The following is a 72,089-nucleotide window of genomic DNA, read 5'->3' as shown; positions in this document are numbered from 1 at the left end:
GTTGGAAAGGTTTTCCTTCATACTAGTAATCTCTTGACTCTTATTAATGTGCATACCACCTATGCAATTCTCTTATCTCATTTTCTTGGGTTGTTTTCGCCAATGTGATTCAAAGGGGTGCTAACATGACAGGAATGTCACTAATATAATAAGCTTAAAGGAATTTGAATCATGTTAGTCAGGGTTTGCTTTCACATTAGGATACCCTCTGGACCATATTAGAGAAATAGAGCTCTCCAATACAATGAGAAACATATTAACATAATAAAAAACTTAGTAATACTACAAGATACCCTTATATGATTTATAGGCCAAGTTATGGTGTCTAGGAAAAGAACTGAAGTTTCTTCTTGTCTGAATGGTGAGCAATAAATCCTGGTGTTATAGTCTTCTATGCCTTAATGTCTTAGGAAAAAAAAAAAATGATTGCTTTTACTCCAGAGAATAAATGGTTTCTTTTAATATCCCACAAATACTCTCAAAGATCTGTCCATTCCAAGGCAAATTAGAGGATTTGTTTTACTAAGTTACAGTCCCATGCTGGGCTGGAAAGCTTTAGCCACTATCTTCTGCTCCTCAACAAAGGGAGGTTTGAGGGTAAGGAAAAGGAGAGGAAAAGAGAAGGAGAATGAAAAGAAAGGAAGAAAAAAAGAAAAAAAAACACATAGAAAGTCAAGAAGAAAGCTAGAAACAGCTAGAGTGTGAAAGAAATGGAAGGAAGGAAGGAAGGAAGGAAGGAAGGAAGGAAGGAAGGAAGGAAGGAAGGAAGGAAGGAAGGAAGGAAGGAAGGAAGGAAGGAAGGAAGGAAGGAAGGAAGGAAGGAAGGAAGGAAGGAAGGAAGGAAGGAAGGAAGGAAGGAAGGAAGGAAGGAAGGAAGGAAGGAAGGAAGGAAGGAAGGAAGGAAGGAAGGAAGGAAGGAAGAAGGAAAGGAAACGTAATATCATGAGGACAACTAATTTTCCTGGAAGTGTACTCATTGTTTGAAGACGTATTGCCTTAAACTCTGATCTCGTTGGTTTTTAGAAACAGAGGTTTGAGTACAAACAGATTCAAACCAATTTTAGGTACACGAATTTAAACTGTCTGTCCTCCAAATCTTCACTCTGTTGTTGTCCTGGGAATGTAAATGCCTCTGTAGCAGTCATGCTGTGGTCTTGCACCATGTATTTACATGGGTGTAGAACTTCTGTGGCTTTATCTCAACATTGGTGAACATTTTGGTGTCCAAGCCCAACCAAAACAGAAAGCAAGTGGTATTCTCTCTCATTTAACTCCCTTGAGGTATATGTTACAAGATTCAGCTCTTAAATACATTGAAATTTCTTTCACAGTTTCTTTTGAAATACAGCTTTTTAAATCAATTACTTTATAGTCAGACCTTTCCCTGGAAGTGAGATTTCCAGTTTGATTTCTGCCTCTCCCTGAGGAAATTTAATCCCAAATGCTCACCTTTTCAGAATACTGTCTGTTCTCTGCCCCTGGAGTTCCTAGCCATGCTGAATTCATTTTCTAGCCAAGAGAATGCAAACTGGAATATTTCTAGCTAGAGTGGATACAGGCAAGTGGGTAATGAGAAAGGGATTTCAGTGCATAAGTATTTCTGTTTTCTCTACTAGTTCCATTAGTTTGAACTTCAGTTTTCACAACAGTAGAACACCAGTTTATGTGTTTGTCCAGCACTTTTAAATAGCTTCTAACATTATGAATAACATTGATGAATGGGAGAGACATTTATTTTATTTTAGCATTTACTTTGCTGCTTCTATTTATAATTTATAAATTTATTATTAGTAGTACTTTTATTTGCATACTCAGAGGAATCATAGAATCATAGACTCATACTTGGTTTGGGTTGGAAAGGGACCTTAAGTATCATGTAATTCCACACCACCAACCATGGATGCAGACACCTTCAATTAGATCAGGCTGCCCAAAGCCCCATCCAACCTAGCCTTGATAGTTACAGCAATGGGGCATCCACAGTTTATCTATTCCATTGCCTCACCACACTCATGGTGAAAAAGGAAGTTGCAGCTAAACTGTTTGCAGTGTTACAAGAGTGGCTGTGAAAGATAGGAAGTCTGGGAAGGAGTTTGAAATCCAGGGATAGTATGGAAATGTCAGATATGGAGGAAACAATCATGGTCTTCAAGAAAAATTTATCTGAAGGCTGAAATTTGTGTCATCATGAGAGATGAAAATGGAATTTCAATAACCATATTAGTTTTCTGACTAAAAGCTCAAATGAGAATAGAGCCGTTATATTCACTTGTCCTTTTCCATGACACAAAGATCCCAAGAACAGCTTCAGATTCCTCGCCACTCTTCTGCATGCTGACAATCTGTCCAGTTAGGACACTGTACTTCACATCTTCGCATGCCCCTGTTCAGTCTTTGGTATTTTGCATAATCCAAGAGAAAATAGGAGAGCAGGATCACCTAGGCTGATGCCAAGGCAAAATGTTGAGAATACATGGACTGCAAATGAATCATAATATCCTGAGTTGAAACAGATCTCTGGGGAAAATTTAATTTAACTTCTGACTCAGCACAAGTAAAACTTTAAAGTTACACAGTATATCTGATGGCAGTGCTTGTTCTAGTGCCTAACCACATCCTCAATGAAGATTTTTTTTTTCCTTATAGCCAATCTGAACTTCTGATGCAGCTGTAAGGCATTTTCTCATGCCCTGTCATTGATTGCCGGAGAGAATGGATTAGCATCTCCATTTTGCCTAAATGAAGAAGTTGGAGACAGCAATGAGGTCCCCTCTTTTCTAAGCTGAAAAAAAACAAGTATCTTCATGTGTTCTACATAAGCTGAACCCTCCAGCCTTCTTGACATCTTTGTTACCATCATCTGGTTGTGCTCCTCCTTCGCTTGTAAAGAAATCAGCTGTCACTGAAAGCACTAGCCCAAATACATTATCATGAGACAGTCTGTGAGTCTGAATGAAAGAATAAAAGGTTCAGCGACAGCAGGAAGTAATGATAATTAGAAACAAGAACAAAACTACCTAAGGATGCCTCAAAGCTACATTGGAGATAATGATAAATAAATAAATAAATAAATAAATAAATAAAATAAATCAGAACACCCCCTTAAATCTACCCCCAAAAACAAAACACAACAAACCCAGACAAATCAAATGGTTTAAACAGAAGAAATTTGCATAAGATGCTCCTTAAATGTAATTATGGACGGGGCTGCAATTTATCATCATGACTAGGAGTTTGTCTGTCTGTGCTTAAATGTGGGAAGGACTGTACTTCTGTGATTACTGCTGCACCTGCCTGAGAAAAACACTCTTAGAAGGAAAGCTGGTTTCAAAGTAGAAACAATCTATGATACATGAGATAATTTGTTCCCTATCCGTTTCACTTCATTTCTCTGCAGCAGGCTTCTGTGCCTCTCTCGTACTTTGCCTTGCAGCAGTGCAAAGACCGGGCTTCCCATGCACATCTTTTTCCTCAGGGGCATGAATCTCAGCTGTTGAGGGCAGCCTTCAAGCTGCAATGCTTTGAGAGACCTACTCTGAAGAGGTTGCTGCCCTTCCCTTCCATGGCTGTAAAGCCAGTTGTTGCAGAAGGCGGAAGATGCTTTGTTCTGAAGAAATGGGACCAGTAAAAAGGCAATGTCCTGGATAGTCTCTGTCCTCTTTTTCTTCTATCAGGAACATCGAACAGATATCTCTTCACCTTACTCAGGAGCAAAAGCTAAAAAGACACACCACCCCTTTTCAAAGGCTTTCTCACATGACTAAGATACTTCAAAGAAGAACTCAAGTAAAAAGTGTATCCAGTAATTTGGGTAAAGACAGGAATTAGTTTGAACACCTGTTATTAAAGGTGTTGTTTGATATAGGTGTCTGGATAAAGACTCGAGTCTGTAAACCCCCAAGCATTTGCACTTCTGGAGGTGACTTCCTGTGCTCTTCAGGCTCACAGCAGATGTTTCTCTGCTTTGTTTCTCTGCGCTCTGCACCCTGAGGTCATTGGGGACTACACAGCCACTGTGTGCTCAATGGGAACAGGCAAAGGGGGATGGGGCTGAGCAGCAGGGAAAGCGTAACTGAGAGACTGATAGAGACATCCTGACAGCTGCAATAGGTCATCAATAGATCCATCATGCCAGTAATTTGCAACAAATTTAACATACATCACTTTAGTCAGGCCACGCTGTATCTGTCTTGTCATGGCATCAGAGTGAATAACACTTAAATCGGGTGTCACTGCTGACCTTTCTGACCCTCGAATTGACACTGCTGTTTGAGCTTGGCCTAGCTGGCAGCAGATGTAGAAAGATTAGTACAAAGGGGGGTGTGGACTAAAGGAGGACACAGCATAACAATGCAGCTTAACCAGGCAAACAAATTGGATCTCTGGATTTTCTCCCAGTCCTGCTTTGCTTGCTGGAAAGTGCTGGCATTTATTTAGATGATTTACTTCAAGCAATTTTTGGCCATAATTTTATGTATGAATGCATTTTATATTCAGATTGATTTTGTATATATATATACATGCATGCTCATAGTTAATTAAATTACTAGACGACCAGGTGACTATAATGGGGACTAAATCCCTTTGTATCCATTGGATACATAGAAAACAAATGTAAACCAAACTAAAAAAAAAACACTAAAAAGAAGCATCTTCAGTTTCTGAAACATCTGACCCAGTCTGAAGCACGAATGGCTGCTTTGTGTTTGTGGCCACTCTCATCACATCAATGTAAAACTAGTTATGGGAAAAGACTAAGACTCATAAGCTGGTGTGCCTCAGGAAGAAAGACACCCAAGGGATGGAATACCATCCAGAAAGACTTAGATAGGCTTGAGCAGTGGGTCCAGGTGAGCCTCATGAGGTTCAACAAAGCCAAGTGCAAAGTCTTGCACCAAGGTCATGGCAGCCCCCCACTAACAATACAAGCTGGTGGATATAATGATAGAGCACAGCCCTACCAAAGAAGACTTGCGGATACTGGTGGAAGGCAAGCTAAACGTGAGCCAGCAATGTGCCCTCATATCCTAGAAAGCCAACTGTATCTTGGGCTACAACAAAAACAACACGGCTTGAAGGTTGAGGAAGGTGATTCTGCCCCTGTGCTCTCTGCTGGTAAGACATCACCTGGAGTCTGTGTCCAGATGTGGAGTCTTCAGTACAGGACTTATTTTACAATAATGGTGGCAAGTAACTGGAACATATTGCCCAGAGAGGTGGTGGTTTTCCCGTCCTTGGAGACATTCAAGGTCAGGCTGGATGGGGTTCTGAACTGCCCAACTGAGCTTTATCTGTCCCTATTCATTGCAGGGGAGTTGGACTAGATGGCCTTTCAAGGTCCCTTCCAAATGGAATAATTCTATGATTCTAGGATCAAGAGTCTGTGATAACTTAGAGCACAGTGACAAGCTACCCTAACTCATCCTAGGAAGAAGGAAAAGCCTCCCAGCAAGCACAGCTGTTGTGAAGTTTAGGGAAATCTTCCTATGATCAAAGACTGATATAACTGAGGGCCTATGAGCACTGACAATCATATTTTTTTTGGAATATTCTTGTTCAGCTAAGGGAAACTGTTCTCCTGTTGCCAATCTCAATGAATACCTCCTATAGACTTCTGCAGTTGTTTCTACAGACTAATATGGAAACGACTACAAATCTGTTATGTCTCCACGATGCTGGAAACGAGACACTCTCCCCAGCCAGGCAGAGCCAACTCAGTTTGCTCAGCACTTATTTTTGAATCAGCACATGATAGTATTACATGATTTGTTTGCTTACCTGAAAGGTGTTTTAGGATCATTCACTGTATGTGTGCGACTGGATGCTGGGTGGGCTTTTCCTCTTCAGTCATTCATTCTTTAAAACAAGTATGTGGTTATGGCCTGAATTTGGATTTTTTTTTTTCCTTGAGGTATTTCTGTTAAATGTGTGATTTTTAATTGATTTTTTTTATAGGCCTTGCAAGGTAATAAAGGAAGAAGCCGTCTTTGAGTAAGTAATTGCAAGTTAGAAAATTAATATGTGTGAATTGTAAAGTAGCATGCTTTTTATTTCTGACAGTCTGCTTGATGCACTAAATATCCCTCAGTAGGAAGAGTAAGGAGCCTTTATGTTATTCTGCATGCCCCATAGTATTCCTGTTTAATGAGTATTTGAGAGTGGAAAATATTACAGGTGATAGAAATATCAGAATAATTAGGAAAGTTTAGAGGGAATTTGGAGGCATTCTCCCTCCTTTACCCTCTGTTGGCACCAGGACAGTGATGGCAGATCAGTTGTAACAGGAAGGTGGAAACTTCTGCTCTGTTGCTTAACTGACCTGTGGCATGCTGCAGAGGTGTGTCTCAGAGAATCTGGACATCCTGAAAAGGTGGGCTGTGGAACAGAAGGGAGTACCTCCACAATCAGCTTATGACCATGTATGAACTGTGGTTAGCCTTGATAGAGAGTCCTGGCTCTTGGAATAAAGTAGCTCAATCCATTTTTTGTATGTAGGTTCTCCATTCTGTCAACTTGCCCTTTAATAAAAGTTTGTTTTCAAGTAGTCTGTTTGCCTCCTGCTCAGAACAGTTTCTTACCTCATTAACTTTCACATGAAAGGAGAAATGAAAAGACTGTGTGTGACAGAGGACCTTTGATGTGTATCTGTAGTATTTTGGAGGACTGGTGGCAGATCCAGCAAGGAGTGATGCTATGGATCTGGAGGAAATCTGAGACTTTCTCTGGTCTCTTGGCATAAGCTGCCCTAGGAAGTATACAGCAGCTGTTCAGAATAGGAGGTCAGAGATAGCCAGAATGCTTGCTAACCAGATGATTTCCTTGGGTGCTATTAGGTGCAGAAACTGACCTAACTGGGATGTGTGAGTACAGCATCTCTTTGATGGATACTTTCTGACTGTGCCACCACCATACTTCTGCTTCAGAGAGAATGTATTCATTAAGTTAGCTGCAAATACCCCTAGGTTGGATTATATCAACATCTGGATTTTTTTTTTCTTCAAGGAAAACCAAACTAGTTTCAGAAAATCTGAAATTCTGGTATGGGAATACTAGCAGAGTATCTCACTAATACTGTGATTTTCTTGTACGGTGGATCAATTTATTTCCTTGGTCCAGTTCTGTCATTGAAGAAAATCACCTGTAACAGATCATGAATCTCTTCACGACTTTCAGAATAGAACTCTACAGCCATCATACACTAGGGCATGCAGTTAGTCAGTGAGCATGTCCCAGAGGGAAGTGATGGTGGTATGGAGCATTTTTAATCCCTGCATTGAACTCAGAGGTATGACCTCAGAGCAGCTATTCAGTATGAGGGGTAGGGTGTGCATGACAATATTTTTGTATTTAATATGTGTTAATAAATAAAAAGTAACTAACTAAATGAGCTACTTCTTGCAGTAGCTGTAGTCTCCTGGTGCTAAGGTAGGTAGGATAGCATGCATTGCATATCTTCCTGTTTTTTCTGGTAGGTGTTAATATCCACACCCATTGCTGTTTTCACAGGAAATTGAGCTGAAAATTTACAGAGAGGAATGATGTAGACTGAAACTTTACACGGGGAACCATCTGACTGTGGTCAAAATACTTTACAGATCATTTTTTTGGCTCCAAATTCACTCCCACAAGGTAATTGCTTCTTTAATTTCACACTTTACAAATAAAGGAGTCTGGGACTATTTTCCAGCCTCGTCCTCTCCCTTCTCCCATACAAAAACGGGGTCTGTACAGCCACAGCCCTCATCTGCTTAGAAATCTGAGAAGCTTGGGAGAGGTGATTAACAGATCAGGAGACCAACTTTGCTGTCAGTAAGTGCAATTTGTGGTAATGTTGTTGTGCATAACTGTGAGGGAGACAGACCATGTGGGCAAGAAATTTCTGGCACCCCAGCATCCTTCTTCCTTCCAGGAGGGAAAAACAAGGTGGTCCTGATGGTGACCTGCTGCCCCGGGACTCCCTTGAGCCTCATGATATTGTCAGAACATGAGGAGCTCATGCCTTGCACCCATGCCCCCATGCTTTGGAGGCACAGCAGAGCTGATATCCTGGAGAGATGAGTAGGGTGCTGCATCCCCATGGGTGGGAATGATCCTGCCATGCAGGAAGTATGGCATACCCTCAGTCTTCTCCCTGCTTCTCGGGGGGTGTTGTTGCTGTTGAGAAGGACAGCCAGTGAATGCAGTGTGGGTGTCCAGGCAGTGGTGCTGGTGATAGCTCCAATCCAGGACACAAAGAGGACTGGCACACTCTTCTGAATCTTTGGGAGGGGAGGACCACCATGCAGCCTCTTAAGAGCTCACAGGCAATATCTCTGGCTTGAACTTGCTTAAATATAATTCTCCTGCCATTCTCATATCTCCCCTTCATCTATAGCCTTTCATTTTTGTTCTTTAAAGTTTTAGCTACATACTGTCTAAGAGCAGAGGTGTGGAAAGAACTCCCAAGTGTATCTCTCATGGTGGGCTGCTCTTGACATCCTCTATTTGCTGCCCTGGGGACAAATAAGGGGAAGAGAACGAAATTACTTGGTCCTGCTTCATGTGGTTGTTTAAGCTGAAAATTAAAAAACACATAGATAACTTTCTGATGTCAAAGTAGTTAAAACACAATGTTTTGGTTTTCTACATTTTAGGTATGCAGGTGTTAAATTTCCCTGACCCCTGTTGAATGTATCCGCAATAAAAGTAATAAAAGTGTGCTGAGACACTTCCCCAGTGGTTTTTTTAGGTACATCAGGTGTTACCATCGCATAGATATACAGTAGTGTAGGTACATTGCAAACAGCATCTTATAGTATCAGACAAAGAGAACCTTTTACAAACCCCATGTCTCTAATTTCATTTTAGAAAATTAGATACTCAGAATTTTGCATAAGATAACTGTATTACTGGGATGCAATTTGGCCCAGGTTTCTAGCTTTAGTGCATGTGGCTCCTTAATAAAAAGTGTCAGTTAAAATGAAAATACAGCTTGGGTAATTAAATTTAATTGGATCTTGTCACTTTAAATCCTCTTCGTTTTTGAGTGTTTCTACAGAATTGCAGCTTCTGGTTTGCTAATTTCTTTATTGCAAGCTGTGCGCTGAACCTGACTGTCCTATAATAAAGTGGGACCTTGTTTTTGTAGAGGGCTTTGAACCATGACTGTAATAACAAAAAAAGGGGAGGGTGGGAGCTAATTTATTGCCAAAAGAAAACCTTTCCTTTATTACCTACATGTTCAGTTAAGGAAAAATAATGGGTCTGAATTTAATAACTCTAATTTTCTTGCCAGTTGAGAACCATTCTGCACGAGCTCTCATGAATGCTATAGTGTGGTACGCTCATGACAGTTTGCAGTGGCCATTATCATACTTTTTTTATACCTGAGTTATTTGGTCAAGCAATAGGGATCAGGTGAAGTGCAGTATTCATACGTAGGTCAAGCAGGGTGCAGGCAGCCACAATGCAAATGATGTGTTCTGCCTGCCAACAGCCACCATGCTGATTTGAGAGGATCACCTTCTCTGAGGGTGAGTGGTAATTCAGTTTCTTCATTACACATTGCACATGCACAGCATCTAAAGGCAAGGAAGATTTAAGTGCAGGTGATGAAGAGAGGAAATATTGGCCGTACCAACAGACACATCATAAAAATGATCAGTCTGTCACAAATTGTACAGCTGCTAATGCTCATATTTCAAATTAAAGCCAGTTGAATGAATTTGTACACTCAGGTTTTATGTGTGAAATGCAATATCGTTGCATCCTTGATTAGAAGACAGGTCACTTAGTGCCGATATCACAGAATGATTAAAGATGTGAGACTGCCCTTCATAGCACAGTTAGTGGTCCCCTTACCCTGCGCAAAAGCAGATGGAGATGATGTAATTACATTTTGCAAAGTGCTGGCAATACAAATATCTCGAACAGGAGAGTTATGCCAGTGTAGTTACAATGTTTATAACCTCTTCAGCTCCAGAAATGTGCCAGAGCTATTGGATGTACCTGGTGGTGCATATATATCTATATCTATATACACTGACACACGTTATATATAGCAGACTGGTGGAGCTGGTGCCCTTAGGCTGAGATTCAGTGGATGGATGAATATATGACCTCACACACTGGTGTCTACTTGCCAACAGGGATGCCCTTGCTTACTCTGCTTGACCTCTACCTGCTGGTCTGGAATGGCATACCTAGCACATGTCTTAAATCTGTTATTATATTTCCCAAAGGGAGGTATCTCATACCAGCTCATCATGGCTTTCCAAGGAGGAAATACTCTCCCTATCCCCATGTAGGTCTGCATCAGGATCTCAGATCTAATGGAGGTATCTGAAGGTGCAAGTACAACACATCCTTTCTAAAATAGGTGGCCCGCACTATCTCTGGAAAACAGTACTATTCCATTAACTGTATCTGGAAGATATAAGTATAGATTGTAGCATTCATCTAAACCGTAGGTGTCTAATTTGGATCCAGTGTGAGATCAGTTCTGTACCACCCGTGTTCATTTTATTTATTTATTTATTTGTATATATTTAATGTAGCCACAACATTTCTATCAGATTGAAATAGCTCTGTTAGATCAAGGTAGAAATATATTTCCCCATTCCATAAGCCAATTCCAGGAATGAAACTTGGTATAAGGAAATGTCCTGGCTTGCTGTCACTGAAAATAGTGACAAAACATTTCATTAATTGCAAAGAACTCATAACAAATTATTGCTCTATGTATGTTTATGATGCTTGATAATTCTACTAGGGAAATCCATAAGCAAATATAATATTATTTATTTATTTATTTATTTTCATTTATTTTTAGAGCCTCTGGAAAGTAATGAAATAGAAATATCTATTTTAAGACACTACACGATTTATATATAGAGCAAATGAGTAGATGGTATCTTACAATATCGGGCTGTAGACAGATCTGCTTATAAATCTGGCTATTCCTTCTTTAAAATAAAAAGTATTTGGACTTTTTGATTTAGACTGGTATTCTAATTCATTCTGCAGATGAACTATCAATTCTTAATTTGTAAGAATGATAGATGGAAATGATAGTTCTTCTGTTTGACGTAGGACATGAGACTCATAGAATCTTCTCTCTTTCTTTTTCCCCAGTCTTCTTTTCCTTTTAAGCTTATGACTTAACAGGCAGACTGCATCAAATACAACACTACCAAACTGGCTTCTAACAAAGGAAAAAACACTGTGCCTTGTAACCAGAAATATGGCTATTAAACTGCATTAGCAGCAGTACTGGAATTAATGCTGTCTGACTAATTTGCCTGTTTTAGTGAGTAATGTCTATTTTTCTCTCTAATGATATATGTCTATGTCTCTTTAAAGACATATGATTACAAATTTACAGATTTTTTTTTTTTTTTTTTTTTTTTTTTGTGGTCTTATGTTTAGCTCTGGTTTTTGAGGGTTTACAGCAATCTGGTGCTAAATTTTTATATCCTAGTGAGAGTAATTTGTTAAAATTTATGGACGGTTTCCAATTTGATCACTTCTGTCCTAAATTAGAAACCATCTGAACGACAGAAAAAAAAAAAATAAAATCACAGTAACCAATCTTGACCTCTTCATCATCATCATTCAGTACAGACACTTAAATGAATATTTTTTGTATCTGTTTTTTCAGCACTTATACACCTTAACATGAAGTACAGAGTTTCAGGAATGTCCTGCTGTTGGGAGTATGTGGAGCTCAGTGCATTTATGCAAGAAATAGTACAATGCACTGCCTGAAGTCTCAAGGGATAATCTTGGTGACCCAGGTGTTTTCATTTGGCCTTATGCTTAGATCTGGTCAAGCATCCTCTTCTGGGTCCATCAGTGTTGCATGTTACTATCTGTCAGCCCTTTAAACTACCTTCCTATGGAACAACTCCTGACTTTGACCAAAGAGCATGTAAACATATGAACATCCCCATTTTGCTGCAGGCTGAGCTCGCTTGAACAGGCAATTATACTATCTGAGCTAGTCAATATGACCTTGTCTACAGTGAATGAGAGAAAGAAGGCAGGTTGCTGTAAGACAATGTCTTCAGGATGGGCAGAAATGGATCACCACAGAGCACAATTCAGTCATGAAGAAGACACCTGAATTAAATTGATGAGCTCTCATTCATGCAAGTACTGACACAGTTCCACGTGGCATGTTCCTAATAGTCTCGATGTCAGTACAGCCCTGCTGCTGGATGTGTAGAATCATCAAGGATGAGAACCGCTCTTGAATAGCTCATGAGTTGCATGTTATTGAAGTTCCATAGGTTGTCCCCCTCTTGTGTAAGCCAACAAGAAACTAAAGCATAGACCTGTTTTGCTCAGGTCATCTAAGTGCAAAAGCCATTATATCTCATCAGCAATTCCCCTAGCTAAGTTGTCTGTTATTCTTTGTGTAGCATGAACTCAGTGACAGCTGCCAAATGTGACTGGCAGCACGTGCTGGCTGCATTGGCAAAAGAACTAAGTACCCTGCAATGTTGTATCATTGTTGCTGGTGGAGACGTGGATCCCAGCTGGTTCTTTGCTGCATATGAGTATGTCTGAAAAGGACAATTTTGCATGACAAATGTATTCCTTGAACACTATCCTGTATCCACTGGGATAAGAAACCATCTATCCATTCTGTGCCATGATTATTATGTTTGTTTCCCTTCACACAGAAGCTTGAATTACCATGTTTGTGCCTCTCTTTCTTTTTAAGTTGTCCTTCTGATAGCTTTGGAATGCCCCAGACAATTTCAGATGTGGCTGGCAGGATGGAAATGATCTCAGAGGTATTAATTTCCTATATGTTTAATTAAAATAGCCATATGCAGAAAAGCACTCTTCCTAGTGAGTTCACTGAAGGAAAAGCTCAGTTCTTGTTAGACCCTGGAGACTCTGTACAAGAGATAACTATTGTGAACATATCAGCTGTAGGAAACCTTCACTCAGCTCTTGCCCTTTACAGTTGTGTACAGATAGATCAGTTGTGTTGAAAACTCACAGACCCACAGGAACCCGAACTTGGTTAACTATTCTGCTCACCGAAGCATGACTTTCTGTATCACCTTTCACCACCACAGAAAATCTTACATGGCATGGCATTTATAGATGGTGAAAGTATATATTTTTGTGAGTGGCTACCCACTTTCTTTAAAAAATATTGGCTATTTATTTATTTTTACCACATAAAAGACTTTGGTTATCTTAATAATCTGCTGATCAGATATTTGGAGTCATTTCACAGACCTTCTGTGATGCTTCCATAGCCTAACAGCTCGTGAAGTATTAAAAAATGATGAGCATCTGGGGAGAGAGGTCTATGTTACTCTCACATGACTAGATGAACCATAGAATAAAGAGAAACATACATCCCTTCACTAAAGAGTGCCTGAGATGTAAGGAGGAAATCCTTGGAGGAAAAGAAAGGTTAGCGCTACACAGAAATGCCAATACTTTCTAAATAAAGGTGCTGAATGTGGTAGACAACAGGATCTACCTGAGTGGACCTGCAAAACTCAGTACAGTACCTACATAGCAGCTGACACAAACTCCAAGGCAAAGTTGCAATTCTTTAGTTGTGGGCCTGAGTAAATGCAATGTCCTGGCCCATGTAGGGAAACTCCAGAGAGACAGTTCACCGGACTATCCCACAAGGTCAGCTGCTGTGCAGTTGCCTTCTGCTCTGGCTGAGGCCACTTGCATCCTCTGGAGTTCCTGCTGAGGTCTGCCAGTATGGAGTTGTTCACATATGGCTTTACCAAATGGATGGGTTTGTTTCAGGGAGAGTTTCATCAGCCTGCCTTAAAACAAAGCCAAAATGCAGCAGGAATAAAAGTTTTGTCTTCTATGCAACATGCACCCCCTGATAAGATAATGTACTAGAAATGTATGTCACTGTGGTATTTCAGAATGGATAAATAATGTATGACTCTGGCAAATGAAAGTTTTGAATTCAACAGCAATCACTGGCATTTTTTAAATAATTTAGGAAGTGTTCATAAAAGATAAAATTGAGGAATAGGTATTAATAAATGTCACTTATTCGGCATCATAACCTCTTTAGAATGACTGGTATTTTTTATTGCCTTCTTGTGGATTTCAATGTATTTAAAAGCCGAAATATGGACTTTTTTTCCCTTTTCTTTCTTTTCTTTCTTTTTCTTTTTTTTTTTTTTTGCAAAACTTTATATAAATTATTACAAGTGAAAAAATTCTTACTGAAGTTTAGTTTTGATTATTAAACCATAGCAGTATTTTTTGATCTCTATTTTATCATCTACAAAATGAGATAATAGCTCTCCAGGCTGCCTGATTCACATTAGCCTACATCATTTTTACCTGACTGGAAATTCTTTCGCTTTCCTGCAAATTTCTGATTAAATAGTATGAGGGCTGCTCTGAAAGTGATGCCTTTTATTTTATGATGTTAATCCACAACATCAGAGGCAGATGGTGGTATGGCAGTTGAAGTTGAATCTTTCCAACAATATCCTGTTACAGTTTGTTCCTATGCGACAGATGGCAGCAGAGGGGCTGTCTGACAAAGTGGTGTCTGACACAGAAGTGCAAATGAAGCAAAGGCGTGCCACTGAATTCCTCCAAGAGTTAAAATGGCAGCAACTGGCATTCATTGAAACACGCCACCCACTGCCTCACTGTACTCACATCCACAGTGAGCAAACTGTGGATGTGAGTACAGTGAGGCAGTGGGTGGCGTGTTTCAGCAGTGGCAACAGTGACAGTGGGTCACTTCCACTGGTGCAGATTATTATGAGTACGGCATGCAGGCTCTTGCTCATTGCTAGTGAAAATGCATAGCTGATAGCAGTGACTCTGTTGAATGTTTTGTAGCCCATAAGTGCTTTGTAGATGAGAATTTACTCTGTAAAAGAGTGTTATTGTTTTATTTATATCTGATGTAGTTTATATGGAAATAAATAGGAGGCATTGCTTTTGGAGCAAGTTATGTAGCTAGAAAACAGTGCATTTGTTTCACTTCATCACATCTTCAGTGAAGGCTGGATGGGAAAAAGAGGTTGCATACATAAAAATTTTAAACTTTTGATGCCTGATGAGTTATTAGAAATGTTAGAGATCTAGAAGATTTTTCCCTGGACACCTTTAGAGTAAGGACCGTGGATTTTGTCAAGTATGTAGAGTATTTAATTTTGTTGCTAATGACACTAGCTGGTGCCTCTCTTCTTTCAAGAAATCATTTCCTGATGCTGTGTTATTTTTCTATGGTCCTTTTGTGGTTAAAATGTGGTTTTGATGCGACTCTATACTCTTTCTGACTGTGGTTAGGAAAGGTTACTAACCTAGGTACAGTTTGGGAATTAAGGTGGTGTTACTTAAAAATATTCTGCTGATGGCTGCCTGAGGGGTCAGTGATCATGACAGATTAGTGACTTATCTGAGATCTCCTGGGACTGTGTTTGAGTCATCGCAGATGAAGGTACTGAGGAGTATTCCCCAGAAACACTGTACACTCACATTAAATCTTGTCTTCTTGTTCAGCGCATGTATGAACTTGAGGATCCAGGTGGATGCCTTGGTTTACAGTATGCTAAAGACGTCTCTCTGCAAATCAGTGATTGAATTGACCATGCCAGTTCTACCAAATGTTTTAAGCAGAACCCGGATGAGACTGGAGAGAGGGACAAGAGTTACTTGGCATAATTTTCTAATACATATAACTTGTCTCAGGAAACTCACAAAATATTATGAATGTAATTAATGGTTTGACATTTTTATTGATGCTTTTTGTAATGTAAATTTAGATATATTGATTAAAGAATTCAGCTTTGATCCAACATCTTTTGAATTCAATAGAAATATTCCCAGTGGCTCAAAAGACTTCTCACAGGTTTAAATAACTACCAAACCCTATTTAAAATTGGATCCTATTGATTTCAGTCACTGTTGCATAGTATTTTCTATGCTGTTCAGAACTATGTTTGATTGAAGAGGTCCTTCATTAGAAATTTTTCAGAATGGCAATGTAATAATTTACTGACATGCTCAAGAAAGGAAGCAGAGGTTTTTGACTATTCTGCCAATACACAAGTAATCACTTAAGAAAGGAAAAATATTTTCATGCTTTACAGGCCCAGGTAACAAGAGCTAGATCTAGATGTTGGAATGAAATTGCAAACACGTTATAGATATGTAAATATTTAGGCATGCAAATATGCGTGTATATATATGTATATATATATGTGCACACTCAATACTCATCATTTAAGTTAATTTCTTCATAAAACAAACAAATGATTTTAGTAATAATTTCCCTTTTATTCAATGTTGTTCATATCTACTGGTGTAAACTCTGTTGAGGGCAACAGCATTGTTCGAAATGTATATGAGAACCCATAATATCAGAACATGGCCCACTCACTTGAATTTAAGTTTGTTTCCTTTAACATAACCTATCCAACACTAAATATTTCTTATCTTCCATTTTACAAAATAGAAAAGTTGCTTTCAAAAGTACTGCATAGACACTTTGACTTTAAAATCTCATTAAATACCCCAGAGCCAAATAATAGAAAAAATGATGTTACTACTCTAATCAAAACCCATAAATCATCTGTGCAAAAATTATTTCTCATGAAACATATTTATCTTACTTTTTTCCTCTTTTTTTTTCTTTTTTTTCTTTTTTTTTTTCCCCAAGCCTACATACATATACACACATCTATTACTGATGCAGGTAAGCTACAACTCTTTTTGAATGTGAAATTGAACTAGCAGCCTTTGATCTGAACTACAGGCTGATCTGAATTCAAGAAAAGCCTGCTGCTAAGCCACATTCCCATTCAATCCATTAAACCATTCACTTCCGTGCTCCTCATCACACTGACTCCTAATTTGACAATGACAAAGAGCTCCACGGTGATTTTAAATTTCATAATTTTAATCTGTCAAGTCTGACATTTAATTAGTGCCCTTCTAACCTGTGCCCGCTCACTTGAAGGTTACTGTTGGTTTTCCTTTAGAAATTTTTCCTCTGGAAGAGCGGATTAATAAATATGTACATAACTGGCAGGGATAAAGACAATAGACACACAATGGTCTATTAGTTCCAAATCTAGACAGATGAGGTTAATAATATTTTAAAGTGCTGCTTTATTGTATTAAGAGTGATTAAGCCCTTGGCTCAACCCTGTATGAGTTGTTCATTGAAAACATAAAATATAAGATCTATTAAGCAAAGTCTAGAGAGGATGGTTACCCAAACTACAGTAATGCTGTGTTCATAAGGCATACTACAGGAGTGCATAATTTCTGGGATACAATTTCTTGACTTTGTAAATACAATAGAACATGCTAGCTTCACTAAACAGACTAATCAGATTTTGATCACTGGTCAGTCTATGAGTGCCTGTTCAAAGTGCAATTGTTTAACACTCTAGTATTTAATTTTTTGGAGGTCCGAATTCAAATGCAATTTAAATTACTTGCTAAAAATGAGTTTGCTGGTCTCAGACCAGCCCCACAAGGTTGTAAATCCAAATCGTAAAAACATCCCACGATTTGTTAATATTAGGAGAGTGTCCAGTCAAAGTCCTCAAGGAATGAGCCCTAGTCAAGCTTTCTAGCCGCATACATGGCTATGCTCACTATAATGTATGATGTTCTTCCAATTGTCCCTAAATATTGGACATTTAAAAGTGAAAAGGGGAATAAAAAAATGCACTCTTTTTAAAAAATTGGGTATAGTAAGAACACTGATGAGAATATAGGAATATTACTAATAGAGGGATATGCAACTTACTGTAGGGAATCTGCTTTATCATAGGGATTAGACTAGATGATCTCCAGAGGTCCCTTACAATCCCACGATTCAGAGATTCTGTGTAATGCTTTGACATTACAAGGTTCTTGTTCTCAACTGGGCATGTCCCTTCTTTTCACTCTGTGCAACACTGTATACCTTTAAGAAAATAAGGACTTTACATTCATGAAGATATTTCTTTGCAGAAAAAGATATCACCATGATATAGAATCACAGAATCATAGAATCATAGAATTACTCAGGTTGGAAAAGACCTCAAAGATCATCAAGTCCAACCACAGCCTAACCATAGTACCCTAACTCTAACAACCCTCTGTTAAATCATACTAATATACTAATGTACTAATCATACTAAAATATACTAATATATTAGCATATCTGGCAATTCAGACTCAGAATCATGGAATCACAAAGTTGTAGAGGTTGGAAGAAACCTCTGGAGATCACTGAGTTCAACCCCTCTGCTAAAGCAAGTTTCCTACAGTAGATTGATTATACAGGAAAGCATCCAGGCAGGTACTGAATACCTCCAGAAAAAGAGACTCCACAGACTCTCTGGGCAGCTCATTCCAGTAACCACAAAGTAAAGAAGTTTTTCCTCATGCTTGTATGGAACTTCCTATGTTCCTGTTTGTGTCAATTGCTCCTTGTTCTGTCACTGGGCACTGTTGAAAAGAGCATGGCCCTATCCACGTGTCACCCACACATTCGATAGGATCCCCTCTCAGTCTTCTCCCCATGCTGGACAGTCCCAGGTCTTTCAGCATTTCCACACATAGGAGTGGCTTCAGGTGCCCAGCCATCTCTGTGGCCCTCCTCTAGACTCTCTCTGAAAGTTCCCTGTCTTTCTTGAACTGAAAAGTTAAACAGTATAATTTAATGTTACTGAGTCTCCTTCAATAAATATATATATATTTTCCCCCTGGGAGATCCATAAGAAGAAATAAATAAGTAGTTATCTTTAAACACTGTAAGTCTCGAAACTAACTTGGATGTAGGTTTATATCCTATCATTTTTAGTAAAATTCTTTTGTATGAGTACCTTTGCTATGGTTAATTGCTGCTGAAGTTAAGCAAGAGTTGCTAAATATGGCTCTCAGAAACCTTTTAAAAATTGAAATGACAAGAAAAAAATATTACCATTGATTTTATTTACTGTATTGTCCTTGATATAGAGAATGATGTTCGCCAGTAACTCAGGATTAACCTCTCCCTCTGGATAGCATTCTTCCACTGTTGCAATTATGGGAAACATAACATTTCTGTAAAGTTTCTATACATTTCCTGAATTTATCATTATTTAGTTAAATAGAAACAGGAATGTATAATAAAAACCAGTAGATTTCGTCTAAACATTTTCTGAGAAAATCTGGGGGAGATCATCTTTAGACTTGAAATAGAAGGATAACTGGTGTGCACTGTGACACAAATATATATGACAAAAGTCTGGAATTTGCTGTGATTCATTTCTCATTTTCCTCATCTTGGTTCACCGATTCCTTTGAGAATATTCTTGGCCTCTTTTAGGTACTAGAATATATACAGTTTCACTCCAAGGCAAATCTGCAATTTTCTCTGAGTCTATGAATGATCCTGTAAAGCAGAAGGGTATTTCTTCTTCTTTTTTTCCTTTTTTTCCCCTTTTTTCTTTCTTTCTTTCTTTTTTTTTTTCCTTTTTTTTTTTTTTTTTTTTTTTTTTCTTTCTACTGCTACCCTACTGCCCCCCATGATCTAAACACTGGAAGAAAGTTAAAAAAAAATATTTGTGACCATGGACCACACATGGTTCCTTTATTTGATTAGTCTTAGAAACCTTTTTCCTGTCTTTGTGGGATACTCCTGAAGAATGAGATGACAGTGTCATATAACATAGTGCCTTCTCTGCCGATGCTGCCTTCTTCATCAAGATAAAGCACTGAGACCCTGACATGATTTTTGCATCTCAGCAGTAACCATTACTTTTCTGCTTTGCTCATGGTCTCAGGCTCAGCAGAGTCATCTCAACATACTCTGAATTTTAAGTGAAGCCATTTTTGTAAGGAAGTGCTGAACAGTACAGTCAATTTTTTTGAATGGATGTATTCCTTTTTCAATTGAACTTTTGTCAGGAAACGTTTCTTAGCTTCAGAAACTCTACAGACCTGTAGGTTCTTTCTCACAGTAGATTTTAAGAGACTATCTGCCATGGATAAGAAACAAGTTTAGAATGCTCTGAATCAGCATCTTTCTTCTTTTATTGAAAACTCTCCATTTCATTTTTTTATTTGTTTGGTTATAGGTTTTAAAATTCTCCTGCTTTCAGTCCCATTATGGAAAATGACCATTTCTGAAATCTTATAAATTTTCACTGGATAGGTAAACTATTTCACATCTTTCTCAAAATTTTCCAAGCTTCAGATTTTCTAAATTAGTGCAGTTCATTGTTGCTTTCCATTCCCAGATGTGACAGCTTATAAGAACAAATCTATGCCTCTGGTGTCCAACTCAGGAGTTATCCATTTTGTCTGCAATCAAAATATGTCTTAAGTCAGGTAAGACTCCTTTCTATCTCAATTTCTGCTCTAACAACTGTAGTAACTTATTATGTGAGCTGGTATGACCAATTATATAACAGTATTAATGGAACACTGTTTAATATAATATGACATAAGGATGGATTTGCTTCGAAAAATTGTGGCACATAGGTTATTACAAAGATCTTAATGTGTCCTTTACAGTTAGGGCTGAGAGAACACATACGTATCTGCTAAATTATTTGTGACAAATGACTGTCATGAAATGGTGATACCAATGACTAAAAATGGAGTCCAGTGCACTGAAATAAATTCACATATATAAATTCATATATATATATATATATATATTATAGACAGCACACTGAAGACTACAGCTATTTTCACAGCATTCGCCCGACACCAGTCTAACTAAATGCAAGTGAATAATAGAACAGCAGCAGCTATTTGCTTGAATTACTTTCATGTGAACAAAGATATTCCTACTTACCACACAAGTCCTGATTACTTCTTCCTTTCAAGTAGTATTACTTTAAATGCACGGTTGCCTGTCTTGGGTCGCTCCAGATTTTCTTGGGGACATAGTCCTCAGCAGACTCAAGCTTTAAAAGTACCAGAGACTTTTAGGTGTGAATTCAGTGTGGTTTAGACTATGAGAAGGGACAGGCCTGTCACTGACCCAGCCAAGCTTTGAGACTGCGAGAATCTTGTTAAACACATGGAAGCACAGTCCACTGCTCAGTCTTGTCTTATGCCACATGATTTTGCTTACTATCTGTTTCCAAGAGCAGACAAGGATAAACTTGAGGGGGTAACCCAGAGTCTCACCTAGGGAAAATTTTTAGAAGCAGATACAAGAATGATCAAAATATGAGAATGCATGAATCTGCTTAACCGAGAAAACATTTAAAGCTGAGCCTCTCACATGCTGACTAGCTTACTTTTAAATTAAAAAAAATCTTTTCTCTCTGTTGTTAAAGAATAATGGCAGATGCTTCTGATTGCATAAGGATTCTGGGGTAGAGATTTTAGTGGAAAAAGCTTTTGGTTTACTCTTGCTTCACAGTGGAAGCTCTGAAGAGAACTGGAACAAGCTGTTCAGAAAGGCTGACCTACTGTAGGTAACCTGCTTTAACACGGTCTTGGACTAGATCACGGCTGTCCAGACTTGTGGCTTGCATGAAGCCAAAAGTGAAGAGAAATTGTATTAAGCTACATACAAAATACATACTATATTTAATATATCTCTGTAACAAAACTTATTTTATTTATATATGCATATTCGCCATCACTTGAGTTAGCACTGCACTACTCCCTCCCTGTGCCCTGGTTGCAGCCCAGACAGTACCATTCACACACTAATGTGTGGCTGTTGCTGAGTGATGGGTGTGTGCCCAGGGCTGTGCTGGGTTGCTCGTCAGGGCAGGGAAAGGCCACAAGATGTGATGGGCTATGTCACATGTGGCCCACGGTCCATGGGCTGGATGTGTCAAGACTAGCTGATTTACAGATGTTCCTTCTAATTCTATCATATAATTCTATGATTCCGTAGAGTGGAAATTAAGTTACATCTCATCTCCCCCATTGTTTGTTATCAGCATCACCATGCTTAGAAATAGAAAATGCTTAGTCAATAGAAAATGCTTTTCTATTGACTGGCACTAGCTCACTTCTTGTTTCAGTGCTTGGAGTTTCCTAATCTTCATTGTCCTCTGCTAGAGCTAAACTTGGGTATCCTTTTGTTACACTAGCAGGTGTAGGTGGATGGGTAGTGATAACATCCCAGACCTTTTCAATTATACAGGACACCTTGATTTATTGGAAAGTTAAATGAAATGGAGTAGAAAAACAGTATACAATTGAAAAGTGACCTCTGAGTCATGATCTCTCTTTCTCAGCTTCTAGCTGCAAGAGAAGGAGGATTTCTGTAACTTGTTCAGAGGTTCCTACCACCTTGCTCCTACTCAGCTTCTCATTCTGCTCAGTTTTGATTTCCTAAATACAGCAATCTTAATATTCAGTTGGCTATATGTCTTTGTCATGGAAAATCCAAGAAACACTTTTTTTTGTTTACTTTCTGTTTTTTTGTTTTTTTTTCCTTGAGAAGTTTTGAATCTCTCATCCTTCATCATCCTTTATCTGTCATAGCATCACCTAAACTTTATCTTTTCTGACATCTGTTTGTTTTTCTGTGTCCAACCCAAAATAATTAGGGATCTGAATGAATTTACATCTCTTTATATCTACACAGGAGTAAGAAAGAGAGGGAGGCCAAAAACAACAACAACAACAACACACATAAAAACCCAACAAAACACCCCCAAAATCTGCTCACTTACATAAATTAAATGCTACATATTAAAAACAGTATTTCTCTGGAGTGGAATATAATAGCATCATCATATGGCAGTCTGTGAGTAACTGCAGAGAGCTTTCACTTCATCACAGATATCTGAATCAACTATAGCTGGGCAAAATAATGCAGCTGATGACCAGTTACAGTCTCTTCAGAATAGCATGGGTAACTCAATTGTCCTTGCATAATTTTATTTTATTCCCCCCTCCTCCCCCTTCAGACTGCAGTTTTATGTATAGATAATCTTTATATAAGCTCACTTGGGAATCTGGCCATTGGTTTGTTGTTTCTAAATCCATGGTTCATGGACTGTATCTGTGAGATTGCAGTGCATAGTACACAAAATATTTCAGCATAGTCATTCTAAAGGCATGGATGTAATCCAGGCTGCAGACAAAAGGAAAGCTTATTAAAGTAATAGAAAGACATTCAAAATTCAGCATAATTTTTATTTATCTACAGAAGAGTCACACTTCTACTACCATTGCACAAGGCAGCTGGTGGATATATTCCAACATGATGCTGTAGGCCTTTGCTCTACTAAGTGCTGAGAAATATATGTATTTTTATCCTGAAGTCGACATTCAGATGTATATAAGAATCTAACATCAAAATGAAATTCCACCATGTCCCTGTTGCCAATCCTTAGTCTATACTGTGTCCTAATGAACACATTATATAAGCAATCTGGTACTAAACAAGTACAGTAAGACTTTTAAATTTCATTATTGCTGTTGCCTACTAAAAGGTGTCAAAGAAAAATAAATGCATTGGATTTCTTACCAAAATTCATGACTTCATTTTCTTCCTGTAAACTGTTCAGTGCTATAGTTTTGCTGCAGAAGCATCTTTGACATAGATAGTTGATGATTCTCCTGTTCATCACTTCTCTCATAGGATGTCTAACAGTTGCATACCTGAAGAACAAGTAGATGGAACTGTTCAGAATCCGAAGACTCAGTTTAAGACAGGATCAGAAAGCATTGCTTGCTCAGTTAGGAGATTTTCCTACATTCAGGCTATATGATTCACAGAAAGAGGAATGCATACTTCCCTCATACTTGTCTGGATTCAATAGGGATACTTCCTCTCAAACTTTTTCTGGCTCACCACTTTCCCAGGTTTGTCTCAAATATTCTGAACATGCAAAATGTCTAATGCATACATAGTGTACTCCAACTGTCTTTTTCATGTAGATGGTAACCTCAGAAATATTTTCAAGTCTAGCTTTAGCTATGTTATCATAACCTCTTCTTCATCTCATGCATCATATACAGCAGGAGAAGAGCTTACCTTTCAGGATTCATCAAAGATGTAGCCTAGTTTGCAAAAATTTGCCAGTACAAGTTTTAATGATTATAGTACAAATATTGGTATAATCACGTTTTCTTTTCAAAGTTTCTTTTTCTGCAAAAATATTGATGGTTTTAAAGAATTATCGAATCATAAACTGGGGGAAATATTAAGAACTTGAGTAACTTCTCAGGTACTCATTTGATTTAAATTACTTTTGTTTAAATTACTTTTATTTTTTTTAACTTTTTTTTTTACACTTTTTAAAAAACTATGCAGTAGTTTATATTTTGCTTTTCAATTCTTCAATAAATGTTTAATTTTCCACTTAAGAAAAATTCTAAAATGTATTTTCTCAATATTTAAAACTTCTGTAAGTTTTTTTCTTTAAAACAAGATATTAAGTATTTTCTGAATGTATATTAAGTTTATTAAGAAGTGCTCCTGATGGAATAAAGAAAGAATGCACACCACATATTCTTGTTCACTGGCCAGATTTCAGCAGTTTAAATCAAGTGCCTCTATCCTCTGGAAGGCTGTACATGTACACTCAAGCAGAGGCTGATACTTGCCATTGTATTAATAGATTCATAATTAGACTATAAAGGGAAAAAAACCCAACTCAGTAGTTGAAAAGTATAGAATAATTGAATTATTTGAGCCAAAAGGGACCTGTAAAGGTTCTCTGGTCCAAATCCTCTCAGCTTATCCAGAGCCCAAACCAATCTGACCTTGAGCGTCTCCAGGGATGGGGCATCCACCACCTCTCTGGGAAACCTGTTCCAGCGCTTCATTACCCTTATCATTAAAAAACTTTCTCCTTATATCCAGTGTAAATTTATCCTCATTTTGTTTGAAAACATTTCCCCTTGTCCTATCCCAACAGAAACTGCTAAAGAGTCTGTCCCCTTCTTTCTTATAGCCCCCCATTAGATACTGAAAGGATGCTCTCAGGTATCCCCAGAGCCTTCTCTTCTCCAGGCTTGAAAATAAACTAAATGATTACTGTATCTTTCATGAAACAGAAATATTTTACAGCTTTTATATACTTTTGTTCTTTTGAGAATGCAGAAAAATATGCAATTACTATGGGCATACATATACATATATTCTCTATGAGAACTGTGAGACTCAGTGATTTGCTGTGGCACTGCCTCTGCCTGTTCATGTGAGGTCATCCAATCTGAGAAAAGAAACATTAATATCTTTTTAATTATCACTGAGGCATCTGAGTGAGTAAGTATGTGAATAACTACAAACACCAAAACAGGACTTGAGAATAAAGAATTCTCTGAATAAGAATTTGCAGAAAACTATTTGCAAAAAGGAGGCTGGAATTTGTTTGCACAAGTGTGCTAAATGGTATGAATTACAAACATTCATAAGATCTTACTACTTTTGGACCATTTTTAAACAACTGAGAAAGAGCCGCTCTGAGAGCAAAAATGTGTAGTTATGAGATGTTTGTGATTTTTTATTTTTGGTATGTTTGGTCTTACTCACAGAAATATGTGTGTCTGTTGAAATTTGCTCTCAGAGTTTGTCCTGGTTTTAATTCTCTGGAGAAGAGAAGTGATTTAAGAACATTAAGAACATTAGACATTGAGATAGAGTACTGACATCTAACAGGACTGGAAATGCATCTGAAAAAGACTGTTTTGAGCTGCCCAATTCTTCTTCACCTTAATCAGTGAGGAACATGAGACCCAACAAGATGTCCCAGATCTCCAAATGAAGGTCCTTGTTGTTTTACACACAGAGGACAGACAGTGTTTTCTCACAAAGAAGACACATTTTTTTCTGGTTCATCAGGGCAGCTCCAGTTTATGCTTCCTCTTTTCTTCTGGGATTGGAAATCCCAGCACAGCACAGAAGCCAAAGTTTATTTCATGTAACATTAGTGATCCAAAACTTAAGGGACTAGAACAGTGTCCAGTTTGTGTGTAAGTAACAGGAAAGGAGAGTGGGGTCCAGAGAATAATTCACTACACTCTTGAATACATTTCTGACATAGTGTGAAACTGGTTGGTGCATGATATTAGATATGGAAGTAGAATCTTTTTTCCCATGCTGGGTAGCGGGTTTTCCTATGAGAGATATATTTTTGTGAATTGTGGGCTCAGGACTTAGCCCCTATTGGTATGGATAATTCTGCTTATTCTTGCTTTAAGAAATCTTGTTTAAATCATAACTGTTTAAATACAAAAACTGAAGCATGAGTAAGAACTAAGAGAAGAGCTACAAGATAACATTTTGTCAGTTTCCCATGCAAAAATATGAAGTGCTCAAATGAAGCCAGATCCAGTTCCTCAAGAACTGAGAGGAACATCATCTACAGATGATGAACTTCCACACTTGCTTTAAAGCTCACTTTTAATGAGACCTTGAGATCATGGCTTGTCTGAGGGATGAGTTAACAGAATACTTCTTTTGTAAGATTTTCCTAACAGTTGGCAAATATGTTAAAAATGTAACAGATGAATTACCTAAAGTTTGCAGAAAATGCCACATCAAATGAAGTCAGAAACTCCTGAAAAACAGACAGACATTTTGTCCCCTTTTTGCCAAATGCAATATTCTGCATAATGTGTCTTTTCATATAAGAATTTCTGCTGTACACCTAACAACAGATGCAGGAGGAATACAGACATCACTGAAATACTAATAACTGTGTGAAACAGGAAAACATCTTCAGTGTCCCTGTGCCAGAGTTTAAATTAGTGGCAGCTTATGTGGTTGACCTCTAATCAGTACTTTTTATATTATTTAATCAACATAACACATTTTGTATCTTCAGCATGATCATATTTTGTTGAAATCCATGGCTAAACTAATCTGCAGTGGTAATATACTGCTGGATCACAGCCCAGCTCTTCAGCAGATTTATTATGATTTTGAAGCAACAGAACATAGAATCCTAAGGACTTGTGTATAGGCCTGGGTCTGTGCCTATAGTCCTCCTCACTGCACATTTGGTGAATGCACACTGTTATATGTGCATACATGAGACACTTAGGCTCCTGCACTTATTGTTTTGGGCATTTCTGGTACATTAGAATTGGGCATGGTGGCACAGTAGGGTGCACGGCCAATAGTAAGATCTCTTCTTCCATGGCCACTGTGCATTCTCAGTGGACCAACCCTTCCAAAGCCATATTTCCCAAAATAAAACCAAGAACAGGTGCAGATGGAGCAGAACAAGGCTATTCCAGCTCTGCCTTTGACAGAGATTGTAAATAAACCTGATATCCATTGCTCTTCCCATATATCCCATGTATGTGAGTATAATCTTTGCGTATAGTAGCAATATAAAACCTTTTCCTGACATAGTTCAAAGGGAACCAAGTCCGTGGTTTCACCAAATATTTGATCTTAACAGCAAAACCAAGAAAGCAAAGAGCATTTCTGTGTGGAGTGTGAATATTAGTCTCCAGAAGAAAGAGCTTTTAGGGAATAACCTCTTGCACAGGGATACAGTGCTACTTTTCCATGATTCACATCACTGTCTCTTATTTCTACCTTTATCTGTCACACTTTGCAGTGCTCTTCTTCATTCCTTGTGGAGAGAGAAATGCACACAGTTTCCAAGGCTTCTCTCTCTGTTAACTATCAGCAACAAAACCAGGAGAAAATAGGTTTTCAGCAGACAAATTTGAATCTTCTGATTCTCATGAGTGGATTCTTGCACAGCTACCTATGATTTCCTGTCATGATTTTGTGATTTTGGGATATTGGTATTCCACATCATAATATCACGTAGTGCACTTGGAGTTAAAGTGTTAATGCTCCAGTTCCGGTACTAGTGGGCTGAACCAGTCTGTAAAATATTGTCAGTTTCCTCAGTCAGTCACTTATCTTGGTACATGTAGTTGTGCATATATGCATTTGTATTTTCAAGCACCTTCTCTACAGGACACCTTTGCTCCCTCCTGTGAAGAAACATATTCCTCAACAGGTACATTTGAAAAAAAAGCACAACACATCAGTGGAAAGTAGCTTCGAATCTTTAATCACACTTTGTTAAGTAAGTTCTTCAAGCCTATTGTGGTAGGTTGACCCTGGCCAGTGATTTAACCCCCCTTCAGTTACTTACTCTCCCTTGCAGTGGGACAGAGGACAGAAACAGGAGAGCAAATATGGGTAAAATTATTGGTAGAGATAAAGACAGTTTAATACATGAAGCAAAACTGCATGTGCAGCAGAGCAAAATAAGGAATTTATTCACTACTACCAATTGGCAGGCAGCTGTCTAGCCACTTTCTGGAAAGCAGGGCTTCATAACATATTTACGGTTACATGAGTAGACAAATGCCACAACCACAAACATTCCCAACTCCTCCTCATTTTCCTGAGATTTTATGGCTGAACTTGATGTCATATGTTATGAAATATCCCTTTGGTCAGTTGGGGTTGGCTGTCCTGGCTGTGTCACCTCTCAGCCTCTTGCATATACTCAATCTGCTTGCTGAGAAAAAGAGAAATATCCAACACTATGCAAACACTCTGAGAAATATTACAGTATTAACATTATTTTAGTCACAAATCCAGAACATAGCATGGGTATTTGATCTTAAGTTGTCACCTTTGATACCCTGATGAAATATCTTCAATTTGGAATTGAAAGATATGAGGCTCTGACAATTCTCTTATGCTTTGACAGCAATTACTATGATACTAGTTTGGCAGCAGCCATGAAATTTCAATGAAAATATTTATTATCTGCACTAAGCAGGGAGTGATTTGTTGATAAGGAATAGGTTCAAAAGAGCAGGTATCCTGATCCTGCATCTCTACAGCCTTCCTTAATACACTTTTCAAAAGAAACCTGAAAATGAGGTGATTGCCTGATAGAATGTCAGCATAAAACCTAAGCAAGGGTATAATGCCATTCCCTCCTCCTTCTTTCTGCAGAGTCTGGCGTCTTTGCCCTCCCTTAGGGAGGCACTGGCAATCAGCTCCAATAACAAAGGAAGCATTGGCAATCAGTTCCAATAAGGGCTTCATTATTAATGGGTATGTTTTCTTCTTACGATATGTTTCTTCCTTGATTCTGTCTGTATGAGTCTTATTCTCCTTACCCCTTTGGCTAGCATTAATTTGTTCAGCTATTTTTTTTCTTTCTTTTCCTCTTTCTTTCTTTCTTTCTTTCTTTCTTTCTTTCTTTCTTTCTTTCTTTCTTTCTTTCTTTCTTTCTTTCTTTCTTTCTTTCTTTCTTTCTTTCTTTCTTTCTTTCTTTCTTTCTTTCTTTCTTTCTTTCTTTCTTTCTTTCTTTCTTTCTTTCTTTCTTTCTTTCTTTCTTTCTTTCTTTCCTCTTTCTCTTCCCTGCAAACCTTCATTAATTCTGTATATTCTTGTTTAATAATACTTACCTACCTCAGAGGGACATTTTGAAGCTTAATTAATTATTGTACAGGAATTTTTTTTCAGTTGTATCTTTGAGCAATCGCTGTTCACAGCTACACTGACAACTTTTCATTCTTTCCATTCTCCTTTTGTAAACCGTTACATATCAGTGAAGAGAATTAAATTTTCTCTGCTCTTTGTCCATGCTCAGAGATCCTTCCTTGTATTAAATTCTGCTCATTTTGGGTTGAACAGGAAAAGAATCTAGGGCCCAGAAAATCATCCAGCTATTTTCTTGTGGATGTGACAGCCAGTTGTAGTGCTCTACAGGATGTGCCTGCATAGGCAGGTGTCACATCGATCCCTGTGTGCATTGAGACCCGCCCTATTCTTGGCCCCCACGGGGTAATCTGCACTGACAGAATGAGGGGCCTTACCATTGGACTCAAAAAGCCATCTCCTCAGCATTGGAAGCTTCACAGCCTTCTCTGACAGAAACTGCTTTGAAAGACCTCCCAGTGGGTCCCAGTGTATTCCCAGATTGTTTTTTATCATCACCTATGTGTTCATGTGCCATTTTCTCCTTCACCGAGATTATTTTGTCTCACAGCATAATGCATCCTGTCCTCAGGATGGAGCTGTAAATAATTTTTAGCTAAATAAGATTTCATTTATCACTGTAGAGAGAGGATGGAATGAAAAATTCGTAATGCTCCCAAGCTCCCTTCTCCAGTTCTTCAGTTACCTTAGCAGGAGCTTAATGACAACACGGTTGGAACGTCCTGATAATTAGGGATGGGGGGACTATAACAGAGAGGAAGAAAGACCACTAATCTATGACTCTTTATGAAACTCTAAGTGAAACAACTTCTTACAATTATTACAAAGTTCTACTGACATTTATTTTTTAAAATACCAGCTAATTCTACACCTTCAGTTTCCTTTGATCTCAGACATCAAACTTCCACAGAACCACCCCCAGCAGAAGGGAACATAACTAATTTAGCTGATTATATTCAAGGAAGAGAGAAAGAACAAGGGAATCATGCCTAAAAACTCTGAGTGACTTCACTAAAAGCAGGTCTGAATACTTGCTGTATGAATCAGTTTTTCCAGACTGAACTGCATTTTGAAACCTAACACTCCCTGCTTGTTCACCACTAGAACAACTATGCTGCCTTGTGTTTAATTCTTGATAAGCTGTGATGTCAGATGGTCAAAGGAATGAGATTTAGACAATACCTGGAAGCAAACTGCATTATAACTCAATAAAATTCCCAGTACCAGCATTAGCCCAATGACAATGACAAATTTAGAATGCATAGGACAAGCTACCTTTCTGACATCCTGACAGATTGAATGTCAATAAAAGCAATATATTCTAACTTATGCTTTAAGTCAAAAACATTTTCTTTGGCCTGTAGTGTGTTCTGAATATTCTACATAGTTTCCATAGGCAGTATTCCCATTGAAATCAATAAGAGAACTACAATGTGAATCAGAAGGATGAATTTTGCCCCTAGTGCTTTTGATACTAAAATAGCAAGTTTTTGCAAACACAGTGTGTGTCTCAGATTGGCAAGAGAGTCTTTATAACCCAGAGGTGAGACACCTTGAAGTCTGTTTGGTTTCATGTGGGTACCCACTCTCCTTCCCCAAGCCCAAGGGCTGGGGAGAAAAGTGCAAAAGCACATTTCCGTTGTATCTGAAATCAATGGCCAAATACCCTCTGATTTGAGCTCAGTTGATAGTATATTTTCTGAACCAGGTCACATGCCATGAAGAGACTAGATGTTGGTAGATACACACTGAATTAGTAAGAGGGAACAGACAAATATATTAATGTGTGGTAAAATTATTCATCTACCTTTTCTTGTTCCTTCTAGTGCTGTGAAAAATATCTGCTTTGTCAGTTCTACTGCTACTTGTAAGACTAATAAAATAACAAAACCATCTGAAATGCTTAAAATTGCCCAGGTTGTTACAGAATGCTCCCAACACTGAAGGGGCCATTAACAATGTTTTTTATTGTGACCATCATCCATGCATCATGAGTTTCAAAAGAGCATTTTATTTCTTCAGTACTGTCCTGAAACATTCTAGATATTTTCAACTCTTGCCCAGAACTGGATTAAACCTCTTCTATCAATCCAGCACTCACCACTAAGACTCAATCAATGCAGTACTTGGAATAGCTTGGGGGAAAAAAAAGCAGGAACTAATATTGACTAAAAAAAGATTTTACCATTTACAGACAGTGTATTTCAATTGCACATGTACTTCTGGTCAGCTTTCTTCCTTCTCTTTTGTTGGACACTTGTACCACTTTTCTTTTTATTCAGAAGTTTTGCTTAATTTTTCAGTGTCCTCTGATTTCTTTAAGAAAAAATTGGTCATAGGTGTGGTACGTGGCCTTACCTATAATATTTGCACTACCTACAATGTTTTCACTGTTACCATTCAGTTTCACCCTGTAAAACAAGTTTAAAAACTGCTGAAAGTAGTGACTTTTTCCTGTTTCATTTAGAAGGTAGCAAAATTACATTAAAACATGAAATCGTTGGATGACTTATTAAACTCCCCCACATTTGTCTAATTCAGACACTGCAAAATGTAGGAAGAAGCACATCTCATATATACATATTTCAACAATAAACATTAATAATGTGTTAATATCTTTATTTCTATGCTCTTCCTTTAATCTACCAAAGGAAGCTGGAAGCAAAGTTCATAACACAGTTATTTTCATTAAAGCTACCCTCTTTTAAGAGAGGCCTAAGCTTTCCTCAGTGGGTTATGAATATTTTACCTTTCAGCATACACATAAATATACTAATATATGTATTTCACATACCTGGTACTTAACAAATGTTCTCCATCTGGACAAGAAGATATTTCCAGGACATTTGAGCTCATTATGATAAATGAAGCCATTAACAGATGATCAGCTACAGGTTCATGGAAAACAATAGACAAAGTTGGTAGGAGGCTGATTTGAATTCTGCAGAGATGGATATAATACTGCTTTCTCAGTTACGGTCGTATTTATTGCTTATATATTAAATATTTCTACAGTTATTACAGTTATAGTCTATATTTTATACCATAAAACCATGCTGCTACTGCTGATAATAGAATTTGATGTTTATATTGCAACAAAGCCTAAAGACTATTCCACTTTGCCCTTGCAAAAAGAACTGGGCAATTGCAAATATATCTACCAACTAGAATAAGTGGAGCGCAGCAAGCTGGAGTCCTTTTGTAAATGGCTACAAAGACATTATGAAAGCTCATACACAAGTATTGAGTACACCTGTTTCGTTTCTTGTCTGGGCAACACATTGCAGCTCTGTTTAATTAACCATTTGGTCTCTTTCCAGTGACCTTGGTGAAGTTACACCTTTACTTTAGGCAGGCAGGAAGTGATGCCAAGGGACAGTGAGAGTGTGTGCACAGGCTGGTTGTCAGGTACCTGTACCAGCACCCTGGGCTGACAGAGGATACAAAGAGCTCCTGATGTTACCCTCAGCAGACACCCCATGCAACACAGAAAGAACAAACATGAACAGTTTTAGAGCTCACAGAGATCTCTGTGCATATTCCAGCCTAAAGTTCAGACAGCTCATTGGCAGCTGTGAGTAAGCAGGAGTTGTGGAGCAACGGATATTGAAAAGTGCCCTGTTGTCTGCCTGTAGAGTTGTTGAATCTGCCTGAGTATGTCAATCTGATCAGTTCTCGCACTCTTGGACATGTGTCTAGGATGCACCTACCAGTGGAAACAGTAGTAACAAGCAAATAATGACATGACAAACATTTTAAAACCAGTGTCCATACTGTCAGACAAGCTGCTTGCTTAGGAAACAGATCATAACAGCTGGAAGACAGCAGCAGTTGTTCCTCTAATCACAAAGTCAGAAGAAAATACTATACAAACAAACAATAAGTATTTGAAAGAAATAATAAAAATTAATTTGGGTAATTGAAAGTATTCTGCATCTACACAGAAAGAATTTAGAATTTAGAATTTAGTTCAGATACCTTAAAGAATGAACAAGTGAGAATATGAAGGCCAGAGAGAAGCAAAAAAAAAAAACAAACAAAAAAACAAAAACAACAGTCAAGGGCAGAATCATTATAGATAGCAGCATCTGACTGAAACCACATCTAACTGCAATGGTGTGATTTTTCTTAGCAAATTTATCATGAGATAATAATCAATCTAGGTATCAAACTCTAATACTTAGATCATTGTAACAGAACAACTGTCAGTCATAACAAACATTCCTAGTCAAAGAATGGAAATTAAGAAGGAGAAAGTTGTTTGCAAACTGAAGATCACATTCAAACTCTCTATGGAAGTTGTTTCTGTCAGACTGACCTGTAGTAATGTGGCAACAAAGAGTTGGCCTTATGGGTAAATATGGATAAATCTACAGTTTGGCCACGTAATGCTAAAAATAATTTATTTAGCATTAGTCTCACTAAAATACCTGTCTGCTGCTTTTTGCATTCAGGTATATAATCTTAGATGCCCTATTTATGCTTTCTGAATTGTTTACTTGTATAAAAGTAATTGTATAAAAATTACTCTTACGTTTGTTGATTTGAGCAAGTTATATGGAAATTATTTGAAAAACATCAAACTGCAGTAGGTATTTTGATGTAAAGTACACCTATCAACTTGAATCAGTTCCACCCCCAAAAAATTGAGACCTGGAGCCAAACACTCATTAAATACCTAGAACAGAAAAAATCATGAATATGTGAACCCAGGGTGTAAACATACTTTTTAGGATTCAAGGAGACCCATTCCTAGGTCTTGTCTTAAAGACATAAATTTTTAGAGTAGACATGTGCATGCCTGCAGAGCAGGTTCTGAGAAGCTTTCTAATGAGACAGTCCTCTTGGCCTCCCAAGGACCTTCAGCTATGCTGCTAATCATGACATATACAAAAGCAGAGAAAAACATTGTTTGGATATGCTAATAGTACGTTTGTTGGCAAAATCTAAAGTGAAGAAGACTTTTCAAAGTTGGAACCTCATTTCAGTGAAATTTTGAACTAAGAATTTGCAAGTCAAAACCTCTTCACAGTCTTGGATCAAAGTGAACTTAAACATTGATTCTGCAAAAACTGCATTCAGATCTTTCCGAAAATCTCACAGTATTCCACACCAAATATTAAGACTGTTCTAAGACTTGAAGGTAACTCCATTATTGGCCTTTGGCACTTAGCATACACTTTATTTAGCTCAGACTACTTTGCTTTTAATTTCTCTTCCTGGAAGAGTGAATGTGTAGACATTAAGACTATCTTAGGAACTGTGGGATTGAGATTAGAAAAAATGATTACTTTTTCATCTGAACTAACATCAGAGAGGACGAGACAGATCAAATATTCTACCTACTTTATTCTCAATTTTTATCAAATATCTCGTTGCATAATTATCATGAGTACTTAGAGCTGTAGCTCTGAGCTTCTTCTGCATATGGAAAAAGGGGGATGATTTCATGTAAATTTGATTGTAGCTTGGAAGCACCTGTTTCTAATTAATTCATAAAATGCAATGGTAACTTGAGATTTCAGAGACTAAACTTTGAAAGGCAAAAATAAAATGTGTTGTACTTTAGATTGGTGGTCCAAAATACTGAAGATGCCTATATAGTCTATAGCTTCTAATACTAAATACTGGTATTATCTAAGCAACAATCAGCTTTGTATCCTAACAGATATCGCACACCCCACTGTTACCATGCCATTACACCTTTAAGAATGGTGTAGGGGATGAAGAGCAGCTGTAAGGCAGAACATGGCCAGGCTATATTGAGGCAACTCAGAAAATGCTTGAGATTATGTCTACAGCTTCCATTAATGTGTCAGCACCATCCAAAAGCTCTAAATCCTGCTGGGTCCCTTTTACATTTTGATAACTGAGATTTTCCAGGAACACCTCTCCCCATCTGCTTTTGTGGACTTCATCCTTTCAGACAGCATTTTGGCTGTAGCATGTGTGATTTGTCACCTCTTGGCCATATGATCACATTTTACTGAATTGAATGCAAAATCGAAGCAAAAGCCTACAGCTTACACAACGTCTCTCTTCTTCAGATCCTGCTACTCTGCTGAGCCCATGCTCAATCAATTCCAACAGCCAATCAACTTTTGGTGCCAGCTTTTGGTTCCAAACTCAGTTATAATTTTCACAAGAATTTGGAACAAGCTGGAGCTGAAGTGGGTTAGATCACAAAACTGGGGGTGGAACAACTGAAGAAAAGGTACAACATATTCCCCATTTTCAAGATCTTGTAAGAGAAGGGTAGAGGTGGAACCTGCCTGCCTTAGGAAATGTTATGAAGCCTCCCTGCTTAAGATAGACATTTCTATAAAAGGTACTTAGAGAGTTCCAGTATTCCTGGTGACTCCCCACCAGCATTACCATATCAGTCAACAAACACTCTTCTTTTCAAGCTGGATTTTATTTCAAGGAGAAAAGTCCACAAGGAAGGAGCCTCGAGGCTACTGTGCTTGATTTTATTTTAAACACACAGATACTCCAGGCATAAGTGACAAGGTAAATCGTAAGATAATGAGATTAGACAAAAAAAGTCTGCCATTTGAAATAACATTTGAATGTTATTTGTTTGGAATGCATCATGGAAAGTGAGTCATATGCCAAAGTAGTTGAAATTTAGGATATTGTTATGTATGAAGACCCCCTTTGTATTTCCACAAGGCAGTCTCATAATGTTTGAAGGTCTGGAGAAAGCTAGAAAATTTTCTGCTAGACTGGAAAGCAGTTTAATCTTACCCACCCCTCAGGTCCAAAGCCCCCATGTTATGTAAGCTAACATTGATAGCATAAACATTACTAGGGCATTAGAATCAAAGCTGCAGGAAATTCAGGTCTGCATAGTTGATGTTGAATTTTAATATATGGATTCCATATTTACCCAGTGTTAACAACCGCAACTCACATGTTTCCAATGCTTTCCGTCTACGCATGGGTCAGTATAAGTAAGATAGGAACCATGTGGCAAACCATATACTAGCAATCTGTCCTATAGTATGCAAAGGAAAACAAATGCCATACACCTCTGATTACTTCTATGATTACACATAAAAAAACTTCCATATAAGACAACCATCAAATATAAAACAAACAGAATATATATAGTTAGCCATGAGCAGGTTCTTTAGAGGTATATTGTTTTTTATACAAGTAATATCCTCAGTTTGCTATTGCATAAAAGTAATAGAATATTATCATCTTAAATAAAAAAACACCTCATGCACTACAGTTGCAAGCAGACAGTTAGATATGTCTGTGCTACATATGTATATGTACAGACATGCATAAATATGTACGCCCCTCCGCATATACGTATATAGATATTATTTACATCTGCAAAGAGATAAAACAGAGAAGAAGCTAATACAAATATGGAAAACAAATGCTTATATTTTTGGTTATACTTAATTTCCCTTTGCTGAATGCTGTTATGGACTATGCATACTGACTTTTTACTCTACAACTTTGCCCCATCTTCTTCACTGAACTTTTACAGGAGAAATGCTTAGATTTTCTACATCCCACTTACATTTGTTCTTGCCCTGAATTGTACATATCAGGTGCTTTCCTCCTTACACCAAAATAATAATGTAATCAATGTAACAATGTATTAATTGGTAGTGATATAAAAACTGTCAAAGTATCAGTCTGTATTACATCTATAGATTTTAAGAGAAACTAGATTTTTAGAGTTGTCCTGTATGACCACTGTAAGGCCATATTTTTCAGGTAATGATAGGACTTAGTTATAATGACTAAGCAGCTAGTATCCTGAATGTCAGAGATGTAGGCAGACAAGAAATAATACCTTATACATACACTTTCATTAATACAATATGAAGAATATATATAGGTAAACTGTATAAAAAAAGACTTCAAGTTACCCGAAAACTTTTGGCACCAAAGAACACTGAATAATTTTCATGACTCTCATGTAATTATGCTTGATGAAATGTGCTTCAAATGTTAGAGAAATGTGATTTTTAACTTTGTTAGAAGGTGAACACTTGGCCTGTACTCTTTTAAAGGTTGACCATAGATTTCCACCACAGTTTACAATACAGAGTGAACATTATGGGCTGGACAGTGAGTGTAGTAAAAACATCCTTTCCCATGGTACTTCACCCTTTGACCACAGGAGATTTTCCCATATCCTAGTACCATATTTGTATAGACAGGAGTAGTTGAACTGTGAAAATAATGATTCCCAGGTGTGTGAGAATTTGTTTCAGAGACTGGGAAGATACATAAAATTTTCATTTTTTGAACTGTACCATCATTTTCCCTAATGGTATGAGTTAAACTTCTGAGTAGCTAGAGGTTTTTTTCCTAGTGATGTTCATTGAATAAGCTATGCACTACCATAATCTGCTTTTTTTTTTTTTTCACCTTCCATGTTCTTGGTTAGTATGCAAAGACTTGTTACTAACCATAACTTCCTCCCTACCTATTATAATAGCACCTACAAGTGCTATTATATTCCCCACCTTGGTCCATTCTTCATGCCCTGTCCTTCCTTCTTTATTTCCATACTGCATTCTGTGTTGTTTTGTTTTGTATGTCTGCAAAAGTCTAACATCCCTGGTAGAAAAAGTCTAAAGGAGGCTCTTTCACTCAGTGTCTAGCTTCTGCTTTGTTTTCTTATTAATCACATTTTTCCTTTATTCATGGTTCTCTCTGGACTGACCATGGCCATCATAATTTATATAGTGCCTACTGGGAAATAACCAGAGAACTTCATGGCTCTAAAACAAAATTGGCACTTTGCTATTTGGAGGGGTAATGTGAGTGCAGTTACTATTTCTTGTAGGTGCTTCCTGTACCAATATTTTTCTTCCTGGAAAATACCAACTGACACGCATGAGTGTGTAGGTTGCAGTTTATTGCATCCCAATGCAAATATCACAAATAGGTCATGTGACTGGCAAACTTTATGCAGCTCTTTCTCTTTGCTGACTGGAAAGAGAGTTAGGCAATTAGATCATATGAAGATGCCTACCCTGTCTAGAGTGAGGTATGATAAATCCCATCAGTGTGACTTATGATGGGACTTATGATCAGATGAGACTTATTCCTTCCCTGTTGCCACTAAATAACATTTAAAGATATTTAAAAGGATCTTAATAAAAGGTGTTGGGAAGCAAAGCACATCTACTCTTAACATGTTGTAATTGCACACTTCAGCATGTCTGGCAGATAAGGCATCTATTGTTCCTTTAATGCATGTGAGACAAATAGCACATTTAATTACCTTGTGTGTCAAAATTAATACAGATCCCAAAGCAGGCAATGTCAATACATTTAGTTATATAGCAATTACAGAACAGCCAGAGCCACTTAATGTATGGGATTGAAAACAGAAACTAAACAAACATGAAAAAAAGAGAAAAAAAAGCATGGATCGGTGCTTCAAAGAATAACCTTATAACCTTAGAAAAGCAAGAGTTGTTCATTAGTACTATGCTGCAAGTCCAAATAAATATGTAACCTCTCGAAAGTGTTCAGACCAACCCTGGAGCCTGTTAGGCCTTGTTGTTTTAGAGACCTCGGAAAGGTGAAGGTGAGCTCTTGACACAACGCTTTTCATTTGAATTCACTTCCTGCTCTCTCGTTTACTGGAGGTAACTTCCCTTGGTACCTCAGCTGGCTTTCTTCACACAGAATGACTCTCTATTTGCATTTTGTTTCTAATACTGAATTCGCCTAACATGATTCAATCTTATTTTCCCAGTGGTACCATTAATATTTTAATTTAATCAGAATTTCAGGAACTTGTTTGCCATCCAGAGCAACTTGGTTACCTGTCAACCTCCATCAGCTTGTCATATTAGAGGTGATTGTTCCTTGAATCTAATCTACTTTAAATGATTTCATTGGGTAGAGGTCTATAAATCATTTCAGAATGGGTCTGACAGATGAAGGCTTAGGTAAGTAAACAAATCAGGCTTGCTTTACTTTAGGCAGCAATGAACTTGGCTTTATCAACTTCTCATTGATTTCTGCACTCCAAAAGGTCAAAAAAAATCTCTTTAACATAAGAACATTATTAATATAAGTACAGTATTACAACCAATCATAATTAAGATAAGCCCCAACATTCAGTGATGAGGCTGACTTAAGAACATTGCAGACTGCATTTCAATAAAGCCTGATATGCAGTTTGAATTGATGAATTCATTTCCAAAAGGTTTACTTTCGTCTTTCCAATCAAAACAGAAATTAACTGAATATTAAGCAGTTCAGAGTCCCTCTGGATTCTAAGCCAAGTTTATAAAGGATAATATGATGAGGTTGCAGCTGTGAGTAAAATGTACAGTATATCATTTGAACCTTACAGTATGTTCCCATTTAGTTACCTAAATTGTAGTTAAAAGCAAAAATCTGGTCCCTTTGAAATGTTGCTGAGGAATCAGACATCACATTGTGATTCACTTCAGACGTGCTGGGGCTGAGTTAATCAGTGATTGTCAGTATGGAGCTGGCAATAACAAGGTGATACAGAGAACAAGGCATGTTACATTAGAGCACATTTTCTTGTAGCCTGGATTTCAAACAATGGCACATGTGGCATGGAAGAACAATATCTCCTTCAGTTTGGGAAAAGGGAAAGCTCTGCTTTTCTACAGATAATCTCAGCCTGTGGTAGGTAAGGGCAAGAAAAAAAAAATTGAAAATGAAAAAAAAAGAAAAAAGATATGTAGTTTATTATTTATATATACAGTTGACATAACCAATAACTGGAAAAAGGTGAGGGATGATCTTGCAGTATTTCTACATGCCCTTCAAACAAAAAGTAAATCATCATCTAGAAAGAAGCAAATGTATAACCCATTTCTCCTCCAGATCTGCTCTGCAAAAAATAGAATGAACTCCCACTTTTGTTTACAATCAATGTACTAATCTGAAACTAGATAAAATATATGCATAGTAATAAATATAAGGAATATTTTATTGGAAAAGTGGATTTTTTCTGCATTGACAGCTCCTATCATATCACTAATCAATGGAAATTAGACGGTTTTTCAGGTAAATATGCCTGTGGTCGCACGTAACTACAAAGTCTGAAATCTCCAAAAAAGTCCCAACTCTCCTAAAATCTGCTTGTATGAAATAGATATGTGGGAGGTGAAGCATTCAATAACAATATAACTCTAGACATACAGAAGTAAAATCTCTTCAAGCTGATGTCTAAACTGCAGAAAATTTAGCCTCACATTGGTATGACCTCTTCTTTTTTTGGTAGATTAATATCCACATTCAAAGCTGTTTGAAGTTTGTTGCTAAGATTACAAATACTGTGTGCCATGCCATCCTCATCCAGGTGTATGAGATTCAAGAGAGATGATGTCTTATACCCAACTGATAAGGCTGGTGTCACACACATTTGCTTTGTTGTCACAACACAAATAAAGAAGCTGTTTCCATCTGAGATGACTGGGCAACTTTTCAGGAATTCTTAGCATGTCTTAAACATACAACTCTAGATTGTAGCACGCATCTTAAACACTCTTCTTGAGTGCTCTCAAAACACTTAAATGTTAGGTTTCAGACAGAACTGCACTGTATTAAAATTTCTAGTTCCATGATCACATATTGCTACAGGTCACCTTTCTGCCCATTAACAAGCTATTGCAGAGACAGTAAATTAGGTTGAAACTTGTGACACTTCCTCCTGCATTGGAGGGTGGTACTTCGTAAGGCTGACAAATGTAAGAGATCATGTATATTTACCTGAAAGAACAGATTCAGTCTATCCAGCTATCTAATAATCTGGTGTCTGGAGTCAAAGGCACCTCTAGATGTTGGTTTGTTTCACTTCTCCCTGATGGTTAAATTTGTCTTCAGATGTATGAACCCTATAAATACCTGCCTCCCTCTACCATATATAGACAGATCACATAAAACTTAACCCTTAATCTGGATGAAGAAAGTAGTTGAAAAACTTTAATCCTGGATCCAGTAACTATTTCAAGTTCACAGATTCATTTCTCTACTTAGCATAATGGAACATGTTATATGTTAGTAGATAATCATTGTAGCTAGGGTCTGAACAAAGCCCATGTTCTGCCCTCCATGTTATTTCATGTGCATACATCAACTGATACCATGGGATTTTCATTTTTTATCTTTTTGCTAATATTTGTCAGCACCAAATGATTTTCTCTACAGAACTGGAAGACTAATGAAATTTCTTGAGTGTCTCTGGGGCTAAACTCTCCTGCCTTGGATTGCTTCCCAGCAGTACAAGAAAAAAGAGTCTTGCACATGGAGAATGTTGCAATATTCAGTCTGTATTGCACATACATAAAATAGTGGTTTTATTTTGGAGCAGCTTTTCAGTTGTCCCCAAACGTTTTTCAGGACCAACTCTGGCAGCATCCAGTATGGATTTATTTATTTATAGCTTTGATTACATTCATACTTAGCATGCTCATATCTCAGCCACTTAAGTGCTTCCCTCCCAATTAGGTCTGCTTTGTGTTTTCAGTTATAATTTTAAGAGCTATTACTTGTAAAACACTACTTAAAGTCACAGCTGCATCAACATCAGAAATAGTAATTTCTTTAAATGAGTTGTATGTATGGTATGGAGTTCTAATGCTTCTACCCAGCTTTAGTTCTTTTAGCTTGGTTAAAAATGGTCTTGACTTGAGAAGAGTTCAATACTTTTACATAATAATGTTAAGCACTAAGTAATATATGACTGGGAAGGAAGAAAATGCAAATCTCTAAGATGTACAGATACACATGTGCACTGTTTTCTGTTGATACACTGTTTCTGTTGGGTCTGAAGAAAGCATGGACTATATCTGTGATCAAGAACAATCTGGAAGTGATCGTTACATTATAATGATATTTTCTAATGAAAACCTCACTGATTAAAGTTCAGACACTGAGAGAAGCCCTTTTCTGTCAGACCCCCCAGTTCTCACTGATTGCTGGATAACATGTGGTAGTAGGTAACACATGAATGAAGAAGGTAGCCTGAGCAAAAAATGAAACTTTCAAAGTCTCAGAGCCAAAATTTGTTGACTTTAATGCAGTGTATCATAAGAAAACATGATCTATCTGGTTCTGAAGCACTTGACAATTTGACTAATTTTAATTTATTTGCTACATTATCACATGGGCCTGCTGAAGCTTAATGATATCTTAATAGACTGGAAGATTATGCAGACCTCAGTGGGCCAGACTGTTAATCGGGACTGGGGTGCACTCATTGGAGGAGACTGAGTCCCAGGGACTGAACTATCATCTGCACCAAAAATCCCTGTTAAGGAGCTAAGGTTAATCGAACAAAAAAATAATGCTACCAGCGCAAGAAGATTTTAAGCAACGTTGTCATTACTGTAATACCTGCTGAGAGGACATAAAAATAATTTAATTTAATCCTTGGGGTTTTCAGGGAGTAGTGTAAATACAGATGGAACTTCAGATGTGTATAATGAGAGATATGGCATTAAATGCACTCTGACACAATTTTGTCTGATTTCAAAAGTCACAGTCATGTTTTATGTTTTCTTCACAGTATTTAGTCATGACATCCAACACATGTGAAAACTCTGTGAAATTCTCAGGATGAAAACTTCTTTATATTTCATTCTAGAGACTATCATAGATGTTCTGATTTTAGAATAAAGAACGGTGACTGCTTATGCATCTTATAAGGCTTCAAATTCCTTGGCAAAGGTTTCAGTTTACCTGATTGAAAATATCTGTATTTTTATGGAAATGTTCCAAAGTTGAAATGATAAGTATAATTTCAGTGGAACGGTAAAAAAATTGCTATTCTATATTCTTAAAATACAATTATTTATGTACTGTGTGTTATCAGAAACCCTATCAGCACTAAACTATCATTAATATGAACAATGAAATTTTGTACTTCAACAGTAGCATTAAAAACACTCTAGGACTCCCATTAACCAGACTTCATGACAGAGTTTTCTAGTTTATATGAGCAGGATTATGTTCTTTCTGCATAGACGTGCATGTGTGTCTAGGAAAGACATTTACTAACATTAGTTCAAGTTTTAACAATACATTTTTTTGGTAGCAATTTTAGCATTTTGTAATCAGATGCTTCTCATCTGAAAAAAGAAAACATTCTGATTTGCTTTCATTTTGTTAGTTACGGTCATTCAGAAACATTTGGTGGGGAAAGAAGCTCATGTGAATTGAAGCTCCAACATCTGGCTGTCTTAAGCAAAAGTTAAACTGAAGGTGTAAATCTGTATTTTGTTGTTTTGTAATCTTTTTGGTATGAGATCAGTGAAGGGAGTCTATTAAGTGACATTTATCACTGTTTTCTATTACAGCTTGCCTGGAAACTTCAGGAAAGTATTATAAGTGAATGCTTATGCATATACTGAATAAATGGGTGCATGCTTTATATTATAGTATTACTTTGGCTTTCATACATTTCCAATATCTTAATCAAAGATATGCCTTGGAATTATATTAAACATATCATACACATGTACAATCTATGCTTTACATTCCATCTTTCCTGGGCTTAAAATACTGTAAATTGCTCAGGTCTGGATCCTCTTCAACGTCCTTACTGCAGTGGGAATTTTTCCATTAAATTCCCAAGGCTTTGGATTCAGTTCCTTATGGCCTATATAGCTTTTGCCAGCCAGGAATGAATTTCTCATTCTACAGTAAGCAAAAATGTTGTTGTGGATGAGAGTTGCTTGCCTCTTGCTGGTCTGGAAGCTGCATGATTATTTTCACTGTGAGGAAAGGAGAAAGTCATTTATAGATTTCATACTGATGTGTTAAATACAGTGCAAGAACCAGTCTAGATAGTTCCAGAGTTTACCAGTAGGGAAATTTACAGTTGATTTTTAATCCCCTCCCAGTTTAAGTGTATGTATGCATGGAATATACAGTAATAACGATACAATTAACTACGGGTAGAACATTTTTTGTACAGTCTAGATGTTTCCTAACCAAATTTATATCAGAAAATCAACAATTGTAGCTATACAAGTACTTTTATTTCTGGCATTCTCATTTGTGTCACTGTAAATTTTCATTGCATCACAAAAGACCTATGCAATTTTTGTCTTGTGGTGCAAAACACTTTGAGGAGGCTGAGTCACATCTACTGGAGGTGCAAATAAACTGGGCTATTATCTCTTAAAAACTTGAGAGAGGTATTAAGATCAATATGCTACATAGAAAACAAAAATATTCAATTTTTTAAAACGTAAAGATGCTGTTATTTTTTTAAGAAAATATGATATTTCATAATTGAAATATCTGTGGAAATAAATTGTTTTCAAAAGTCCCAGGTCCCATTTGAATAATGAAGAGGAAATACTAGTTTACTTGGTTTGCTGCAATTTTCTTTTCTGAATTTGCCATGGATAGAGATGGGGAAGAAGCAATTCAGCAAGGCTATAGTCTTGTTACTAATTTCTTGATGGCAAAAGATATGAATTAAACTGAACCAATGGAAACATTAGAATACTTTAATCCTTATGTTCTTTAAGCCTAATGCTGTTGTGTTATTATATAAAAGTTTAATGCTTCTTTCCTCTTGGTGACAAATACAGGACTCTACTTTGCTGACTGACATTGAAAATTCACTGAGTTCAGCTTTTGTATTGGAAATGAATAGTGAAAGGATGGAAAATTCAGTTGATACACAATTCCTGCAGACCTTTTTTAGGCCAGCTGGTTGTAGTTCTTTTGATCTCAGAGGTTTTTCCTGTTGGTTAATTTTGATGATGTTTAATAAGAAAACAAAAACATTGTGTCCTATTCTGCCAGAATTACAGAGAGAGAACACCTAGAGTCTGTCTACAGTACCTTTCCAAGAAAAGATGATTGATAGTTACAGGACTGGAAGGATGAAATGACTGAAAAGGGAAATCATAGTCTTAGAAAAGTGCAGATTTCACTGCGTGATACAAGATATTTAATTTGAACCTTCCCTGCTCCTGAATGGTGGGAAAGTGTATATGAGACATCAGAAAAATGAGTCAATTGCAATATAGTTGATGATGAGAAGACCTGAGTGTGAATACATTTCAGTTCCTGTTTACTAATAACATTCTGGTATTTATAGTAGAAAAGGCTGTGAAAGGTGAATATAAGCATTAAAATAATAAATGTGGCAGTAATAAGAGTAGAAAGTTTGCTAGCAAGTATACTTCCATACTTGCATTTATTGAGAATTACTGATGTTGGCAAATTCTTTCTTACTAGATTTTTGCTCATTTAACTGCTAAGAGGAATTAAATAAGTGACAATCGGAGCAGGGGTTCTTTACTGTTTTATGTACTCATATATACTCAATATTATATTTATGTACTCAGTATTTTTATGAAAAAAAAAAAAGACAGAAAAAGAAAAGACTTGGCAACACATGATGTAGTATTTGGGAACAAATAGGTGAGCCTATAGCTTTTGTGTGGTAGATTAGTCCTGGACATTTCAAATACTCTCAAAAAATACATACTTCTCTTCCGGTGACTATATCAAGAACATGATTGCTACAACATACGTGCATGGGTAGGTGGTCAGCACAGCAGGAAAATGCTAGGACTATAAGACAAATGATAGTTATAAATTATTTGCAAGCTCAAGTAACAGCAATTTGACTTTTTATGAGCCTGTAACAATGCCCCCAGAGACGAAAGTGTGAATATCTGTAGATCATTGCATTTTCATGGCCTTGGCATTAAGTAAAGGTTGCAGCTCTAGGTTTTGAATTTCCCTACTCATAAATAAGAGCCATTTTGTTTTTTTATGTCTGATTTTTGCATGAAATATGTATATTCTAATCCTTGCTGAGAAGTCTTCAAGGAATAATAGTGGAGGTTTTTTTTGGTATAAAATTTCATCTCACATGCTTGCAGAAACCATACATCTTTGGTGCTGAAGTTGCAGCACCAATATAAAGGGTTTGTGTATCAAAGGCACACTCTTCTGTATTCTAATGTTTAACAATTTGCTGATCATGACTGACAGGTATACAGAGCTAACATGTTCTGGAGCTGCGAGTGATTTATTCCAGAATAACTGTGGGAATTCAGAGAATTTAGCTGCCACAGTCTTCTTTCTCATCACAGAAAAATGCTGATTAGGATTGATTGCATTCCCTTTAAGATTCTTCACTAGAGAAGACTAGACTTCAGCCTACAGTGTCCTCAAGAAACAGCAATGTGGGCATCCAAATTCTCATCAGTGAAACACAGAGAAAGGTCTGTTTGTTAATTTTTATTGGCCTTTACAGTTGTAGCTTTCTGTTACTTGCATTGGTTCCACATTATTTATATATTTATTTTATTTTACCTCTCTTGAACAGATAGTTCACTACTAGTGTTTCTATAAATAGAACAAAGTCTGTGCGCAGAGCTCATGAGACAAATAGTGCTTGCTATAATGAAAGCGGAAACAAACTTTACAAGAAGATATGGTATTTTATTTGGATGCTACAACCCAAGAAAGGTGAGATCACAGCAAACAGTGAAATACAGACATGAAGTGGACCTATCTAGATCTTATTAGTGTCATATGTTTTCCTTTGTACCAGCACTGAATCTGGCCTCCATTCCTTGCATCACAGAATACTGTGATGTATTTTTAAAGCAGCAATAATATCCAAAAGAGATAACTACACACTGCTGAAGTCTCATAACTTGACCACATTCTTGTTTAGATTCTTCTGTGGAAATTAAATTCTCTCTTGATATTTGCATTATTTACAGTCAAGAGGCTCTAGGAAACCCTAAACTCCAAAGTGCTAGCTACTATACATAACATAATAGCAGGCCAACAGCTGGAGATATGGAAAGACAGGTTGGTTAAAATATGAGGCACAGATGTGACGCAGAAAAGAATGTCAGTCCTAAACCCAGAAATTTGCATGCACTGACTATTTAATTTGATAGAATAAACTAGTCTCACTCAGAAGCCTCCAGCTGGCAGATCTGGGTATGTATAGACTTTATTCATGATTTTGTTTAGCCCACTTGGGCACAAATGCATTGCTTTAAAATTGTCCCCTGAATGACTCTCCTGATCTAGAGTTCACGTACAAGAAAGGGTAGAAATCTACAGCTTTATCATATGAACTGATTATTCTGTCCCTCAGTAGAGCCAGGTGTCAGAAATTGCATGCAAGGAGCCTTGGGATTTTAAAGCAGTTCCTTCTCCTGGAAATCATACCAAAATGTAAGGATGCTACTGACACAGCTGTTATCTATGTGTTCTTTTACGAATGCATTCTTGCAATTTACACCACAAAGGAAGAAGCAACATGGATCTGCAACACAGGAACCACAACAAACATTTTATTTAGAGTTTTTTTAAAAAAATAACTAAAAAATCAGCAACCAAGCTTCTCACACAAGTGTATACCTTTTGTCAGCAGGGATTATCTTAGTGAATGGTTTCAGTTCTAGGCTTACTGAAAAAAAGTATTATTTTCTTCCCTCAAGTTCAAAGGTACATTTGCTTTAAGGAAATGTGAACCAAATTTGAAACACTCTTAGCTTAACAAAGCCTCCATATTATTCACTTAAGAATGCTGTGTCTGAAAGGCCAATATGAATAGAATAGGAAACCTCCTGCCAAATATGGATGTTTACAATGTACTTTAATGCCTGGGCTAGCTGTACCAGTCTCTTTTTGTAATAAGAAGGAAACGAGCATTTTTCAGCCATGCATTTCTTTACTCATGTAAAACTATGGAAAGGTCAGAAGACTCACATCATAAAAGCATCAGTTTATCTCCATTAATTTCAAAGGAATCCTGGAATAACTAGTTTGGATGTGGTAAACAACACTGTTGACATCCCAGTTTGACAGAGATGAGTCATGGTGAAAGAGAGTAAATAAAGTCTTCTAGAAACCAGGCTTATGTATAGTTAATAAGGGAAAGTTTGAAAAGTTTGTTTCAGCCAAAGAAGGAGTAAGGAACTGATCAAATTTGGCAAAAGCAAAACTGAGAGGAAATATGATAGTTGTTCTAAAGTACATCCAACAGTACAGACAAGAGAGTCACGCCAAAGGAAAAAGTAGGAAATAGAAAATCTATCCACAGAGAAATTGGATAAATATTTCTAAGTATTGCAAGAACTAAACTGTGGAAGAATCTCTGGAAATGAAAACCTATCATGTCTAAAGGTAAGACATGAAAGATTTATTAGAAAACATACACAGTGTGGTTTTGTCTACTGTACTAAAGGATTGAAGCTGATCCAGTCTTATGCCTTGTTTTAAGTTGTTGTAAGGGTTGTGGGCTTTTTTTTTTTTTTTCAGGAGATTTCTTGCTGAAGGATGTTCTAAGAATATTACAGCTATCAGTTTCTCCACAAAATCCATTATTTTTACAGTATTTTTGCAGTTTTGTTAAGTTTTTAAGGGTAGACTACCCAAGAGAAGGAAGTTGTTTGTCCCTTGACTCTTCCACTTATCACTGAACAGTAATAGCCCAACTTTAACAAAATAGCCCAACCAAAACAAAACTTTTGTGATTACTTTGACCACAGTGGTTGAAGAGCTTTTTGATAAGAAGTTCCATATGAACATGAGAGAAGACTTTTCTTTGAGGCTTACAGAGCACTGAAACAGTGGCCAATGAGGCTGTGGAGTCTCCTTCTCTGGAGACATTCAAAACTCACTTGGATGCTTTCTTGTGTGACCTGCTATAAGGTACCTGCTTTAGCAAGGGGTTGGACAAGGTGATCTCCAGAGGTCCCTTCCAGCCCCTGTTTCTGCTACTCTGAGTTCTGCTACATACCCTCTCTTTGCAGGAAAACTTAGGATTTGTTGTTAAAAAAGAAAAGTTTTGGTCAAGTATATTTCTTAGAAAATCCACCACAGGTAGGATTTGCATTTGCATTTCTAGTTGGAGCATTTCTAGTCAAGTTTTTAAGGCTGTACGCAGAAACTGATTCACAGTTAAAAGGCAATGTAACAACTTATAAGTAAGGAGTATAGTAGTACAACATATTTATTCTACTTTCCACATTTGTGGTCTGGTATCTGATTCTAATCTTTAAGACTGCAAATAGGTCTTTGATTTCTCCGCTGATTTATATTTAGGAATATATGAGACCTTATCAAATTTTGAAATGGGTCTCTGCCCAGTTTAGACAAGCATTCAGGCAGGAAAGGGTCAAATGTTTGAGCATAATGTCACCTCATTATTGTAATTTATTGTCAGTTCCACTGTCAGGGCATGTTCCACAGTTTTCTCAGGACTTGCACTTTGAGGGTAATTCAAATCTCTTTTCTTAGGATCACAGAATGGCTTGGACTGAAAGGGACATTAAAGATTGTTCCAAACCCATGCCATGCTCCAGCCCTCTCATCATCTTCATATCCCTTTTCTGGACGTGATCCAACAGCTTCACATCCTTCTTGCGCTGAGAGCCCCAGCCTGGATGCAGTATTCCAAATGGGTCCTCACAAGGGCATAGAAGAAGGGGACAGTCCCATCTTTCTCCCTGTTGGCCACCCCTCTTCTGATGCAGCCCAGAGGCCTGGGCTTCTGGACTGCAAGCACATACTGCTGGTTCATCTTCTCAGACTGAGCACAGTATTTCTTGATTCAAATAAAAGCTTTCTATATATAAAGCCATCTTGAAATATATTGATGATTATTTTATTTATTGCTTATTAATTTTTCATAAGCATCTTGAATTTTCAAAAAATTTCAACAAGATTTCACTTACAGTATCTGTTCAAGCCACCTGTACTGGCAGGGCAGCGTTGCTTTAGACAGGTATGAGGACGATCATACAGACAGAGGTGTTTCACAACTCCTACTTGTCATGGTTTCTTAGGGCCCTTTTGTTCGTTGGTGGCACCTCAAGATGACTGAAAGAAAGGAAAGCATTTTTTTTTTCTTGTTTTGATTAGTGGCTTCTGTCTTCTTGGCATTCTTACGAATGTCAGTAAAGAATTAATAATCTTGTCCATCCTAGAAAAAATAGTGTGGGCTCAACATTCCTTTCTGGTATCCCTTCAGCCTTTTTAAAATATCTTCATCATTCCTGTGATGGGGGAAGAGAGGGATGCCTCCTGGGGAAAGGAGACAGGTATTCAGTGCCAGGTCACTGCAGTTGAAAAGATCCCTGTTCTTGTGAAATGCCTTCTTCCCCCTGGAGGAAATGTCATTTCAGCTACAGATTTCATAGTGAGTTTTGTTGAAGATCAGGAGATCACGCTGGATTTTAAATCAGCACCATGAGTTTTCAAAGCTGCTAAGGGTGCTAGTACTAACAGATCTGCCAGCTCTTCCTCAGGCACCTCCATCTGAGTCTTTGGTCCTAATCCAGTGAACTGTATAAGCATACGGTTATATGCAAGTAGAAGAGTAGCACTGCTGGAATGATGTACAGATTCGACACTGAGAAATGTAAGTTATTTTCTGAACTGGAAGTTTCTGATGAAGCCCCTCCATAGTTCATTCACATCTCAGCCTGATTTAGGGGGATAGAGCAGCTGTACTGTGTATGTCTGTAAGGCACAGACTTTAGACTCAGAGCACAGAGATTATGTAGCACAGCTGGAGGGAAGCAGTGATTCTTGATTTTTTTCCCTCATATTGTTGGAAAAAGAATATGTCAGAAAGAAATGAGATAATGTTATTATTTTTTTTTCTCCCTACAATGTGTTTAAAGTAGCCAGTTTTAAGCTGTTGGTAAATAACGACAGCGAACATCTGCAAACTCACATAGAAAGTAAACCTGTAACTTCTTAAATTCATCAAAGGGAAAATAATTCTTTTCCTTTAATTTACTGCTATGGAGCTACAGCCTTTACAGACACATAATTTCTCTGCTATCTATCTTTTACTGGTATTTAACATTCTGCGCATTTTCTTTCTTGTTGTTGTTAGCTGAAGCATAAAAGGTTAATATCTCTAATTGTCCATCACATTTATATATATATACATATATTTATATCTATATATGCCATGTTTCAGCTTTGCTGCTGGTGCCAAGGAAAATGTTGGATTCTATTCAGTTTTCTTCATATTCATTTTCCTGCCCACTTAACAAAATTACATTCAATGAGCTGTGGGAGAAATTCCCATCAACGGGCCATGTAATGCAATTTCTGGTATATATGCAGGAAGAAAAAATCCTACATTTTCTTTCATTTCTGTCAAAATCAATCAAATTGTACTGAACTGAACATAATCTCTTAAAAAAAAAAAAATCACCCAGGCATTTCCAGTGAAATAAGCTTCTCTTACATGGTAACATGCACATATTTAAGAGGTCTCTGTTTTATTTTTTTTTAATCATGCCTAATTAGTTTTTTTTTAATCACCCACACAACTAAGGCTCTTTCCTGCATAATTTATGACATAGAGGGGCCGGTGTCAGAAATCAAATGTTGTAAATTAAAAATAACAAGTTTGAGACTAGTGATTCAATTAAAACCCTAGAAAACATTGGATTATGCATAATTGAGAGCTTGTATGCAGAGATGCATGTCATGCTTGTCAGCTTGGATGGGAGGATTGGATTGGAGCTGTCAAGAGCATTTAAATCAACTCAGTAAAAAAATTAGAAAACAAAGATGATATTTATTATTAACTTCCAGTGTTCAAAAATAAACTGAGAGGTATTTAATTTGAATGCTTAGATGACAAGGCTTTATTTATAGCAGAAGTTATAAAACTCAGTAATAACCCTAGCTGGCACAGATGTAAAGATACTACTGTGCAGCTGAGCTGAAGCCCACAGTGTGAGGATTCAGCAGTTGGCCCTGACTCAGGTTCAGCTAATAGAAAGCTGTGTTGGAGAAGAAGAAATCCAGATTCTCAAAGGGAGCCATGAATGACCAAATCCTGATTTTTGTTTTTTTCCTTTTCTTGCCTTTCCTTTATTCCACCCAGAAACTAAATATGATATATGAAATGCTTCGTGACCTCTGCAAATGGACTATGCTATCTAGAGGATAGGCTGACATGGTAACGTGGTGGCCAAGCTTTACAGGACCATTCAGTACCACTACTTGGTAGGAATAGCTGAGGTCTAAAGATTGACAGTATCTTCCCGCTTTAGCCACACAAGCCAGAGTCAGTTTGAAACTTTATTTGAAATTGCTGCATTAACAACAAATTGTTGTTGAGACTGAATGTAAAAACAAGCTGGGATAAATTCTGTGTTTGAAATTAAAAAACAAATTTTCATTGTTAGGTTGAGGAGAGACATTCCAATAAAACAACGCTTAGAAACTCAGGACCAGAATATATGTGCCTTAAAACACCTCTGAAAAACTCTGCAGGACTTTCCCCAGCCATCAGAAAAACACTGAGGAACAAAATGCATACAAAGATCACCCAATTCGAAGACTATCTAGCATTCACTTAAATAAGCTTATATTTTTATAAACCAAACCATTCCCTACTGACATATCCCTTTGTATTACTTGAGAACTTATTGCAAGGTACCCAGAAGTGCTGGATAATTGTAACTTTTTTTTCCCTTTAAACAAAACTCTTTTCCCTAGTCCTCTTTTAGTAAGTCCCAAGCCATGAAATAACATCTTTTTTTTTTTTTTTTTTTTTTTTTTTTAATTCCCCCTAGGCTTCTGTAAATCTACTTTTGCCAGTACAGCCTGTGTCCTATTGGGTTGCCTCATACCAAACAGCACAGAAATGCAAAAGGATTGCCATCAGCCTTATAAAGTTTGAAAATAGACGGCTCAGGGAGAAGACACCCAGGAGAGGTGATGCCAGCTTTTTTTCTTTTTTAATGTTTTAAGACGCTTAAACCTAAAGATAACGTTAAGGAAAAATCCTTACCTCAGGAAAAAGCAGACAGAACATTCAGAGTGTGGAGAAAACTACATGAAGAGTTAAATTCTTCTCCTTTGGTACACCGCTAACGGCTGACGTCAACGGGATTTGTGAATGCACATCTGAGAGTGGAATTTGGCCATAAGTGAGGTGGAAAAATGATTGATGACCACCTAATGGCAGAGTTGGATCAGTGCAATCACGCAGAGGAGCTGAAAGTTGCTCAGTTTATCCTCAGCAGATTTCTATCAGTTTTCCTTCTGAGCACACAGGCAGGTGGAGGACAGACAGCTCTTAGTACCAGAGACACTGTCAGAAAATGAGCCCTATACATGACCACAAGAGAAGGGCTTTAGGGAGCCCAGCAATGGAGGAACATGCCACAGATGAGAGCCTGGGCCACCTTTCACTGAGCATAAACATGAGACGTACAGCAGCCCTAAATCTAGACTGTTAGACAGAGATGTATGTAGGCAACCTTCAAGGATTCTAAAGGGAAATACATAGTTAAATCTCCTTAGTGAATTTAGTGGTAAAATTTTAGCAAATCTTTTTTTTTTAAACCTCAATTGGCAATTCCAAATCTTTGCTATACTAAATTCCTCTTATAACCTATGAACACTTGGTAGCATTTACATATACTATCTTTGTATCTCTTTCATCATCTTTCTTTGATGTTTTATTAGTTACAAGGTTTAGCCTAGAAAAGCCTGTGCATTCCTCTTCACTTAAAAAAAAAAAAAAAGCGTGAAAGATTTTAATTTAAGCCATTTTGAGACTTCTCCAAATTATAAATGACTATAAATATGTGTAGGAGACTTATGTAAGCACAAGAGATGAAGAAATGTTGTATGATTTTTACCATATTGGAAATTGGAGCCTTATTCCTGAAAGTTCAAAATATCAAAGGCATTTTCCATTTCTACAGGTAAAATCAACTAAATGAGAAAGTCATATAGGGGATCTCCAAGTGCCTTCAACACTAGTCTAGCTTTGCTCTTGTTAACTTCTCTAACAGTTTTCTTATGAGCTTCAATGGGAATAGAGTTCAGCCAGAGTCCTTCCATTTATTAACTCCAGTGTCTGGGAAAAGGATCAAATTTTGCTGTATTTTGGAGGAACTGCTGGTGTCAGTAAGTTAATGTGTAATACTAAAAAAAAGTTAAATTCCATTTTTCTTAGAGCACAACCAGTTATCAGAGTTCCCCACTGCAATATAAGCAAGCATTTTTCTCCTACCCTAAGAAGAAAAGATAAGAATTTCATTTGATTAGCATTTCTAGACTGAAAGGAGTGGAAATTAGGGACAAATTATTGCAGGAAAAACCATTAATCATTAATGTTGAACATTATTATGGGACTTTTGTCTTTGCTGTGTTCTATATTTCCATTTCCCACAGAAGTTTTTGTGTTCCCTTTTTTGGACTATGTCAAGTGGAGGAAAACTGTATAAAAGCTTTTTAAGAACTGTATAAATATTTTTTAAATTAGTTTATTGGAGTTCTTCCTGCAGAAGTACCTGGCTAGTAAAACTGAGCACAGATTTCTGAAAAAAGATTGTGAGCAATGTGTTGAAGGCTGGATGTGAGTCAGGTCCATGAGAACAGAAATGAAATTCTGGGTCTTCAGATGCAATTTTCTATGCTGCAGTTTTCGCTGAGATTAACACTTCACTCTTTGCCCTTGATCTCTACATGTTATGACCTGCAGTGTTAAAAGCCTGGGGCTGAGTGGCTGGAAAGCTGCATAGAGGAAAAGGATCTGGGGGTGTTGGTCAGTCCTTGGCTGAACATGAGTCATCAGCGTGTCCAAGAAGTGATCCAAGCAGTGGATGAGAATGCCAGTTGTACCCTGGTTTTTATCAGAAATAGTGCAGCCAGTAGGACCAGGGAGGTGATTGCCCTTCTGTATTCAGCACTGGTGAGGATGCACCTCGAATACTGTGTTTTATGTCCCTCACTATTACAAAGATCTTGAGGTCCAGGTGTGTGTCCAGAGAAGGGCAATAAAGCTGTGAAGGATCCAGAGCATGAGACTTATAAAGAGGGGCTAAGAGAACTGGAATTACTCAATCTGGAGAAGAGGAGGTTTGGTTGAGACCTTATTGCTCTCTACAATGATCTGAAAGGAGGTTGTGACTAGGTGAGGGTTGTTCTCTCAGGTAATAGTGATAGTACAAGAGGGAATGGCCTCAGGTTTTGCCAGGGGAAGTTCAGGTTGAATATTAGGAAGAATTTCTTCTCAGAAAAAGTGATGATACATTGGAACAGGCTGCTCAGATAGGTGGTGGATTTACCATCCCTGGTGGTGTTTAAGAAAAGAGAAGATGTAGTACTCAGGGACATGATTTAGTAGTGTTATAAGTTGTAGATGGATGGTTGGACTAGATGATCCGCAGATCATCTTTTAATATCTCTTCCAACCATAATGATTCCATGATTCAATGACCTCCTCTGCTTGTGCTTATCATTGCAGATATACACAAATAACTTGGCAGCATCACAGCACCACACAACCGCTCCCTTCCGGCTTAGTGGGATGAGGGAGGGAAAGAATTCGAAACAAAATGGAACTCATGGCTTGAGATAAAAACTATTTACTAAGACAGAAAAGGCAAAGAGAAAAAGAAGAAATTATCTATCTCAGTACAACTGCTCCCCATTTGTCAGTAGATGTCCTGCTAACAAAACAACTGCCTACCAACCGATGCCCCACTAGAGGCACATCATCTCATCATCTGCTGACTGATGCCCTGCAAATCCTTGAGCAGTGGCCAGCCCCCAGCCATCTTCCCACAGATTTGTAGCCTTCTGCACGGTGCCATGTGCTATGGAATGAGTCTGTGCCTAATTCAGGCACCTGTCCTGCCTCCACACCACTCTTTACTTCCATACCACCATGGTGGTAGCTCATCCCCACTGAGTGGTCTGGCCCTGGGCACATACCCATAACTCAGCAATGACAAAAAAACTGGTGTGCTGTTAACACTGTCTCAGCTGAAACCAATGCATCAATAAAACTGAAATCAAATGCCTTTTCCCTGAATCAGATTGTCCCTGACTTAGTTTTTACCTTTGACAGAAGCTGCATGGGGTTTCAAAGGATGATAAGAAGAGCAAGAAAATACAGGGCTCAAGTCTATAGCTGTACAGAGCACAGCCTAACACTACAGATGCTTCTGTTTAATGTAATTTGCAGGTATGAGCTAGATGTACCTACACATGCCTAACTGTGAGTAGAAAGAGGACTCATGAAAGTTTTCTATGAAATCCAGAACAGGCAGATCCATAAAATAACCATTTAGAGAAACTGTGCAAGTGCTCACCTAAGCTTTCAACCCTCTCCTTGATCTACATTGGCTCTTAAGCAGAAGTTCCTTTTGAAGAAGACACTATGAAGCCACTGACCCACTGAGAACAAGAGGGGATGAATATATACCTACTCTTGGGAGACATGTTTGAATTTTCCTTTCTGACCACAGCCTAAGCTACTGTAAAGCAAAGAGGGTGTGTGAGCTCCATCTTCTTGTAGGTATATTTATCATTAGAACTTTTAGGTCTTTTCCAACCTCGGTGATTCTATGATTCTATGATCATTAGAACTGAAACTGTACTGGAACAGACCACTGTGTGGAGTTGCATCTTTCCAACATTCTAGCAGTGCCTTTGGACTGGACTTCATATGTTATACCTACATGTACCACTGTGGCTTCAAACCAGTTATACACCTTGACTCCAATCCTGTTTCCTACCAGAGAGATGACCTATGGTATAAATCTTAGTGGCTTACACTGCATACCCTGGTCACTGTCATGAACAGGATGTAACATGCTTAAGGCTGCAAATCATGCTAGGGGAGATAGTTTTTTGTGGATTGGAACTAGAGAAATCTGATACAATTTTGTCATTAATGCTGTTTGCTGACTCTGGAAGTGGGTGTAGACTTGGCCTGCTAGAGATGTACAAGGAGTGGTCCAAGGCAGAGTCAGGTAGCAATTAATAAAGCAGGAAGGGCCGTGTACAGTCTTACTTTATCCTCTCAGCCAGCAGTGCAGACATACATCAGAAGATTAAACCAGTGAAATCCAAGTTTCTAGATGCCAGTTAGTTAGGCATAAGCAGGAGCCAAGTCTCAGTTGAAAATTTAAGTATATTACAGCCCTTGCAGAGAGAGAAGTTGCATGTTTTCTGATGAAACTTTCAAGGAAGGAATGCTGCGTGGTTGTGATCAGTGTCTGTCAGGTCAGGTGGCAGCTCAATGACAATTTCCAGGGTTACAGTTAGGCATATAGACAAAAACATATTTTCCTAATTCCTGCTAGAGACTTTCCTAATTTCTTTGTTTCTTTTTGCACATGATTTTACATATCTCGAGAACATTATTAGCAGAAATGTAGGCACCATGGGAAGAAAACTACCTTCCTCTGGGGTAAAGCACTAGCTCAGCTGGGGTTTTGAAGATCTACATTTTGGACTTAGATGTTTACAGTGGCTGTTAGACCCCTAATTCTTTCAGTGGATTTAGGCCATAGCACATAGGCAAAGCCTGGTAGAGTCAGCTAAATTTTTTCTTAGAAGTTTTGAGTTTCTTTGAAGCTGAAACTCACAATGGAACTAATTATAACTTAGCTGTAGTTGTCTGCCTAATGCCTTATGTGAGAGATACTGTACAATTATTTCTACACTTTTTAAAATGTTGTGCCATGTTCTATAAATAAATTAAGAGTTTTTGTGATGAACGTGAATTCTAAATGTTGAATGATAAGTGCAGAATTTTATAATAAAGCTATATTTTTTCTGATGAAAAACTTAAATTTGTGTTGACCAATAAAGAAATAAAGCAACAAGTGCAACAAGTGATTCAGTTTGTCCATGTTGGTCATAATGGATTTGTGAAACATTACTTAGTGTAGTGACACAAAGGTCCATATAGCAACTATATTATCTTAAGAATATGCTGAAGTCAAAACTTTCTGATCTAAGCATTCAAAAACTGGGATTGAATTTTAAGATTTACACATTTTCAGACTGGTAAGAACTGGTACAATCATATGGTTTGACCTAGGCAACATAAATACCCATCTGGCAGACACTGAGGGGAGAGATTCCTACTCTGTGACTGTACTTGCTATGTACTCGCTACAAAAAAAAAAAAAAAAAAAAAAAAAGTGAACTCAATAGATTGTAGGAGAAAGTCTTCATCAGAGAAACTTAAATGTTAGCAGACCTCTAGGTTGCCCCTGATGATTATTCTAAAATCCTTGTATTACATGTAATGGAGAGCTTAATAACAAGAAAAGGCTAATGTGATGTGGGCAACACAGTATCAACCTCTTTGCTAATCTATTTTTTCAAGACAATGAAAAAGTGAATCTACTGGTATAATGTTAAGGAAATAATTGGGGCCCCATTTTGTAACACTTGACTAAAAATGAAAGAGAATGGTGTGATAAGAAGCAAAGTTTGAAGAGACCACAGTAATAGGAAAATGAAACAAGGGCTTGAAAACACAGGTTCCAAAATCCCAAATCATCCTAAAAATTAGTAAGTGAAATCCCCAAAATACAGGATCAAAAAAACATCAAAGCAACTGCATATACACTGCTAACAATTAGAACAGTATTAATTAGCAACAATGTTCTTTAATCTATAAATAATAAAGTGATCAAACAGTCCCACAGAGAGGTGTATAACAATACATATAATTTTACAGTCATAGGTCAAAAAGTCTATTTTAAATCCCTGTGGCTAATTCATGTGTTCAGATCTTAAGTTCTGTTTATTATTTAGTTGAGAGATCACTCCAAGGTGGAAGAGGTATGTCAAATTAGACTCAGAGCCTCAGACAAACTACAAAACATACAATGAAGAAATTGCATTTAATCTCTACTTCTTTCTAATGAAGGAAAATATGTGCACTAAGTAGGAAAATACAATAGGAACGAGCCTATATTTTAAAAGAAACTGTAAACAGGCACTAAGTCAAGGAATTTACACTGCATATCAGCAATGAGCTGTGCCCTCAAACTGAGTTACCACAAGGGACCGCAGAGCAATAACTACAGTTTACATATATGCTTACCACACTCTACAGTAGGGCAAAATAAAGTAAGCTTCATGATCGAGTTATGTCAGAAGATTTATGTAATTAGACCACAGGTTGTTCTAAAGAGCCAGGTTAATGTTTTCCCCATTTCACTACAAGTGAACTGAAGCAGACAGGTTAAATTAATAAGGAGAAGTTAGTTTTGTCTCACTGCATCTGGGAGACCATTTTAGTTAGGAGACTTATTAAGACTCATCCAAATTTATTAAGGTTTGTTACATCTGAAATATTACATGATCATTAACCTCCATCCTTAGTTTTATGTCACTTTTGACCTGTTCAGGTTAATTCCTGGAAGTGTTACTATTATCTACCTGAATGAGTGGCATAAAAATCACCAAGAGTGCTGGCTGAATTGTGGCAACTTTCCCATAATATCAGACATACAATCCCATTAGACAGGGAGCACTGTGGTGTCCAAGTAGCTTGCCTAAAGGTTTCTTCAGCCTATTCTGGAGAGAGATATTCATGAGATCCTTGAGGAAACTGATAAACACAGTACAATGTACACAAAGGGAAATCCTCCCAGGCCAACACTCAGCACTTCCACAGAGGAGTCAGTGAGCACATGGATAAAAAGAAGTGAGGACAGGCAAAATATTCAATCTTCAAAAACATGTCAACGGGATTCCACATAAAGATCATTAAAGAAGCTGAGTAACCTTTGGACTGCAAGAAGTCATTTCATAGGTTAAAATATCATCAGCGCCTGGAACTTAATGGATATTCTTCAGGACTTAGAAATAACACTGGTAAGCTTCCTTAGGGATCAGTGCTGGTGCTGGTTTTATTCCTCAGGGATCAAAAAGATTTCACAAAGTTGCACATGGTTTTAAAGATGGCAGAAGTTATTTTGTATAAAAAGTATATTGAAGTAGTGAATTTGGGAACACAATTTACAATTTGTCTGCATGTCCTGAACTCAGAGCTGGCAGTCACAGATCAAGAAGGAGACCTTGGAGTCACAGCTGGCTGGTTTCCAAACCTATTATCTCTGTATGGTGACAGACAAAAAGCAGTAGCACTGGGTGTCATAAGAAAGAGCTCCAAAGGAGGGCCAAGGACATCATTTTGCCATTAAGGTATTAATGCTGGTATGTATTAAGCTGGGATGTGCTACAGTTCACTGCTGTGTGTGCGGTCCTGAATGTGTGTTCCAGAAGGGACTTAGTGGAGGTGGCAGGGGAGAGTAAACATGAAGAGGATCCAGAAGATAGCATGGCTGCATTCAAAAGGAAGACAACAAAGACTGGGACTCTGTTTTGGAGAAGGGACACACTGAAGGGGAGAAGAAGTAATCATGATGGAATCATCTGGATGAGCAGAATGCAGTGCTGTTACTAACCACAATCTGCACTTTTCTAACCAGGAAACACCTGTCTTTCTCTGTGAATGAGCAAATTGCTTACACCGTGGTGCTCCTGAAGTTTAGCATTACACAATAGTCTGGAGGCAAAGGGGAAACAAATGGTAAGAAAAAGGTCTTACAGCAGCCTGATTAACATAACTGTGTCTCCTTCCATCCCTCTTATTTGAAAATGATTTGGCCTTAGCAGAAATTCTTGCTATTAGTCCCCAAGTACATGACCTTGCACCACTTATTTTATACACTTCATTACGAATTTAAAGTACTATGACAGAAAACATATATTCCATATACAACAAAAAGTAATTATATGCACAAATACATATTTGGTATGTTATACACGTTTATATATATAAATATCAAGTTACTGTCATTCCCAGGTGAACTTGAAGATAGAATTGACCTGTCTTGATGACGGAATACAAATGTGCATGTGAGCTAATAAATTGGTCTTGAACATTTTAAGTTTTCATTTACATACACTGCATACATTACTTCTCTCGATTCAATTATGTAACTTTCATTATTTAATCTTCAGAATGTTTTGCAGATTAGTTAGAAGTGAAATTTTTTCAGAGTCCTGAGTGAGCACCAACTTTCATCTTAGTGATTAGTTCACCTTTAGCCACTGTAATGCAGTTCAGCATTCAATGACTTCATGCTTAAGCAATGTTTGTAACAGTGCTTCATCATCAGTATCTTCTGGAAACTTTACCATTGCTTTACTAGCACTTACAAGAATCCTTCATCATCTGCCTGTGAAACTCAAAAGCCCTGTAACAGTCCATTTTTTCTCTTCACATATTGCACAGTGATTCATTCTATATTCTGCTTTTATTGGTCAGCAGGAAGCCCTCAGAGCTTCAGACTCCCGCACTTTCTTAGGACAGTGATCCCATACACATCCTGAAGATTGTACTTCTCTGTTGGGAATAACTCAGAGTGAAGGGACATTGTTTGTAAGACAGACCTCTCCATTTGCATCACTGTTATTTGCAATGCATTTCTCCTCAGCAAAGAGAACATCAGACTCCTGGCTTGTGAACAAAGTGTGCAATGTAACAACTGAACACTTTATCTTCTCTTCTCCCCCCCATCAAACATTTATTTTATTTATTTATTTATTTATTTATTTTAGGTATCCCTCTTTTTGTGTGATGTGTAGCACTGAAACATTGCACTTGTCATCCTAGCTTCTTTTCATTTTTTATTTTTTTTTCAGTTGAGCGCCCAACCAAAGAAGTGGATAATTTGATTTTTTGGGTGATTTAAGCTGTGAGAAACCTTCAAGCTGTCTTTAGCCAGAGAAAAAAAGGTCTTTCTTCTTAGCCAGTTCATAAAAGCTCATTCATCACTGCAGTAGATTGCAACAAGTAAATTTCCTTGTACACAGAGATTAGCTTAGCTGTTAGCTGCAAGCTCTAGGTTTTGCTACTTAAGCTGCTCACTCCTATACTCAAAACTGCTGGATACTGTCTGAACAGGGATTTCAGAATCAGACAGACATTCAAGAAGAAATAATTTAGCTGCAAATGCTTTAAGCTACAGATATTTTTAGTTTTCCAATAACTGCACTGAGAAGAGTACTAAATAGCATTTAGCTATGGTCTTTTCTACATTGCCTACTGCTGATCCCTGAAGATGAGGAACACAGAAGCACAGAATCACAGAATTGCAGGGCTCGGAAGGGACCTCCAGAGACCATCAAGTCCTACCCCCAGTCACATCTTCTTACTATATCTTAGGCTTTTCCAGGCTAACAATATCTCAGGAAGGTACTTGTATATTTTCCTCTAGAAAAGCAGGATTTGCAGACAAAAACATCTGGGCTGTATGAGACACGTTCTTGCTTACCAATAGCATTTTTCTGTAGAAGTGTAGGTGGTTCAGTTCTCACAAAGAACACAATCATATGTGCTGATAGCTCTAAGTCCACAGGGTCTGCTAGCTTTTTGTGAAACTGCAGGAGTTCTCTGGCAATGTTTAGATTTTAGCTTATGCAATTGATAGTTTCTGCATTTCTGAATTTTTCACCTGGGGGACTAACTAATGATTATTTGGATCCATTCCTTCTCCACTTGTCTCACTGTCTGCCCCTTCCCTGAACTGTATAATTCTTTATAGCAAATATAACATGATTCATGGTACATAAATGAACCAGAGAGAAAAACTAACTGTCCTCTTTAAGGGAGCAAAAAATAGGTTGTGCATTGTTACAGACAACATCAGAGAGATAATAAACACAGAAACATACTTTCTTTTTCTCATGACATCTAATAATTTGAGAACATTTTTATGTTTCATTTCAGTAAAATTTTTTCAGGACAATACCTTATTTGCACTAGGGATGTCTCATAGTTAATTCCAATTTCAGAAAAACTCATTGGCACATTACTCCATAATGATATGTCAATGATTTATAATTCTTTAAAATTGAAAATTAAATACATTTTAGAGGTTTCTGCACTATGAAAAACTTGGACCCCCATTTTCAGGTTCCTACTCAGAAACTTAAGTTTGGGGTAGTTATATGAACATCATAGAATGTCTATGTAGGAAAATGACTCCTCTCATAATTTTATAAAAAAAAAAACACAGGGCAAGTATCTTAAAGTTACATATCAAATTGTAAAAGAACGAAGTGGAATTACAATTCATTTTGCCACATCTAAGAGTAAATCTTGTATATGGTACAAAAAGTGGAGATGAAAATAAAACAGCTTTCTGCTCGTTTTTCCTCTCTGTGGTGAAATTTGTAACTGGATCAAGACAATATTTGTTGTTCATCCTCTAACTTATATAGATTAGACACACTCTGCTTTTGAAAGGCTTTATTTCGCAACCCATAGTTCAGCTCTGTAATCATAAGAAAGAGTGCAGCCTTCTGGGCTGGAGAGAGTTCAGTAAGCCCATGCCTCTTTGTAGTTGCTTGTGGTGGTTATTTAGCAAATATATAGAGAGAGAGGCACATGTAAAGACTACAAAATATTTACAGAAGGAGAAAGAAATGGGCAATTGCAAGTATTTGCTTAAGATGATTCTCAGCTAACCAGGACACAAGAATGTATATCACCCTAATTTCACTACTTAGAAATATATGAACACTGCACATTCTACAAGCTGATCAAGAACTTGAAGAATAAGAAATGTTTAAAAAAAAAAATAAAAAATTAGAAATACATTTGACAAAGTCATTTTGCTCAGAAACAATCTGTGAACAGATAGGTAAGTTCAGTGAATGTGATTTTTATCATTAATTATTAACCTATGACTAGTAATTAGCTCCCAAACATGGGATTCTAACATGAACCTTTTGCAAGGAGCCCTGAGTAAATAACATCATCCTGCCAAATATTGGAATTGTCCATTAGCAGAGCAGTCAATGCATGTTCAGGACTGGAGTTAGTGTAGGGAAGTAATAATTTAATTGCACTTGGAACTTGGGGAAATATTTTACATAAAGTACTTTTTACTCAGGCTACTTTCCTTTCACCCACTGTGAAATCAAGAATAACAGAGGAAGTTGGACAAGCTGATGATCAAAGTTTAAATGTTGCTCACAGCATCTCATAGACCTCAGTTTGAATTCTACTCAGTGTGATCCATGACATTCCTATTGTCTTAAGGAAGCTTTGAAAGAAAAGGGAAAAAGAAAGCTAAAAAAAAAAAAAAAAAAAAAAAAAAAGAGAGAGAGAGAGAGAGAGACTGAATTAAAATGTAAATTAAAAAGGAAAAAGAAAACAAAAGATTTTCTTCTACTCTGCTGCTGATTGCAATGGGGTTTCTTGAAGGCAAGCACTCTATCATCCTGAGTTTTGGGTTTTCATGCAGTTTCTCTTACTGCAGTACCTAAGCTGTCACTATCTTTCTCAAAGGTATCCAGACAACTCCCCTCTGAGGTGGCAAAATATTATTTTTTACATACCAGGCATGAAGAAAAAAAACAGTGACTGAGGGAGAATTGTCAGTGCTCTCTGAGGTCTGAATTTACTTCACTTATTTCAGGATTTGCCTGTGTAAGTACTAAAGCTAATACTGTGACAGCCCTTCTGTAGAGCTTTGGGTAGCTGCTCCCCTGATGTCCCTATGTACTTTAAGCAGGACATATGGTTAGGTAAAGCCACACAGACACACTGTGATGGAGTAAGGACTTTCTGAACACTTCTCCAGCTCTCATTTCTGAGTCTCCTTCCTCACTGGTCAAGTCTTTGCTTATTATTGGAAAAAGGGGACTATGTGGTGGTGAGAAGTGATTATGTGAGTGCACACAGATTGATATTCAGTTGGACTGTGGAGTTACAACTAAAATTGCTATAACATTTCCTGTTACTGCAGGCAGCTGTGACTGAAAGGCTGTCAACCAAAGGGACAGGAAATAAATTTATTTCTCTACAGCTACTGCACTGCACTTGTGGGTGATGTGGTGAAATGTGCATTGCTGCATCTGTGTCACACCACCTCTGCAGACAGTGGGAGTGCCCCCAGCACTCCCAATGGCAGACATCTCAGTGTACATTTTTCTGGAGTGCTCAGTTAGCTCAAACATTCCTGAAGGCACACAGTTTACACAGGAGCTGTTTTCCCTAGTTTCATCCCTTTGATAATCTATAAGATTTCATGTCTGAGGAACAAACCCTTCTCCCTGGGCTGAATTGAATTGGTTTGCTAACTTCAAGAAAAATTCTGCAAGCAAAATTTGGCCCTTCCTACTACCAGTGATAAAATATCACAATTTTAAGTTTGCAGAGTTATATTGATGATATGTAGCTGCAATCAGCCTTGAAAGACTTTGATGCTAGCCCTTGGAGCACAATGTGTTGTTTTCGTTATAAAAAAAGAGAAGAAAGCTCAATCTCTCATGCTGTAAATATTGAATTATCATTAATATATTAGCACAGACAACTTAAGCCCTAAGACCTTCAGTGTCTTTGCTGAAGTCAGCAGCTTCATCCAGAGCCTATCATGGGTGTCTCTTGTGTAAATCCTTTGAAGTTAGTGCTGCTCTGAAGTGAGGAGGGAAACTGGGAATTTTAAGGGGAAAAAGTATGTATTCAACGGGCACATGTGTGCTGTTCTGGGAAGAGGTGGGAGCAGTCTAGAAACCTATATGGCAGACAGCACAGGACAGCAGACTACTTTTGAGAGCTGATCACTGGCATGTGTGTGTGGCTCCATGGATGTTGGTGGGGATACAGAGCTTTCCATTAACTGGGGGGCTATACCTTTCGATCTCCAGTCTCACTTAAGGCACTGTCACTTCACCTTCATCAAGCATGCCCTGGCAATTTAGATCTAGATATCTTACTTCTCCTATATGGGACATAGATTGGGAGCCAGCTGGGGGTCCCAGCTAAAAAGAGACCTGTGTCTGAAATAGAGCAGGAGAAGGGATGCATGTGAGGGATGGCTATGGATAGCCCAGGTGCCAAAGCTCCACTGCAGCTTCCAAAACCAACCACAATTTTTTTTTCTGTGCTGCCAAGCTGAGATAATATCTCGAGCTGAATGCATTACCTGCATTGTTCATCTTCATAAAGTTCTTAAAGTTTTCCAAAGTAACATTGACCCAGGCTGAAAAAAAAAAAAAAAAAAGAAACAAAAGCAGAAGCAAAGCAAACCAAACCAAACAAATAAAAACAATAAGAGGAAAAACACCACAAAAAAGCAACAACAACAACAACAAAAAATAAAAATAAAAAAGAGTAGTCAGGTAAGCATACAATGAGAAGCCTTCCCATGGAAAGATAAACAGCTTTCCCCACTCTGGTCGGGGCATCCAAACAGTGATCTTCTCCCTGCAGTAGAAATATGGTGGTATTTCTAGTTCTGGAAGCAGATTTACATGGGGTTCAGGTAACAAGCTTTCTTCGGTGGACAGATTTTATTCTTAATCCTTTGAGGTTACACAGCAGAGAACTAATCTGGCATTTGTACTGAAATATTGTTCAATATATTATATAAACAAACAGGTTACACTGACTTTTTAAAAACCTTGGACAATTTAGTGGAAAAATCCCTACTTCTAACATCTTTTTCTATTGCTGTAAAAAGACAGATGTTTCGACTTCTTTTTCTTAAAATTTAGAGCAATTGAAATAAATGTTTTCTTCCCTGGCTATCAAATTATTAGTGTTATTGTTATGCATTTGTGCAAGGTCAAATTAAGCAAATAGAGCTACCTATTTTCTTTTAAGATCCATAGGTAGTCACGTAGCTTGAGAAAGCTATTGTGTTCCATGATCACTAACAAACAGACTACCTTACCAATGGTTACTGCAGTTTTCTACAGTTGATTGTTTTATCTAAATCTACCAAGAGCAGAAGGTAGTTCTCTAATAAGACGGCTTATGAATGAAAATTAAAATGCTTATTTAATCTTTCTGGTTTTCAAATGTGATGACTGTAGGAGATGGCACTATAGCAGTAGTTGCACGTTCCTGCAGGTTTTACTTAGGTAGAACTGTAATCTGAGTAACGTTCATTTGGATCACATGAAAAAACATGTATGAAACTTGCAGCTAGAGGTTGTCTTGAACCAAATGGAAGGAAAAAGTAAAGAGTATGGCAGACCAGACACAACTTTTAGATACAATACAGAAAGTATTATTGTCGGCCAGGGATTCATTTTCATTGCTAGTTAAATTCCTTAAGATTTGTCTAAACTATGGAAACCTACCCTTTTAAGAAGTGGTTGGCCCTCCTAACACGGTTGTAAAATAACTCACGTCCATGCCTATAGGACTTTTAGATTTGCGGAAGTGTGTAAAAAAACAAAAAATTCCCACTGGTGGGAGTAACAGGGTAGACAAGATGTCTATGAATGTATCTATTTTTACCACCATCTTGCTTTGCTTTGCTTTTCCAATTGATTTAATGAAAACTGTGGTTGTGGCTCCCACTAGTTTTAACACATTCAGCAGTACTGGAGTCAAGGCTGTGGAATTTAAACCGATTGTAAATTTCCTCAGTACTAGCCAGAAATTCCGCAGTCATTTTTTATTTTCTTTTCTATTTTTTCACTCCTTCTCTCTCTTTCTCATTCTTTCTTCCCTCTCTTCTTTCTTTCCCCTTTCCTTTCCTTTCCTTTCCTTTCCTTTCCTTTCCTTTCCTTTCCTTTCCTTTCCTTTCCTTTCCTTTCCTTTCCTTTCCTTTCCTTTCCTTTCCTTTCCTTTCCTTTCCTTTCCTTTCCTTTCCTTTCCTTTCCTTTCCTTTCCTTTCCTTTCCTTTCCCTTCCCTTTCTTCTCTTTCTTTCTTTCTTTCTTTCTTTCTTTCTTTCTTTCTTTCTTTCTTTCTTTCTTTCTTTCTTTCTTTCTTTCTTTCTTTCTTTCTTTCTTTCTTTCTTTCTTTCTTTCTTTCTTTCTTTCTTTCTTTCTTTCTTTCTTTCTTTCTTTCTTTCTTTCTCTCTTTCTCTCTTTCTCTCTTTCTCTCTTTCTCTCTTTCTCTCTCTCTTTCTCTCTTTCTCTCTCTCTTCCTTCCTTCCTTCCTTCCTTCCTTCCTTCCTTCCTTCCTTCCTTCCTTCCTTCCTTCCTTCCTTCCTTCCTTCCTACCTTCCTACCTTCCTTCCTTTCCTTTCCTTCCTTTCTTCCTTCCTTCCTTCCCTTTCCTTCCTTCCCTTTCCTTCCTTCTCTTTCCTTCCTTCCCTTTCCTTCCTTCCCTTTCCTTCCTTCCCTTTCCTTCCTTCCTTTCAATTCAAATTAATTCATCCTCTCTTTCTTTCATTCCTTCTTTCTTCCATTCTCCCTTTCTTCCTTCTTTCCAAGTTCCCTTTAACAGGCACTGTGTGAAATTCATCTGCAAGATGCATCGCTGCTCTGGCTTCTTTCTTATGAAAATGCCCGAAGCCTGTACAGACCTAAGGGGTCAGCTAAACAGCTCTGGAAAGTGAGGTGGAGTTTTTGGAAGGTATATGTCAGGTGGCTAGAAATCTCAGCAACTGGGCAAAAGCAGAGGGTATGAGAGTTAGAGAGGAGGAATGACTCCAGTATGCAAACAGTCCATGCACCTTCATGTGTGGCTCTGCTTTGTCACTCAGTATGCTAGCAATAGCCCAATTTTCTACTATTGACATTTAGCCAGGGTGTTGAAAAGCTTTGTGTGGGTAACAGAGAATCAGATTCTGGTGTAGCTCTGCACTTTCATTACATTACACATATATGAGACAGAGTACCAAGGAGGATGCATTTTTTAACTTCAGTACTTCAGTGATGGATAATCAGATGGATATCTACACTTTCTTTTACGGATGTTCTTTTACTTCCACCCCCAGTTCAGCAGTCTTTCAGTGAATATGCATAATTGCAGCTTCGTTCCAAAAATAATTCTAAAGCTGAAAATAAACGTTTTCTTTTCTCTTGGAGGGAGAGAGAAATCCATATGTCTAACAACCACAGGCAGTAGCTGTCTCTTTAAGTTTTCAAATCTTCATATATATATACATATATATATATATATATACATATTTAACACAAGAGTATGTTTTATTTGGACTTTCCCTCTTTCTTTTTCCCCCAAGGAAGTGCAGCACATGAAGAAGAATATGTGGGTGTTGTAGGAACGAATGATTTTCAAGCTGTAAGGACATTATGGCCTCATGTACCCTAGAAAATGTACTTGCAGCTGATGATTGGTGTCAACAATGACTGCAGCTGAACAGTGGTGAAAACATTTTAAGTCCTTCTGTCCCCCAGCTCACACAGTATTCAGCAACATTTCAGGTAGTTTGATTAAAATCAGAAGAGGCACTGATTCCACAAGCCTGGTATTAACAGCAGAGTGAGCCCTAGTGCAGACAGCTGGCTGGCTCCAAAAGCCATCCACAGAGCTCTGTGCACTTGACGTGTCCTGAAAATGGCTTCTGAGCCAGAAAGCTGTCTGCGCTAAACTGCTCACTATTTATGCTACCCCTTTTCTTGCGTCAGTGTCAAAACAGGGAAAAAATTAAGGAAGTGCAGTTGAAATATTCTTTTTTTATTATTATTTTTTATTTTTAGTTTTTTAGTTTTACTCACCAGCGATACTCACAATTTTTGGCAAAGTTGTTTGGTGACTTACGTTTTTCCTCATATTCTTTTCATGAAGGAAAGTAAGTGTGACTAAAAAGATGACAAAACCAGTATTTTACTTCTTTAAGATTTTTAATCAAGAAATGTTTTTCAATTAAAAACTTTCCTTGACAGAACTCTCTTTAATGAAAGGATAAGGTGCAATGTATGTTAACATGATTTCCACAGGAAACAGAATGAATAATCCTCTACTATCCAACAGTTCTTCCAAATGAAGCTGAACTACAAAGCTAATATCATTGGCCTCCAATAAAAGTGTAGTGATAGGCATCAGCACCTTGTTAACAAAAAGACTTTTTAACAGTGTCCTGCCCTTGTAAGTAAAAAGTCCCATTCTAGGAAACAATCAGAAAGCTAGAACTTCTTCCTTTTGAATAAAAAAATTGCGAAATCATTTTGAACAAATCTTGAAAAGAATGGAAGTAGAATGTTTGGCCTGTTGAGTGGATTCAAATGCACTGCAAGAATCTAACTAATTTGTATTTACAGACTGGAACATATTTGATTATATTCACTGAAGAACTGGTTCAGAAAGATAGATGGAAACAACTCCTAATTCAGACGACATTGATTTATGTCATTTTTCAGAACACTTGCAAGGGTTAGAGCACTGTATTTTACGAATGGAACAAGGAGAAACATACCGTGTCTCTTTGCTCTTGGGGAAGCGTTTATGCTACAAGCTGTCATACCAAGTCCAAATGGACTCCAGTGCCAAATCATACCTGTTCAGAGCAGTAGGCTTAAGCTACCTAATCAAAGATCCAATTTCTGATTCCTAACTATATGAGAGATGGGGGAGATCAGACATTTAACTTCAGTCACATAAGTGGGAGTGAATTATTGCAAATTCCTTTGTACAACTTTGCACCTCTGCAGGAAGTTAAAAAAATAAAATCACAAAATTGTGCCTACTTGTCTAAATGAAAATGATGCAACTGTTCCTTTTAGTGTTTTTGCATTTGCGTTCTGTCATCAGATAGTATTGCTTGTCCTAGCAGTAGCCCCACACTGGCAAAATCTCTCTCTCTGAAGAAGCATCGTATCAGATATAGAGTATCAAGCTGGATTCCTTGTGCAAAACTTGTTATTTGTTTGGAAGCTAGTGGAGGTTACTGCACAGAGAATAGACTCCATACAGCATATTAAGTGCTACACCTCTCTGCCTGTCTGAAATCGCGTGCGAACCAGGTGCATTTGAAAAGTACGTGTGTTGTATTCTGAAATGATGCTTACCTCATCCTGTTGGTTCAGTGATAATCCCCCCTTACACACATGAATATACTTGGCACCCAACACTTCTCCTTTCACGTGCAATAAACTGAAAGGTCATTAGTGCTGTCAGTCAGCAGTACATCTTGTTCTCTAGCTCTGTGAAACACATTGGGCTTGCTGTCTGCTTCCCAGGCTTGGGAGATTCAGGAAGGTTTTGGAATACAATGGAAATTTTCCTTGCATTAGCTACTGGAAAAAAGAGACACCCTGAAGGCCTTGTCTTTTTTCATTAAATTCATAAAAAGCTGTATAATTACAAAGCTTGTGCAATGCTAATTTTCTACATAACTTTCACACTTTATCAGCTCTAAAATATATCTGAAGTGGCAGCACTGATACACAGATCAGGTGCCAGCCAGCATATCCTGCCACAGCTGATGTGACCCACAGAAGCACAACTTGGTCTGCAAAGAATTAAGAAGGAATACCTCTACTAAGAAGAGATGCTCTGGCTGAGTTACTAAATGAGTACTGGCAGGAGAGACATTAAACCTGGGCATTAACAAGATTGTAAGCACTGCAAATTTGCCCTTGCTGGGCAGAAATATACCTTAATTAATGAAAAATAGAACCCCTGAAAATCACACACAACTATCTTGCAAAGTTACATTTCATTAATAACCATAAAAAAACCTGTAAATGGTGCCCATTGGAAGGATAATGTTTTTCCCTCTCTCTGAGAACATGTGTTTGTAAACCATGTAACTGGGCCCCGAGTAATTTTGGAGTGAGTAATTTCCGAATGTGCAATTACAAATGGCTAAAGTGCAATAGCTCCCCGAAGCATCATCACAATTTCTGCAGTGAGTGTTTAATTGTAGCCAGACTTTGTAACCTTACCATGGCCTGTGTCCTTGCCATAACCCTAGGCCTAGGCTCCACTCTTCAACATATGGGAAAATTTTTCAAGCTGATTGCTCCAATCTGATTAGGGGAAGTTATGTAGCTGCCATTTATTCAGAGTCTTGTTACCACACTCTAACAGCTGCTTTGTAAAAGATTCCCATTAAGTCCATTTTCTGCCTACTCCAATTCCAGCACGCTTGTCAAAGTAATTGTGATTGTTCTGATCGTTCTGATGGTGCCAGCAATGAAAAAAAAAAATAAAAATTTAAGAACCTCTTTGGTACCAGGTTGACA

This window comes from Coturnix japonica, chromosome 1 (genome assembly GCF_054131305.1).
Source record: "Coturnix japonica strain WE chromosome 1, WE-NBRP24, whole genome shotgun sequence".
NCBI classification, from domain to species: Eukaryota; Metazoa; Chordata; class Aves; order Galliformes; family Phasianidae; genus Coturnix; species Coturnix japonica.
The sequence above is the reverse complement of the archived record's forward strand: the minus strand, read 5'-3'. Positions refer to the sequence as shown.